Below are 72,089 nucleotides of genomic sequence, written 5' to 3' on the forward strand. Positions count from 1 at the left end.
GCAAGCTAGCCCGCAGACAGATTGTACAGAACAGCATGATAAAGAAGAAGCATCTCTAATCTTGGAGAGCCCTCCAGAAGTGGTAAACAATCTTCCTGGAGAGGAAAATACAAAGGAAACTCCTAGTGGGGCTCAGGTTTCTTCTCAACCACGTGAGTTAGAAACCCAAATTCCAAATGGCGATAGTACAGAGTCTGATAGCAGCTCACAGTCTGAGGAAGAAGAATTAGACATAGAAACTCAGGACTTAGAGAGAAATTTTAATAGATTGCATTTAGCACCACCTGCCCAAGCTTTTAAAATTCGGCCGGTACCTGCTAGAAGGACCAAATTTAACAGGTGTGCTGAATTACAGATGACTTTTCTTACCCCAGTTCAGCAAGGTATTAAGAAGGTTCAAGAAATGGGAGAGGATACTACTGGTTTCCACCTCTTTCCAGTTTTTGAGCAAACTAATGAACAAGATCAGAGAGTTAGAGTTCATGCTGTAATCCCTTTTAAAACTATCAAGGAATTGAAAAATGCATGTGAAACGTACGGCCCAAATTCGCCTTTTGTTCAGAGTCTAATAGAAAATATTTGCTCACAACCCCTTCCTCCTAGTGATTGGATTTTTTTAGCCAGATCTTGTCTGAGCGGGGGAGATTACTTGCTCTGGAAAACTTACTGGACTGATTTTTGTAATGAACAAGCAGAAAGGAACAGGAGACAGGGCATAGAAACGCCAGTAACGATGTTTTTAGGGACTGAAGATTTCGCTGATTTAGAAAGACAGCTAAATTATGATTTTGTAGTGTACAATCAAATAACTGATTGTGCAAAACGTGCCTGGAGACAAATTGTCCCCAAGGACCAGTCCAATTTAGTTCTTACCAAGATCAGACAAGGTGCCAATGAGACTTATTCAGATTTCGTAGCCCGACTATATCAGGCTGCGAACAGGTCCATCGGGGACCCAGGAGCTAGCGAATTTATTGTTAGGCAATTGGCTTTTGAGAACGCAAACAAAATTTGCCAGGATGTTCTCCGTCCCCATCGTAAAAAAGGAACAATTTCTGAGTATATTCGCTTGTGTTCTGACTTAGATTCCACTCAGTTGCAAACGGTGGCCTTAGCAACAGTATTAAAGGAAACTTTGGGGCCACAAAATTCAGTTCAGAAGTCCCGCAGCAGGTGTTACGTTTGCGGAAAACCCGGTCATTTCGCCCGCGAATGTCGCCAACGCAATTTTAGGTTTAGGGCTCCATCTACTGGCGATAATAGATATTGCAGGACTCGGCGCCACGTGGTTGATTCGGGTGGCGCGGATGAGCCCGCCTTCTTGCCACAAGTATTTCCTCCTAGCGAGGGGACAAAAAACTTCCGTTCGGCCCCTCCCCGGGCCCAGAAACAATATGGGGAGACGTCGCACAGTGTGACGTCACTAGCGGCGCCGACCAGGACAGTCCGCGATTTTTACCGGAACAGAGACATGGATCACAGACAGTTTTCTTAGGACCTTCAGAGACAGTTGAATTAGATCCTGAAACGGGACCAACACAAATCCCTACTGGGATTTCCGGGCCTCTTCCTGAGAATACTGTAGGTTTAATTTTGGGGCGTAATAATTTAAAGGGAGCTATTGAAGTAATACCTGGTGTGATAGATTCAGAATTTAAAGGGCAATTATATGTTACTGTAAGATCCAATTATGCCCTAAGACTCACCCCAAAGGATATTTTTGCTCAATTAATATTATTGCCTTGTGTCTCAGAAAGGCACCTGCCGGCAGATTCAGTTTCTAAGCCGCCAGACAGAGTATATTGGTCCCAGTTAGTGCGACAAGAACGCCCTTTATTAAAACTTAGAATTAATAATAAAAATTTCCTAGGAATAATTGACACAGGGGCTGATAGCTCAATATTGTCCAGCCGGTTTTGGCCCAGGACATGGCCTCTACATACAGCCTCAGCTAACCTAGAAGGAATAGGACAGGTTTCACAGCCTGCTCAAAGTGCCAACTATCTCCGTTGGGAAGATTCTGATGGGAACAGTGGAATATTTAAGCCTTATGTGTTAGAGTCTTTACCAGCTAATCTATGGGGAAGAGATATATTAACCAAAATGGGACTGCTACTAGTTACCCCAAATTCTATAAGGTCAGTTGAAGAAATTAATCAGAGGTATTTTCCTGGATATGATAGGGAAACCTTTCAGGAAGAATATCTGTTTACAAGTCAGTCTCCACGACAAGGATTAGTAAATACTTCAGGCCAATATTTTTACTAGGGGCACTGAGTACTTCCCCGATCCTTAAGACAGCTGAAAAAGTCACATGGCTCACAGAAGAGCCTATTTGGATTTCTCAGTGGCCCATCTCAGGGGAAAAGCTTAAAATAATTCATAGATTAGTTGAGGAACAACTTCAGGCTGGTCATATTGAACCAACACTTAGCCCTTGGAATACACCTATTTTTGTTATTAAGAAAAAGTCAGGAAATTGGAGATTACTACAGGATTTAAGGGCAATAAACCAGGCAATTCAGCCTATGGGATCATTACAGCCAGGACTTCCCTCCCCCACAGCCATTCCTTTAGATTATAGCTTGATGGTAATAGATTTAAAAGACTGTTTTTTCTCTATAAGGTTACATCCTGAAGATTGTGAAAAATTTGCTTTCACTGTCCCAGCAGTTAATTTTAAGGAACCTGTTAAAAGATACTGCTGGAAAGTCCTTCCTCAGGGAATGCGTAATAGCCCTACACTGTGTCAAAAATATGTTGATCAGGCAATAGATCCCATTAGAAATAGCTTCCCTGATGCATACATTATTCATTTTATGGATGATATATTATTGGCCCATGCTAATCCAGAAATACTTTCAGAAATTTTTACTCAGTTAGAGGCTTCCCTTACAGCAATGGGTTTATGTCTAGCTCCTCAAAAAATTCAAAAGGTATCTCCTTTTCAATATCTAGGTCAGATAATTTAAGGGAGTACAATCCATCCTCAAAATCTTCAGATAAGAGTTAAGGAGTTACATACCCTTAATGATTTTCAAAAACTATTAGGAGATATTAACTGGCTAAGACCATCCTTAAAGTTAACTACTTCTGAGTTAAGTCCTTTATTTCAGATATTACAAGGAAATCCTTCTCCAACCTCTCCACGTCAACTAACTTTGGAGGCCAAAGCAGCCTTAAGGAAAGTGGAAATTGCAATTAAAAATGCACAGCTTACTAGAATAGATCCTAAAGAAATACTGTATTTATTAATATTTCCAACTGAGCATACCCCAACAGGAGCCATATGGCAAAGATTAGGAGTTATTGAATGGATTTACTTATCTCATTCCCCTCAAAAAACATTAACTCCTTTTCATGATTCTATAGCTCAATTAGTAATTAAGGGTAGAACTAGGATTTTACAATTAATTGGATCTGAGCCTGATATCATAATTATTCCATTTTCTGTTCAACAGACTAATTGGCTTTTTCAAACTTCTAGTTCATGGCAGATAGCTTTTGCAGATTTTCCTGGCCAGATAGATAGCCATTATCCTCGTGATAAGATTGTACAATTTGCATCATTAACGTCACTTATTTTTCCAAAGATTGTACTTTCCCATCCAATAGAGGGAGCTTTATCGGTGTTCACAGATGGTTCCAGCTCTGGTAAGGCAGGTTTCTTCAGCCGTGTTCACACAGAGGTAATACAAACTTCTTATACTTCAGCTCAAAGGGCAGAACTTCAAGCCCTGATTTTGGCCTTAGATTATTTTTCAAATGAGCCTATTAACATCTATTCTGACAGCTTATATGCAGTCAGAGTTACCAAAAATATTGAAACCTCAGTTATTGGGTTTACTTCATCACAGGAGTTATTTGAATTATTTCATAATTTACAAAAGACAGTGCTAATGAGGAAGTACCCATGTTTTATTACACACATCCGTGCACATGCTGACCTCCCTGGACCTTTGGTTGCAGGTAATGATAATATTGATAAATTAGTAGCTTTTTGTCAACAGATGTCTTCATATGACTGTGCCCTAGCTTCCCATTCCTTGCATCATCAAAATGCTTCTAGCTTACGTAAAAAATTTGGTATTACCAGAGAACAAGCTCGTCAGATTGTAAGCCAATGTCCTAAGTGTGTTATTTACACTCCATCTCTGCCATCAGGGGTAAATCCCCGTGGTTTAAAACCAAATCAAATATGGCAAATGGATGTAACTCATATTCCTCAATTTGGTAAGCAATGTTATGTGCATGTCATAGTGGACACTTATTCTAGATTTATTTTTGCCACAGCACGTACTAAGGAAAATACTCAACATGTAATTTCTCATTGCTTAGCAGCTTTTTCCGTTTTAGGGTGTCCTATGCAGATTAAAACAGATAATGCTCCAGCTTATGTAAGCTCTGCTTTTCAACAATTTTGCCAAGAGTTTCAAATTAATCATAAAACAGGAATTCCTTATAACCCCCAAGGTCAAGCCATTGTAGAACGAGCTCATTTATCTATTAAACTTCAATTACAAAAATTAAAAAGGGGGAATAAGATAATGACTCCCCAAAATAGCCTTAATCATGCCTTATTTGTTTTAAATTTTTTAAACTGTGACACAGAAGGTCACACAGCTGCTGAGAGACAAATGTCTCCCTCAGTGACAGGCCCATTAGGCAGAGTTCTGTGGAAAGATTTACAGACTGGTCAGTGGAAGGGCCCAGATCCGGTAATATCATGGGGCCGAGGGCATGCTTGTATTTTTCCAGAAGGTGCTTTTCGTCCCATTTGGGTGCCTGAACGTGCCATCAGACATGGAGGAGATAGAACCCAGAAGGAAGAGATATCGGAAAAGAATGAAGAAAAACCAGATTGAACCAGCCGAGAAGCTAATTTCGTGGAAAGATGTGAAGAAGCTGACAACCCAGGCCTCCCAAATACTTCGACGCCTAGGAAAGAACAGGACACCAGTCTTGGTGGTAGCGACAATAATTGCCCTACTGGGCTGTCAGGTAAAAGGGAATCAAGTAGACACTTATTGGACATATTTCCCAGATCCACCCCTGGTACACCCAGCTGTGTGGACTGGAGAATCTATTCCAGTATTTACTAATGACTCATTCATGATGGGAGGATTTACAGATACTCATATTACTCCCAGTCATGTGACTAGATTTAATTATTCTGGCTACAGTGCCCAATTGCCTTTATGTTGGTCACATGATAAACATGCTGGCTGTCTAAAAGTATCATTTGAAGAAAAGACAGCGATTGGTAAACCTAGACTGACAAATAATTCTATTTATGGAGACTTAAAACCTAATACTAGATCAATAATTAAGATGGGACTTTCCCATAACAAGCCAGTCATTTCTGCAAAACCTCCACCGGTACCCCACTGTCCAAATAGTTCTACAATTGAAATTGGCACCTTTCCTAAATGGATGGATTGTGTAAATACCTTTCCTGTACAACATAAGGTGTCTAAAGCTAGTGGGTATATTTTAGACTGGTCTCCAAAAATTGATAAGAGACAATTACGAAGAAATTCTGCTATGACACCTGCAGGATTTGTTAGTAATATTTTGACTTATAGTGAAGGAGGCATTCAAAGAGATATTTGGCGTTTAATTGCTGCCTCAGAATATTTACATTTTACAGATAAACCTTTACCAAAATTTGTCGGCAAGAACTGTAAAGAGGGATCTTGCTATGGCCTAAGAGCCTGTGTCCAATCTCCTTATGTTTTAATTATTGGAAATGTAAAAGTTAGATGGATAGATGATAGATATTTTGTTACTTGTAATAAGTGCAACCTAACCAATTGTATTTCTAGGTATAATGGAGGAAAAGGAGTGCTGATACTTCATCAGCCCTCTTTTGTTTTATTACCTGCTAATATTTCAGAGCCATGGTATGCTGATGCTGGTTTACAAGTCCTGCAGCAAATTCATGCCCAGCTAACAAGACCTAAACGTGCTATTGGAGTCATAATTGTTGGTGTCTTAGCACTGGTCTCATTTATTGCCTCAACTGTCTCTGCATCTCTGACATTGTCTCAGAATATTCAGCATGCAAAATTTCTTAATAATTTAGCTCAAAATACTTCCAAGGCTCTGCGTAATCAAGTAAATATTGATGAAAGGATTGAGACTAAGTTAAACGCCTTAGAGGCGACTGTTATTAACATTGGTAATGAACTTTCAGCCTTAAAATTTAAGGAAAGGCTTAAATGCCATGCTAATTATAAGTATGTATGTGTTACAGCTGCCAAGTACAATGCTTCTCTCTGGGATTGGGAGAAAGTTAAAAACCATTTATTAGGCATTTGGCAAAATAGTAATAATAGCTTGGATATTCTGGAACTTCATCACCATATCCAAGACATTCAAAATAATAGAGCTGATTTTTCAGATCCTTCTTCTTTGGCTAACCAAATATTGAAGGAATTAAATGGATTCAACCCTAGAAATATTCTTAAGCACTCCGCTTGGTACCTTATTGGATTATTCTCTTTGCTGTTAATTCTCTTTTGTATTGTAACTATAGGATGGCGAGTCCTCCAATCAAGAATCCGGGGACTCCAGAGAGTGAACCGCCGCCTCATTGTTAAGAATAGAAAGGGGGAATATGTGGGGAGCCATTCTGACACGTGATTGGGTGACTCCCGTTAAGGGCCTGAGGCACTCTGGCTGTGTCGGAGTTATCCCGACCCTTTCCTGATGAGAGAGCCCATCCGTGTGGGGGTGTGCGTAACCACTGACCCTGGAGACCCAATCACTGACCCTGACCTTGGAGTACAGCCCCCCCTCAACCTTCATTGGATGGAATTCTCCCCTGAATCTCTTGTTTCCCCCAAATAAAAGGCTGATCCCCGGCGTGTTCGCTCTCTCTCTCTCTCCTGCTAGCCCAGAGTAATCCTCGCTGCCCTGCTGAGCAGCTTGAGGAGGGAAACAGAGAGGCGAGCCGTCTTGGACCTAGCATTAAAATAAGGTACTGTCTGTGTGTTTTATTTTGATCTCTTCTAACTAACTGAATGCCAGAACCTCATTAATGAAACCACTGCGCAGGCCGCGTGGTAGAAGTAATGTTAACAGTGACCGCCTGATTGTAGCCAGTGGAAGGGCAATCACCTTGACCCATAAACTGAGAGTGGGTGGTGCCATCCTGCTGCCATGTTGCTTGGATGTAGAAGCACCATCTGTGGGTTGGGAGAGAAGCTTGACAGAGATTAATGATTAGTAAAAGAAGAAGAGGGTTGGCAAGAAATTTTGAGTTTGGTGGGCCCCAACATGGTTGAAGTCCAGGACTGGACACTTGGAACAAGTGCTTTGCCGCAGTCTGGCTGGGCACAAATAACCGGAAGGTCACCAGCCACTTTTAGATTCAAGCAGGAATGAACTTTATTCCAGAACCCATGCGAACTCAACTGGAACTCTTCCAGAACTCAGTGGGAACTCAATGGAAACTCCTCGAAAACTCAAAAGTTGCAGGCACCCGAGGCAGCAGGAGAATGCCAGGCACCATCTTGACCTGGCCGTGGTTCTCAACATCTCCCCTCTTTTGTTTAATTAAACAAGTATGTGGCTTAGGGACCATGCCTGTCTTAGATTGTTCAATACTACATATGGTCCTTTCCCGTCATTGGATGAGCTGACCTCAAGGCGTCAGCCTCCTGTCTTTGGTTGGTACCATTGCAATTGGATCTTACCCATCATTGACTACCAGCCTGGCATAATTTAGCCATACTTGTGGATAGTGGTTTTTACACAAAACCATAAACAACCTGCTACAAGCAGAAAGGGGAGAATACAAAAGGCCATGACACCAAGCCAATTGACAGCCCCTTTTGGAAAAATTGTACCACCGGTAACAACATCTGCAAAGATACCCCAGCACTACCACAATTCACTGCACCAACAGATAGTTCACAATGCATTCAAGTGATACATAGTCCAGGCAAGTTCTGCAAGCAGTTCAAAGCAGAGGAATCCATTAGTATGTCCATTTCCTCCCAAAGTAAATCGACTCCTTAATTGAGCATTACTTGTTGAGTTATTATTCATTGATGCATCAGTTTTTACAGTTTGTTGTGATAGCTATCGCAGAAGCTGTAGTTTGGTTTTAAGTCATTCTCTATCTTTGTCTTCACTGGCACTGGGATGAAGATAGGAATTCTGGCAATGATGGCTAAAAAAAAAATCATGTAACATTCCAGCAGGCACTAAAAAAAGCAATTTTCTAAACAATTTAGTATCCTGAATAGAATTAGATATAATGAAAAGGAAAGGTGAAAGTAAACAAACAGATCTGTTAACCACATTTTAAAACAATTCTCAACAGCTGTTTACCTAATTTAAATTAAACCGTTTAAATCACGTGAATAAAAAAATATTTGGATCCATTTTTTCATGAGCGCTCCTCATATATGATATATGGACATACGTACATACAGACATACAACACAAAACATAAGTGTGCACACATAACATACAATACATAAGGCAATAGTAAAGGCCTTGTAGCTTTTCACAGGTGAAATCCCCATTGCAATGCTCAAAAACTCCACAGTCAAAAAATAGAACTGATCAGCAAAACATTAACCTAGGTCTGTATGAGCTCAAAAAACAAAATAGAACTTCATGATGTGGGAAAGGGCAATAATAAAATAGATATTGAAAGAAGCATCCTGGTTACCACCTGGGTTTGACTCTTCTTTTGATATCCCATCCTTCTTCCTGTAACTTGCATATGGGTCTAAAGGTATTCCCACAAGCAAGCCCCAAGGTTTTTAACATTTGAAATAGGCCTTAATGGTGTTAATTATCCATTAGCCTCCAGGTGTGGGAGAACCACTGTCGCAGATGTAAGGATACCAAACTGGAGTTCTGGATATCAGCTATTATCGACTTGAGCCAAATCATCTTCTTTTTGGTCTGTAGAAATCGCTTTAGTTAGTCTCTCTGGAATCCAAATCGGCTGCTGTTCTCCCTCCAAGCTTCAGGCGTTCCCCATACGGGCCACCAAATGCCGCAGTCTCTCTGGGCACAAATAACCGGGAGGTCACCAGCCACTTGTAGATTCAACCAGGAACGAACTTTATTCCAGAATCCACGTGAACTCAGCTGGAACTCAATGGGAACTCAATGGGAACTCCGCGAGAACTCAAAAGTAGCAGGCACCCAAGGCAGCAGGAGCCGCCCCTTCTGGCAAAATGCCAGGCACCATCTTGACCTGGCCATGGCTCTCAACAGTGCTTTTTTTTTTAAGAGAGAGAATTTTTTTTTAATATTTATTTTTTAGTTCTCGGAGGACACAACATCTTTGTTTGTATGTACTGCTGAGGATCGAACCCGGGCTACACACATGCCAGGCGAGCGCACTACCGCTTGAGCCACATCCCCAGCCCTGGAACAAGTGCTTTTTTAAGGTGGGAGACATGGTATCGGGGAGTGACCCCAAAGCTTGGCTTCCATTGGGGTAGTATGACTATATGGGTCCTGTCCAGTGCGGTTCCAACAATTGAGGATGCAGCTGTCGAAGTAAGACTGTGTTACCCTGTTGAAGAGGGTCTGATTCAGTTCCTGGTGCTGAGACAAAGGCAACGGATGGCACAGGAAGGCACGGGTCTGCGTGTTCCCTTAGGAGTTTGTGTAGAAGTGTGAGACAGGGCAGGTAGGACACAGGGGAGGAGGAGTGCTTGGAAAGCTTTGGTTGTTAAGAAAGGGCACCCATAGAGTAGCTCAAAGGGGCTAAGGCCTGAGGGGGCTCTAGGGGCTGCCTGAATTCGGGTGAGGGTCAATGGCAGGAGATGGGCCAGTACAGCCTGAGTTCAATAGCAAGTTTAGTGAGATGATCCTTGAGAATGCTGTTGGGCCTCTCACCCTTACCGGAGGATTGGGGTTGGTAGGGGATGTAGAGCCTCCAAGTGATGTTGAGGCTTTGGAGATTAGTTGAACAGCCTGAGAATTGAAGGCCATACCATTGTACTGTTGTCTGGATGGAGGTGACGGTGTGAGCAGTTTCCCTGGGGGTGGAGAAGGATTCTGTCCAACTGTTAGAGAGTGCTATTCCTCTACTACCCCTTAGAATGGGAGGAGGGTGTCTAAAGGAATCTGATAGGGAGAACTCTGTCTAGTGGAGTGGACCTGATTCTTACCAAAGCAGTTGGTCACACCTGGTCCCAGGGTAGGCGTGTTCCTGACAGTTGCTCATTGTGACTTGAGAATTGGATTCTTCCTCTCCTCCTTCCTGGAGCCCTGGGGACGGCATGCAGTGGGTGACTTTTAGATGATCCTCCACCCCATGCCAATTGCACCTCTTGAGCCATGAACGCTGGCCCATTATCTGATCCCATGGTGATTGGGATTCCACATTGGGGGATGATTTCCTTCAGGAGAGGTGGGGCCACTTCCTATGCCTCTCTGTGGATAGGGAAGGCCTCTTCCTGGCCTGACAAAGTACTCAGAGACCAGTAGACGTTTACAGCCCTGAACCTTAGTGAAGTCCACAACAACATTTCAAATGGGGCCCCTCCAACACTTTGTGCCCCAGGGGAGGCCTTAGGTCCCTGATGTGGGTCTTTCTGGGCCCGTGTTTCACGCTATTCCTGTACCACTGTGGCTATGCTGGAGAGCTGGGGAATGCAGAGATGATGGCCAAACGTAGCCTGGAGAGCTGTATGGCCAGCGTGGGTCTCCTGGTGGAGCTGCTGGACAAAGGCTGGGGCTGGGGCCTTAGGAACTCCTCTTAAGGCATCTTCAAGTCCCCACCATCCTCTCTGGAGGTCATTTCTGCCGCAGTCCGGCTGCAGCAAAATAACCGGGGGGTGACGAACAACTTGAGTACATTGATACAGTAGGAGTCGGAGCCGTTTATTGTAGGACAGGAGCGGTATCTATACATTCCACACAGCTTATCTTAATTAACATAAACTCGATACAGCAGTCAGCCTATAAGGAATCTCCACACTTAATGGCTCGCTAGCGTTACTTCACAAACCACTCCCTCTGGCAAAATGCCAGGCGCCATCCAGACTTGTTTACAGACTCTAACATTTGCCAGGCGCCATCCTAACTTGTTTATAGACTCTAACACATTCCCATTTTCAGTTCTAAACCAGGTGTTCTTGTGCTGTGCGCAATTGAGGGTCTCTTTCTGCCAGTGGATGAGGACACAGGGCTGTAGTCAGGGTGGCACCGTGGGTGGTCTTACCCCTCAGAGGCCTTGAGCTTTGCCTCTTGTGTCCTCATCTGCTAGGTGGGTTGTCTGGAGTTTGTTGGGATCTCCAACCTCTGGATGGTGCAGTTGCTAGGGCAGAAGTGTTAGTCTGGGAGATGATGTTGAGAGCCACAGCCAAGTCGGGATGGCGCGGAGTTTCGGTGGAATTCTAGAGAGTTCCCGTTGGGTTGGGGGAATAAAGGAGTTCCTATTTGAACCTACAAGTGGCTGGTGACTTCCCAGTTATTTTGTGTCCAGCCAGACTGTGGCAAGGTGGAACTCCTGTAGGTGCAGTACAGCAGTGGCCTGTCCCTGCTGGAAGACTGTACCCTGGGAGTCTCCTTTGGGGTCCACTGTGTGATGTGGGAGCCTGGTCGTAGTTCCTTATATCCCCTGTGGACCCCACAATTCCTGGTAACTAAGTTTAGTCTCCAAACTGTATCCCTACTGCCCCCGCCCTTTGACTTCCAATCAGGCACCTGTCTATCTGGAAATCCTGGGGGCTGAGCACCAGGGCACACCAGAATCCCGTGTGAGAGCTGTGGGCTGACATCGTAGCTTAAAGTGCTGGGCCGGGTTGTTCCCTGGATGGGAGGAGGGTTGGAAGACTGGGGATTGGGGACAGAAGACCCTGTTGATATCATACTGGCAAGACCAGGTGATCCTTGGATGCCAGATTGTGGAGGGATTCAGGAAGTGGGCTGGTGTTGGGTCCCAGCCAGAGGTGCCAGAGTTGTACCTGCAACCCAGTGGGTGACTGGGTAAGTTGAGATCGAGATGCCCTGACACCCTCCTCCACTTTGTCACATCTGCAAGGCACTCTTCTGCCTCTCCAGCAAGGTGGTGGCTATTAGCACACCAGCAGGGAGACCTCACTAACCAAGCCCGTGGGGAACATGGTGGTAGTCTTCCAGGCCCTGGCTGTTGTCTGTAGATGGAAGTGGCTATGTCCCTAGTTTGTGGTGGCGGTGGTACTACAAGTGTAGGTGCCTTGATATTGGGCTTCTAGGCCCCGCCAGTGTTGCACGATGGAAACTGCCCAAACTAAAGATGGTAATGGCAGCAGAGGAGGTAACCCAAGATGTAGGGCAAGGCTGCCCGCTTTCCCATCTTGGGGCCACATATGTCCTGGGACGGCTCCTGGCGATCAGCCAGGTGGCGGTGCTGTGGGCGGTGAGGAGGAGGCGGACCACCTCCAGGATAGGTCCGGTACTCTTCCCTTCGGACTATGGGATGGATATACACGTGAACTTGCTCCACCCCTCTGACCTTTATTCTGATTGGTTTGTGTGCAGTATATAAGCTGGTGTACTTCCTCATTAAAGGAATTCCTGCTTAGACTTGTCTCCCTGGCACGTCTGATTGTTCTCGGGTGAGGGAGGGCTGGGTGTGGGCCGCCAGTCGATCTTTACCTCTCTTGGCTCATCTTGGTCGGGGCGTGCTTTCCCCCCTTCTCCCGCCAGTCGGGGGGGGCGGCTAAAAACCCCAACACAGCAAGGCTGTGCTGTGCAGTGGTATTGGGCAGCTGATTCAGAGATGCACGCTGTGGCTGGCAGTGCCCTGAAGGGCAGCTGCCTCCAGCCCGTCTGGTGTCCCAAGGTGGAGGCTACCACATTGAGGGGGCTATGGTGGTAGCTGCAGTGTCACAGATGGAGGTGGCTGAGGCAGCCCTGCGTTGGTAGGTGAGGAGGACCCTGTGCCACTGGAGGTCGGTGTCCATGGTGGGGTGGGACGTTACTGTTACAGCCAGCATATTTATCATGGGACCAACACACAGGTCATGTCCACTGTAGCCAATGTAATTGAGTTCAGTTACAGGAGCAGGGGTGCTATGTCTGTGGTGCTTCTCACCAGAAGAATACATATCGCTGGTAAATACTGGGATGGGTTCGCCAGTCCACACACAGCTGGGTGCACTAAAGACGGGTCTGGGAGCAAGGTCCAGTAAGTTTCCCCCTGGACTGCTCAAGAGAGCTTTCGTGGCCACAGATACTATGGTTGGTGACTTGGTACCTCCTTGCTGTTGAACCGTCTGCTCATCCTGATGTGACAGGTCATTGAGTTATTTCCATGTTGGCAGGTTGGGCCTTTGGTTCTTCAGAAAGGGGCTTTGTTTGCCCCTCTCCCATCTCAGCTTTCCCTTCCTTTTGGGGGTCAGGACTGACACCTCTGGTTTGATTTTAGTCGTTTGAACTTTGGCTCCAGATTCTGCATGTTTGACAGCACGTTCAGGTACCCAAATAGGACGAGATGCACCTTCTGGGAAGACACAAGCCTAACCTACACCCCAATTACCAGTGGATCTGGTCCTTTCCACTGTCCTGTTGGTGAATCTTTCCTCCATACTAGGTAGGCCTGACGGGCCTGTGGCAATGGAGGACCCGTGTCCCTTAGCATTGCGACCTTCAGAATCACAATTTAAAATATTTAAAACAAACAAGGCTTGATTAAGAATATTTTGTGGGGTTCAGTTTCCCCTTTTTGTTTTTGTAATTGTTTGAGAGACAAGTGAGCTTGCTTCACTTGAGCCTGACCTTGAGGAGGAAGGAATGCACAGTGAGTTCAGGGCTGGGGGCAGCCCGTCTGAGGCAGTCTCTCTCCCAGTAGATCCAAGCTGCCTCTGCCTGTGGTCTGCCTTCCCTGTGTGCTGTTTACCTGTTGGCAGGCTAAGCCGAGAGCAGTGTGGAGTCCTGATCCGTGGGTCTGTGGCCATCCTTGTTTGGGTCATGGCAGTGCTGGGCTCTCTCCAAGGTCTAGGAGCCTGGTTTGGGTTAGGCCACTGTTAAGAGGCTCCTGGAGCATCTCTGAGAGGGGAGCAGCTGGAGAGGGTGAAGTGACGGCTGTGTTCCCTGTTTCCCTTGCTTGTGCGTGACTTTGTCTTTCAGGGGGAGGACGTGGGTGGCAAATAGAGTAAGCGTTCACCTTAGAGTATGTGGTAGAGAATTTTAAAGAAGGTATTTCTGGGACTACATGGTTAAGCTGACTCCTGGACACCTCCTGGCCTTCTGTGAAATGGACCTCATTTGAAGTAGGCTGGTCACAGAGATCCTAGACAAAGAGCTAGTTAGCAAGTGGATGTGTTAGCTGAGGGTCTTTATATGGTACCCTGGACATCCTGAGCAGTTTCTTTATATTGATTGCTGGCCCAGATGGTTCCCTCTTGGCCATATTGGCTAAATACCTGATTGGAGGAGAACTGTAGAATTATGTTGACCAGGGTGAGGGCTCCCTCAAAATGCCCACGGAGCCTGAGGAGCCCATTCTATCAAGGAGGCAGAGGAGATTGCCCGCTTTATGCAGCCTGTGATTGAAAATACCAACAGGAAGCCCTTAGGAGTTTTACACACAGGTCTCTCATGACACCAAACTCCTCTTGTCCAGCTGTCTCCAAAATATCTAGTGGGGTTGCTCTGTCATCTGTCACACTGCTTTGTGTAGAATCTGCAATAATTGGGTCATAATCTGTTACAAAATAGACTGGATGATCTGGATGCTGAGCACCTACTTTCTCACACTACTGACATGCCCTGGCAGCCATGAGCTATTGCTTTTCCTGGTTGGAGCCTCTTGCCACCTGGCCACTGCCAGGTGTGGGTTCTGAGCATGGGGAACTGCTTGGAAGGACGCTTGGCACAGCAACAAGGCCCCCAAGACTGGAGGAGCGCAGTGAGTGCAGGGGCTGGGGGCTGCCTGTCTGGAGGTGCGCTCCTCAAAGTGCCTGCTGAATGCAGCATCCAGCACTGCTACAAAATCTCAAATGTGTTTTTATAAATTGGTAAATGGGACAGCAATTTAAAGAATGCTTTGTTCTGGGTCTTTGCTGAAAACAAGGCTCATTAAGACTTAAAATTCTAAAAAGTGTAATTTATGTCCAGAGTATGAAAAAATTTAACTTCATTTTAATTAAAGTGCTATAAAAAGTATTTCACCTTGTTAAAAAAGTAATTTGTTAAAATTAGAAATTTCATGTTTCAAAATGTAAATTTAAGAAAGTCATAGGTAATCTTGTTCAGTTAACAAGCTGTAAAATATATCAGTTGCACAAGGTTTATGAAATGTGAATCTTTCTATGTGATTTAATGAACTATAATTACCACAGTTTTACTAAAGTCAAATTTTAATATAGTGACATAGAGCAAAGTCTAATTCTCTAGGTTTAACAACAGGGTTTCTTAAAACATTGGTGTCTATTAAGATAATGTCTTGTTTTGCCTGTTAAGTTTAATATGTGAGGAAACTAAGCCTTATAAGGTTTGTACCTATTTTAAAGTCTGTTAAATATTTACTTCTTAACTGTTAAATAAGCAGGTGTTATTATTTAAGGTTGATACCCTAGATATGTGTGATTAGAGATACATGCTAAATTTTCAAGCTTTGTCTATGTGTTTTATAAAATTTGCAAAATACAGGCACAGTAACCAATAACTGCTGTTTTAAATACATTGTCCATTTTAAATTTGGCTTACATCTGTTTGAGTACATATTAATGAGATGCCTTTTTACAACAGAGAATTCTTTATAATCACTAATACTTTTTCTCTTGGTAATTTCATTTTTTGTAGTTTTCTTGTAAAAGTTTATAACTATTGCCTGCTGCTTTTGACATGACCTGAGTTAATTTGAGATAATAAGCCATCACTTTCAGGACAGATAGGATAGAACACTAATTTCAGTAAATAGAAGGGGTTACTATAAAATTCTACACATTAACATATAATCCGTCACTCCCAATTTTAAGGCCGATGAAACGGGCCTGCTTCGTGTTTAAAACCAGGGGATGAAATCAAGAAAGGTAAAGGGCTAAGGAAAATAGCCATATTTTGACCCTTGCCCTCTTAATTCAGTCAAAACTCAAAGAATAATGGGACTTCAATAAAGACTTTGCAACTCTGGGTCACATGACCTCCCCATCAGGGGGATCAGAGGGACCCTAGAGAGCAGAAAGCCAACCAGTGTCCATCCTACAAAAAGGAGGGTCATTGGGAAGGGAAATGTCCCTGATGGTTCCAAGGGAAGCCACATGTGGTCTTCAAGACCCTGGCCCATCCTAGCAGATGACATAATTATTAGAGGAGTTGAGAGGCTTCTCACCAGTTCCCAAGAATGACCCTCACAGATCTCAGCAGTAGTAGTCAATAGAAATAAGGTCACTTTTTGACTAACTTGGTCTTAAACACCTGGCAGGAGAGTTCTAACCAAAGTACAGTCCTACAAGGACATTTAGGAGAGAATGGCTGTTTCAGTATAACTTGTATGTATACCTACCACTTCTCTCAAAAGTAATAAAAAGTAAATAAAACTGGGAGATTACACAGCTAAAGGATATCTGACAGGTAATACTGATAAAAAGCTGTTTTTACAAAAATCAGGTGGCCCTCTTGCTCAGGAGGATGCCTGAGTCATTATGAAAGCAAAATGTAATGTAGATGTTTCTAACAACCTTGCAGATGTTTCCAGTAAGTGGCCCTCAGAAATCAGTGACATGTTAGATTACACCCTAAGATTGACTAAGCCACTGTCTTCATAGATTTCAGGGACTAGTTAATAAAACTGGTTACTTTGTGTTACTTATTTTATAGAAAATAATGCTTTGCTATCTTGTTTATTGTCTTAACATGACCCCTGCTCTGTGAATGCCTTGTCTGTTACCTGCCTTGAGTGACCTGCCAGCCGCCACCATGAACCTGTGGACGGCCCTGATGTGTGAGATGCCCAGGTTCCAAATGGCCTTACACTTGGAATCCAAACCAAGCTCCCTCTCTACTGGTGGCCCTTAGACAGGCCTCTGGGGAAGGATCCTGCCTGCAGTCCCTTTCAACATCCCTTTTCAGCCTAAGTAGCCAGAGTGGTCATCGCCCAAAGCCCCTTTCCCTCTAACGCAGTCAGTGACTTCTTTGGGGATGGGGAGTGAAGGACAATATCAGTGGTCGGTCTTATTCAGGAACCACACCTGGAGGAACCACACCTGGAGACTGACCTGCAGGCGTATCAGTGAGTGCCATCAAGGACTGTTTCAAACGTAAAAGACCTTGAGGCTCACCTATGAGAACACCTCCAGCCAACTCCTTTGTCCCAGAGGTGAAAATGGCGGTGAACCCAGATGGAAGTCACAGGGAGGAGGAAGGTGGGGGTGAACCATGATGGAGGTCACAGGGAGGAAGGTGGCCCTGGTGGTGGTCACAGGGGGGGAAGGTGGTGTTTACTGGGATGGTAGCCTCGATATTTGTCAGTACCTATTCATGGATTTTGACCACACTCTTCCCAGAACCGAGTATCACCTCCCCAGCTGGCTCACCAGACTGGCTTTTTCTGCTCTTAGGTCCCTCCCGCACCACAGAAGTTGTAGATCTTCCCACTTAAATCCTGCCGTATTTAACTTTTCCTGTCCATTGTGAATAAAATTATTGCCACAGACATTTGTATCCAAGTTTTGTGGACATAGTTTTCATTTTTTTGATGTAAATTACCACCTTTGAGTGAGATTTGGGATTACACGGCTGGCCAGTGCTGCGCTACACAGAGTGGCGTATCGCTTCCCGTTTTCATCGGCAGTGGGCGAGGGTTCTAGTTGTTCCCCCTCCTTTGGTGTTATCAGTTTTTAAAATTTAGTCACCTTAAGAGGGCGTGATGTTATTCTCATTGTGGGTTTAATTTTAACTTTTTTGATGAAGAACGCTGAGAATCTTTTCATGTGCTTATTGACGATTCATGCATCTTCTTTGGCTTAGTGTCTTACTGAATCTTGTCCAATTTTATTTGAATGGGTTTTCCTTTATTGTCAGGCGTGTGTGTGTGTGTGTGTGTGTGTGTGTGTGTGTGTAGAAAAGCTAGGAATACATGGGGTGGGCTGGGCGGCAATGGGGAAGGGCAGGGTGGAGCCAGCAGGAACCTGAGGGGGCGCAGACAGTGCAGGGCTCTGAGGCGCAGGCGGGAGGCTGGGTGTGCTGCAGTCAGGTGGCAGCCCTGAGTGAGGGGGTGCTGTGGGCACAGCCAGGCTTCCAGTTGGCAGGGTCTCTGACGCCCTGTGACGGGCCAGAGGGGAGTTGACACAGCAGTGGGCTAGTGGCTGCCCAGTCAGGGAGAAGCAGGTGGCTGGGCACAGTGCTGGGGTCTCTCCCTCCCACCTCTGTTCCCCACCTTCAGTCCAGCTGCACAGTTCAGAGGTGGACAGCAGGTGTCCTCTGTGACCTCCCACAGAGCGCGACTCACTCCAGGCCTTCACCTGGACAGGCCTCCTTGAAGGTGGAGAGAGACAGGAGGCCTGTGACCAGAGGGGCTGCACCAGCGGTTCTGGTCGGTGGTTGTGGCTGCATCTGAGGGCTGTGTGACATCAGCGGTTTCTTTCTTCATGTGCGCGGTAAACTTGAGGAGCACAAGAAAGGTCACCCTGTCCCCTCAGCTAGCACAGTGCCTGCCACGTAGCACGGGCTTGATGTTCTGTGTGTGTGAGGGGGGGTGGGGTGGGCAGAGAGAGTCACAGACACAGAGACACACACAGGGAGAGACAAAGGGAGACAAGGACACAGACACACAGAGGGAGACAGAGACAAAGGGAGACAGGGAACAAGTGCGCACTGCCAGGAAGCTGGACAGTGCCTGTGGGGGATGCCCAGAACCTCAGCACTGTGCCCTCTCCACTTTGTCCCCTTAGGCTCATCACTCCGTGGTTTCTCTTGTCCAAAATGACTTATTTGGCTTTTTCTGTCATAAGCATGATGAACAATTGTTTCCTGGGGAAAATTTAAATGTCTTGCTGTAATTCAAGTACTTCATTTACTAAGCATTTTTTTACTATTACTTGCATATTTGAATATCTGATAACATTGCTGTCTGATACGCAGCAGGCACTATGAAATAGGTAAAAATATTTACAACCCAGGCATTAGATAAAGGGTTAATATGCAAAATGTGTAAGAAACTAAACAAAACCTCCATAGTAAGACACCACAATTTAAAAATGGGCAAAGGATATCTTAAAGAACATGTGTAGGCCAAGAGGTGCATAATCAATGCTCAGCATCCATAATCATGATAGAACTGCAAAATAAAACCACATTATGTTCAAACCTGAACCATCTGGGTGGCTGTTAGTAAAAGGCAAAAAATAAAGTGTTAGTAAAGATGTGGGGAAAAGAGAACCTTACCACACTGTTGGTGGAAAAGAAAATTAGCACATCCAGAATGGAAACAGTGGGCTTCCTCAAGAAATTCAAACCAGAGCTGCTGTGTGGTCCAGTCGTCCGCTACCAAGTGTAGATCCAAAGTAGGTGAAGTTAGAATGGCAAAGAGACCCCTGTGCTCCTATGTGCAGCCTTATTTGCAGGAGCTGGGACGTGGGAACCATCAGGTGTACACCAGTGGGTGAATGGATAAAGGAAAGGTGGTATACACAGACAGTGGAATATCATTCAGCATTGAACGCCAGACACAAATACCACATGACTTCACTATGTGTGGACTCTGAAAAAGCTGAACTCACAAGTACAGAGTAGAATGGTGGGTAGTGGGGCTGGATGGGAGACGTTGGCTAAGGAGAAAAAGAGGCCAATTCTACAGTAAGAGGTAAATTGTGGGGATCAACTGAAAAACAGGGTGACTAGTTAATGGCAATGCTTTCTCGAAAACAGGACAAAAATACACCAGGTAGGCATTAAAACCTTGTTCTCCCAGGCTTTGGGAGTAGAAAAGAAAAGGGCTGAAGCCATGATTGGTTGATTCTGTTTCCTGAGTACCTGCCCTGTGGCCCTGTGGTGATGGGATAGCATTGAGGATGTGGACAGGCCACGGCCAGCACAAGGACACTCAGCTCCTTGGCAGGATGTTTGATGCACTTCATAGAAGGTGAGGCTGTATCCAGGGGAATTTTGTGTATGTTTTACATTAAAATGCTCCTGAGAAGATACAGATTATTTTTTCTGCATTAAAATTACAGCATGAGGGCTGGGGATGTAGCTCAAGTAGTAACATGCTTGCCTGGCATGTGCAGGGCGCTGGGCTCGATCCTCAGCACCAAATAAAGATGTTGTGTCCACCGAAAACTGAAAGAGAGAATTTTTTAATATTTATTTCTCTAAAAAAAAATTATAGCATGAGACTGACAATAGGGTATATGCATGATTTTCTAAGTTTCCAGAGATAAAGATCATGTGCATCTGATTACAGAGAAAAAGACCTTTATGCCACCCAGATCATTGGTTCTTCTGTAATAATTCTGACTAAAAATGATGTGTTTAGTATTTGCTGTGTCTGTATTTACTGGGTATATTTTCAGAATTTGTCATCTTATTTAATCAACCTGTGAATTTTTCCCAAAAAGGCTCTTTCGAAAGTTTTTGGAATATTTTCATCACAACAAAAACTAAAAATCAAAACAAAAAATACAAAGAGAACAAAACAAAATGGTCAAAACAGGCCAATTATTAGAACTCAAAAAGTTTGGGAGAGACTGAGACGTGTGTGCATCTGGCATATCGTAAAGAAGGCCATGCTATATAAACAGATCCGATGCACATTCTGGCTTTACCCAACCCACAGTTCTCCATACCTCATCGGCTAGTCTTCTGACAGGAGTGTCATCGTCACTCACTGTGAGAGCTGCTGCTCCACACTGTCCCTGCATGGCATTGCTAAAGTGGTGTGTCCTGTCACCTGGATGATGGTCATAAAATGGAAGCTTCACATGAGAACGAAGAGACCGAAAATAGACGAGAATGTTTACGAGGCAGTTTTGAATGTTTGTTTTAAATGAGCAAGTCTGCTTTCATATAATAGTTCTACCTTATTGCCATTTTTCTGATAAGACATTTGTTATGAAAACCAAGCGGGAAAGTTTGGTTACACAGTAGGGGAGGGGAAGGTGTTAGTGTTGCCTTTGAAGGACCCCTCCCACCCCCAAGTATTGAAAGAGGTGATTTTAAGAACTCTGACCTTCTGAGTCCCGTCTTGTGAGGAGGATCGACCTTCACACTGGCCAAGCCTCCAGGGCTGCATTGTACCTTCAGGGGAAACAGCCCCCAGCTGTCCTGTGGCATTCCTAGGTCACCGTAACCTCAGTCCAGTCTCTCTGACACTCAGTTCACTAAGAAAATTAAGTAGACAGCTTCAGGCTGAACCATGTCCCCTTAAGTTGCATAGTTGAAGTCCTAACCCTCACTCTCAGAATGCGACTGTGTAGGAGACGGAGCCTCTAAGGAGGTCATTTGGTAAAAGCAGTTGTAAGTCTGGACCCTGATCCAACGTGGCCGATTTCCTTATAATGTAGACAACGTAGACCACAGGCAATTGTGTGAGGACACAGAAGAGGTGGCCTCTGCAAGCCAAGGAGAGATACCTCAGAAGAAATCAGGTGCTGGCATCTTGACCTGGAGTTCTAACTTCAGAATTGAGAAAGTTAATTATGTTGTTTAGGGACCCTGGTCTGTGGTAGGTAGCCATAGCACCTTGAGCAGCTAACACACTTTTAGTGGGGGAGATGGAGAGCCTTATTCTAGCCAGTCATTTTAACAGTGGTTATATATTTCCAGCATTTTGAGGTTGTAAGAGAAGGCAGACTGGAATGTCCCTATAGGCTGAGTGCTGAATAGGTGCTCTACCACTGAGCTGCATCCCTAGCCCCTCAGAAGCCCTTAGGCTAATTCTCCCCTCCCACTCTAACTATTTTGCTGTGCAATAATAAACAAATTGAAAGCAACAAATAAAGAGCCATCCACTGCAAATTCTTTTATTAAAAATAATGTGTGGGGGAGAGAAGAGGCGCATTAGGGGAAGGAGGCACTTCCCAGCGGCTCCTCAGCACCAGACTCTCAAGACAGAAGGCAGCTTCCCAGTGAAGTGGGTGACTAAGGGAACTCACTGAAACTTAACCCTCGACCATAAGAGACCCCGGAGATGGGGAAAGTCAGAAGTTTGAATATAAGAAACAACACATTAGGGACGCATAAGCTTGGCTGCCTGCAGTGGCAGCTGAGGGCTGGAGGTGGGGGGCATAGGTAGAGAGATGATTGCACAACTTGTGGATGAAGAAATTTAAAAATAAAGAAAAATTGGCTTGGGGAAGCCTGGGGATTAGAAAGGAAGGCTGATTTTAATGGGCAGAGTTGGGGGAGAAGCAGTTCAGGGAAAGGCAACCAAAATAGCTTGTGCCAGGGTGAGGGGCACAGTGTGGCTGGTGCGGGAAATGGTCCGTGGGTGTGGACACGCATTGCTGGCCTGGGGAACATCTACAAGCATGCATAACCGCAAGCAGACAGGGTCTGCTGGGAACTCATAAAGGAAGTTGCCAGTTCCCAGAATGCGCCTGAATCAGGTGCAAAGACATTTATGACAGGATCATACGGGCTTCAAATGTGAAGGGAGAAAGCTCTCTTTGTAGCGGGCACCCCATCAGAGCTGTTGGGAAGACACCTACAGGGGCTACAATGGAGCCTCTGTACTCATGGGTGGATACCCAGCAGTTCACATTCATAAGGGTGAAGGTGAAACCATGGAGATTTGGTCTCCACATCCTAAAAGTGGATTCTACTGGAGTCCATAGAGATCCAGACATTCTACAGAGACTGGCATCACCATAGCAAGACGGGGTGTGGCTCAAACCTCAAACGCCCACCCACAGAGTTCCAAAGTTCACCAAGACTAAGCACCCACCATTGGAACTTCCAATTTAGAACCCTGCACTCCCCCACCCTACAGAAATACATGGCTTGTTTGCATCTCTGGTCTGTTCGCCCATACTGGGAGACTGGAAGCTGTGTGAGGTACTGGGTTTAATCCCTAGCACCCATTTAAAAAAATTCTGTCCATCTACAACTACCAAAAAATAAAAATAAAAAAGAAGAAGATAAAGGGGGCCTGGGGCTGTAGCTCAGTGGTAGAGTGCTTGCCTGGCATGTGTGACGCACTGGTTTCAATCCTCAGCACCACGTAAAAATAAATAAATAAATAAAGGTATTGTGTCCATCTACAATATTTTTAAAATATTGTATCAGAACAGATACCCCTTTTAAAATGTTTTTTAAAAAGGGGTATCCGTTTTGATTGGTACTTATGCCTTTCTTATGCTCACTTTTTAAAAATTAATTCAAATTTTCTCTTGCCTTCCTACTCTATTTTTCTTTACATTACAAATTGCAATCCACTAAATAATAATTACATAGTTTACGTAATTCTACTGCATCCATGTTATTGTGATACAGTAGATGATGTCATAGAGTTCTGCTGTCTAATGACTGGTCTAGTTGAGTTTTCATTGTTGATATTGTTAAATGTTGACCTCGCCAATCCTCAATAGGTGGCAACTAGTGCTATGGATGTCAGAGGTCAAATTTATATTAAGGCTGCACATTTTTTGCTAACATTAGTGCTATTCCGGGATCCCTCTTCCTCTAAGAGGAACTGAAAAGTGAAACACTTCAAGTTCTCAGAGTAAAGATCTGTGATAGCAATTCCCACAACTCAGCCAAATAACAACAAATATCATCCCATATAAGATTGACTCACCTGAACCTCAGCATTACTTTGTCATATAGAATCATGGAGACAAAACTCCCCAGACCAACAGCCAGCTCCAAGGAGGGACAATCAGAGGGGGGGTCCTCTGGTCTGTGAAAATGGAAATCTACTCATACATTAAAAACAGAATCCTGGGGGCTGGGGTTGTGGCTCCGTGGTAGAGTGCTCGCCTAGCATGTGTGAAGCCCTGGGTTTGATCCTCAGCACCACATAAAAATAAATAAGCAAAATATTGTGTATAACTAAGAAATAAATATTAAAAAAACAGAATCCAGGAAAAAAGGATTAACTTTATATAAAAGGACATGTATAAAAAAGAGAAAGGGGAATCCTCAATTGATGTCTAAGATTAAGATCCCTGAAAACATGAGGGAACTGTCAAGCTTCCCTCTGAAATTCACATTTCCCCAACAAAGGATCACACAGATAGGGGAGTAGATGAAATTTCAGAGAAAATTTATAAAAAAAAATTATTAAAATGTTCAGTGAATTAAAAGAAGGTCTATGAAATGAATTGATAGAGCATATATAGGAGATGAAAGACCATTTCAATAAGGAAACAGAGATACTAAAAAAAATCAGAACTCCTGGAAATGAAAGACACAATGAAAAGAACCTCACTTGAAATCATCACCAACAGAAGGCTTTAACACCAGAACATTAAGTCTCAAAGACGGTTTACGAACTTGGACACTTCATATGCAAAAGGGGGAAAATACTATGAGCAGAGTATACAGAAATCTGGGACAGCATCAGAAGAACAAACCTGCAGGTCAACAGGAGAGAAGAGAACAGGGAGGTACAGGCTAAAAGCATAAGAACATTTTCAATGATATAGGAACAGAAAACTTTCCCCAATCAAAAATGAGATAAACATCAACATACAGAGCACCAAATGGACATGATCAGAAGAAAAATTTTCCCAAGACACATGATGATAAAAATGCCCAACATAGAAAATAAGGAAAGAATATTAAAACCTTCAAGAGAAAAATACATCAGGTTACATTTAGAAAGCAAACCAATAAGGCTCTCCTTGACTTCTCAGCTCAGACCCTGAAATCAAGGAGGGCCTGGAATGAAGTATTCCAAGCTCTAAAAGAGAACAGTTGCCACTAAGATTGCTATATTCAGCAAAGCTGTCTGTCAAAATCAAGGGGGGAAGTAAAAGTTTTCCATGACAAGTATAATCTAAAAGAATTCATGACCATTGAGCAGCACTACAAAGAGTACTTAAAAATATACTGTACGCAGAGGAGCTTAAAAACAAGCCCCCAAGCCCCTAAATACAGGAAAAGCAATAGAAGAGTAACCAACTAAATGAAAATAAAGACATAATTAAATATAGCAAACAAATCAAGATGGCAGGAAATCACAAACACATTCATAATAACACTGAATGTAAATGGTCTCATTCCCTGATTAAAGGACATATATTGGCAAAATTAATCAAAAAACAAGATCCAATTCATCTCAAGCCAAGACGCCCATAAGTTGAAGATAAAAGGTTGGGGAAAAATTCTATGCAAATGGAATCCAAAAACAAGCAGGAGTAGCAATTCTCACATAAGACAAAACATATTTCAAGCAAAAATTAATCAGAAGAGACAAGGAAGCCCACTACATTGCGATAAAGTGAACAATAAGAGGATATAATGATAGTAAATATGTATGCCCCAAATATCAATTACTTAATTACATTAAAAACCCAAACACTTCTTGACATAAAATCCAAGACAGATCCAAATACAATAATTCTAGGTGATTTTAGCACACACTTAGATTATCCAAACATAAAATCAATAAAGTTTTAACCAACTTAAATAATACTGATCAAATGGACCCAATAGACATATACAGAATGTCCACTCCCAAATAGCTGAATTTACCTTTCTAGTAGCTCATAGAACTTTCTCCAAAATAGACCATATACTAGGACAAAATGTAAGTCTTAGCAAATACAAAAAATTGATATTATCTTGTGCATCTGACCAGATCATAATGGACTGTGACTAGAAATTAACAGTAAGAAAAATGACAGAAACCACATAAACACTTGGAGATTGAACAATACAGTTTTTTAAAATGAAGACTGGATCATAAAAGGAATGAGAGAAGAAAAAAATTCTTACAAACAAATGAGAACAGAGAAACAGCATATCAAAATCTCTGGGATAGTAGGAAAGCAGTGCTAAGAAGAAAATTTTTAGCAATGAATGCTCTCATAAAAAAATAGACCCCAGGGCTGGGGTTGTGGCTTAGCTGTATAGCACCTGCCTAGCATGTGTGAGGCCCTGGGTTTGGTCCTCAGCACACATAAAAATAAATAGATAAAGGTATTGTGTCCAACTACAACTAAAAAATTTATATTAAAAAATAGTCCCCAAATTACTAAGGTTATGTCATACTTCAAAGCTTTATAAAAGAAAGAATAAACTAATTCCAAAATAAGTAAAGATCAGAGCCAAAATCAATGAAATTAAGAATTAAAAAACCCCACAATATCAATGCAACAAAGAACTACTGAAAAGATAAAGAGACTGATAAACTGTTAGCCAAACTAACCAAAGAAAGAAAAGACTGCAACCCCGCTGCAAAAAAAAAAAAAGGACTAGAGAAGAAAAAGGAATTATCACCATAGACACTTCTGAAATTCAGAGATTCATTTAGAAACTGTTTTGAAAATTTATACTCCAATAAACTGGAAAGTCTAGAAGACTTGTCAAATTTCTAGACAAATATGATTTGCACAAACTGAACCAGAAAGATACAGAAAACCTAAACAGACCAATACCAAGTAATGAAATTGAAATAGAAATTTAAAGCCTTTCAAGAAAAAAAAGGCCAGGGCCAGATGGATTCTCGTCTGAGTTCTACCAGACCTTAAAAGAACTAAAACCAGACTTTCTCAAAAGTAGTCCAGGAAATTGAAAGGAAGGGAACACTCTAATACATTCTATGAAGTCAGTATAACCCTGATAGCAAAATCAGACAAGAACACATCAAAGAAAGAAAACTACAGATTTATATCCCTGATAAACATAGATGCAAAAATCCTTAATAAAATATATCAAGAAGATAATACACCATGATCAAGTGGGCTTCATCCTAGGGATGCAACGTTTGTTCAACATATGAAAATCAACAAATGTAATTCAGCATATAAATAGAATTAAGAGCAAGAATCATACAATTGTCTCAATAGATGCAGAAAAGAAAGTCCTTTGATAAAACCCAGTAGCTATTCATGTTAAAACTCTAGAGAAACTAGGGATAGAAGGAATTTACCCCAACATTATAAATGCTATATGTGATAACCCCAAATTCAAAATATATTAAAAGGAGATAAATTGAAAGGCAAGGTTGTCCACTGTCATCACTTCTATTTAACATAGTACTTGAAATTCTAACCAGAGCAATCAGGCAAGAGAAGGAAATTAAACATGTACAAATAAGAAAAGAAGAAGTCAAAATATCTGTTTGCTGATAATAAATTCTATATTTAGAAGATCAAAAAATACCACCAGAAGACTTCTAGAGCTGGTAAATGAATTCAGCAAAGTAGCAGGATACAAGACCAACACTGATAAATCAATAACTTTTCATACTCCGTTAGCAGTTCTCCTGAGAAAGAAATCAGGAAAACCATCCCTTTCATAAAACCTCAATGGGAATTAATCTAACCAAGGAGATGAGAGAACTCTACAATGAAAATCATGGAACACAGAAGAAATTGAAGAAGACACCTTAGAAAATGGAAAGACTCCCCCTGCCAATGTTCTTAGGTAGATAGGATCAATATTGTAAAAATCGCTATACTACCAAAGCAATATACAAAATCAATGCAATCCACATAAAGATACCAATGACATCATTCACAGAAACAGAAAAACAGTCCTAAAATTCTTTTTGGAAGAGTAAAAGATCCAGAAGAGACAACAGAATCCTGAGCAAAAAGAGTGAAACTAGAAGCATCACAACACCTGTTCTCAAATTATCCTACAGAACTATCGTAATAAAAACAGTATGACATTAACATTCAAGATAGACATGAAGACTAATGGAATAGAATGGAAGACACGGAGACAAACTCACAGCCATCTGATTCTTGACAAAGGTGCCAAACATATATGTTGTTGGAAAGACAGCCTTTTAAACAAATGGTACTAGGAAAACAGAATATTCATATTTAGAAGAAGGAAGTTAGATCCTCTCTCTCACCCTGTACAAATGCATCAAAGACTTAGGAATTAGACTAGAAGACTTGTGACTGAGAGAAGAAAACATAGGGTCAATACTTCATCTCATAGATACTGACTTCCTTACTAGGACCCCAAAAGCTCAAGAAATAGAATCAAGAATCAATACGTGGAGTGGCATCAAATTAAAAAGCTTCTCCATAACAAAGTAAATTTCAAGAGTGTGAAGAGAGAGCCTATGGAATGGGGACAGATCTTTGCCAGCCACTCCTCTGACAGGGGATTAATATCCAAGATATACAAAGAACTCAAACAACTTAACACCAAAAAAACTCCCAAACAATCCAATCGATAAATGGACAAAATAACTAAAAAGACATTTCTCAAAAGAAATACAAATGACCAACAAATGCATGAAAGCATGTTCCACATCTCTAGCAATCAGGCAAATACAAATGAAAACTACACTGAGATGTCATCTCGCTCCAGTCAGAATGGCAGTTATCAAGAACACAAATCATAATGCATGCTGGAGAGGATGTGGGGTGAAAGGTAAGCCAATACATTGCTGGTCGGACTGTAAATTATTACAATCACTCTGGAAAGCAGTACATCGATTCCCCAAAGATTAGGAAGGGAACCACCATATGATCCAGCTATCTCACTCCTTGGTATTTATCCAAAAGAAGTAAAATCAGCCTACTATAGTGATTCAGACACTTCAATGTTTATACACACAGTTCACAAAAGCTAAATTATAGAATCAGCCCAGAAGCCCATCAGTAAGTGAATGGATGAAAAAGTATGAATATGCATGGAGTTTGACTCAGTCATAAAAAAGAATGAAATTATGGCATTTGCTGGTAAATGGATAGAAATAGCATCATACTAAGTGAAATCAGCCAGAATCAAAATCAAAGGTCAAATGTTCGCTCTCAAATGTGGAAGCTAGAGAAAAACAAGGGAAAGAAGGTGGTGGTGGAAGCATCTGATATCATAAATATAGAGGTAAGATCAGTGGAGGAGGAGAAAGAATGAGAGCCACAGAGGAGGGACAGAAAAGGGCAGAACTATAGAAAGAATTTAACAGAATCACGTTATATGCATATACAACTGTACCACAGGGAATTTTACCTTTATGTATATGTAGAAAATACCAATCAAGGACTGGGACTGTGGCGCAGCGGTTGAGCGCTTGCCTAGCGCAGGCGGGACCCGGGTTCCATCCTCAGCACCACATAAAAAAAAAGGCATTGTGTTGGGTCCATCTACACCTAAAAAATAAATATTAAAAAAAGAAAATGCCAATCAAAAATAAACAAGCATAAGGAAGCTCATATGGAACTGGAGACTGTCATGCTAAGACCAAGCCCCCAAAGCAAGGCAGAATGTTCTTTCTTTCTTTTTTTTTTTTAAAGAGAGAGTGAGAGAGGAGAGAGAGAGAGAATTTTTTTAATATTTATTTTTTAGTTCTTGGCGGACACAACATCTTTGTTGGTATGTGGTGCTGAGGATCGAACCCGGGCCGCACGCATGCCAGGCGAGCGCGCTACCGCTGGAGCCACATCCCCAGCCCCAGAATGTTCTTTCGAATGTGTGGATTCTGACTCACAGTGAGGAGAGGGAGGGAAGATTGGACAAAGGGGAATGAAGGGAAGGGAGGGCGGTTGGGAATGGGAAAGACAGTAGAATGAAATGTGTTCATATATGAATACATGATCAGTGTAACTTCATGTCGTGTGCAACTTCAAGAATGGGAAGTTATATCCCATGTATGTATAACATGTCAAAAGACATTCTACTGTCATGTATAACTAAAAAAATAAGTAATTTTTAAAAAGGTTATAATAAAAGGAAGATCATAGAGACAGGAGAATAGGGGGAGCAAGGAGGGGAGGAAATGGGGAGGAATGGGGATTAGATTCCATGCATGTAGGATTTTGTAAAAATGAGCCCAACCACTTACAATAATTCCCTAATAAAAAATAATGTATATATGGTGGTAGTGTGAACATATTGACACTAGGTTTTTTTTGGGGGGGGGTTACTGAGGATTAAACTCATGGGCACTCAACCACTGAGCCATATCCCCAGCCTTATTTTGTATTTTATTTAGAGATATTGTCTCACTGAGTTCCTTAGCACCTCACTTTTGCAGAGGCTGGCTTTGAACTCTTGATCCTCCTGCCTCAGCCTCCCGAGTCACTGGTATTACAGGCATGTGCCATGGTGCCCAGCTAGACAATCTTTTTAATGGATTGAACTCCCTTGATTATTTCTTTGGGGGTTAAAGATTCAAGTTTATTCTGTAAAAATTAGGCACAAACCACCCGAGGCCAAGTGTGTCAGATGAGTGTACAGTGAGTGATGGCATTTGCGTTAATGTGTGTTGTTCCTTGCAATTTTTCACAGATTATTGAATAGTGAATTATCAGTTAAGAACAACACATTCAACATGCCATTTATTATGGACTTTTTCCCTGTTCCCAGACTTCCCCAGCCACCCTGAGCAACTTAAATTCCTAAGATTGAGCAAAATCACTGATCTCAACACTGTTAAAACAGTCATCTTGGAAAGGATAGCTTCATGTGTGGAATTTCCCCTAGTTGATTTCATTTGGTTCTCACCAATCACCTTATTTGCACAGGTGACCTTTTGGCACATTTTAGGACATCCAGGGTAATATTTCATCTTTTATGATCAAATAACACCATAAGGGAACAAAGTGAAAAATTTCTTAGGAAACTTAAAATGAAGAAAACATAAAAAGGGGATTTCTTGCTAAAACAGAAACAGGTTAGCAGAGCACAGGTGTTGGCCCTGTGTACCTCTCTCAGAAAGGATGGGACACTGTGGTCCTGAGGAATAATAGGGTGGTACATCTTAACAGTTGTCATGAGAAATATTTCACGAGGCAAGAAAGCAGGGCCCCCATGAGCACTGAGAAATAAGTAGTGTCGCCAAAGTGCACCCTTCAGGAGGAGCCCGGCATACGATAAGTGAGGACTCTGTTATTATAGGAATTAGGGGTTGGTTTGTTTGCAGTATAGGGTATGGAACCCAGGGGTGCTCCATCACTGAGCTACACCCCCAGCACTTTTAATTATTTTAAAAGAAATTTCGTGGACAGCCTCTCACTGAGCCTCCAAAGCATACCTTTGTGATTGTTTGATAGGTGGGATTACAGGCACATCGACTGTGCTGGTATAAATTTGATTAAATGTACACTTTCTTCAGTTCAGATGCTAATTTACCCCTTCCATAGTAACTTTATTAGGCCATTTGTGTATGTAAGTGATGAATTTTGTAAGATTTGATGGGCCTTTTTTAGTCCTGAAGTGCATAAAATAAACCCTTGTGGCCTATCTTAGAAAGTCTGCATTTAATACAATTATTTTAAAAGTGAATCCTTCTAAATAGCTCATCTGTTTAGCCTGTGTTGGCTCAACTTTGGGACTCTGTCATATCCTAGAAATGTGTGGTAATGTCATTGGGGAGTATAACTACATTTTAAGGAATAAAATCATATCAATACTAAGAAGGATGATTTTGCCATGTGATAGGATATGAATGTTGGTGCAGATTTGATCTATTTGCGAGATATCGTTGAGTGATTATGAGCTTGCAGTAAATAAAGCCCACCCCACAAACCGGTTGCAAGCTGCTATGTGCAAAGAAATGTGCTGGCTGCCCAGTATCCTGGGGGCCAGTGTCCAGTTTCCTGTCTGCCCTTTCTTTTGTATCTAGAGTCCATTCCCTGCAGGTCTTCCCTGTGTTTGCAAAGTGAAGAAGTAAACCATCTCAAGTCCAGAGCTTGTCCCCTGAAACAAAAACCAAAATGCAACACTGATACAATTTGGCTGGATGATAACAAACTGATCAATAAGACATCTTCTTTCTTTGGAGGGGGACAGTATTTCACTCTTGCTTGTAATTTGTGATTCTCTAAAATGTGGGGTTGAATTCAAACTAATGAAAACCTGTAAAAGAATGAATTTTGTAGGACTACCTGCGAATCTGTGATTCTTTTCTTCAAAAGCAAGGACATTACAATGAACAGAAAACTCACTGTGTGCCTTTCCCCAGGCAGAGACTTGTTTGGCACAGTGCTGGCAATGGCTGTGTGGCTGGTGTTCTTGGGGACACAGCTGCCAGTTTGCTAAGTGGTTTCATCTCCTCTAAGGAGGACTTGGTGGGGGTGGCTGCTCAGGCTCCTGCCGAGGACACACGAGGTCTCTGAGCCAGATTTCTGGTGAGCACCAGGGAGGGCTCTGGTCTCTGTGGGAAGGCCTTGAGATTCTCCAGTGGGTCTCTGTGTGCGGGCCTGTGGGAGGTCTCTGTGCAGGGTCTCCATGGGGCACTGTGGTCTCTCTGCGAGGTCTCTTGGGGGCAGGGAGCTCTGTGTGTGGTCACTGTGGGGTCTCTAACCAAGTTCTTGGGCTTGGTCTCTGCAGCAGTGCCAGGTCTCCTTGGGAAAGTCGATGAGTGTGTGTTTGGGGAGGGCCCAGTGGGAGGCCCTCTGCTACCTCTTTGGGAAATGTTTGAGGTCTTTCTGCAGGTGAGGTTTCTATGCAAGGACTGAAGAACAACTAGAGGGGTCTGTGGGAGGTCTGCACAGGAGGTCTCTGGGGGGGCCACAGCTTGATTGGGGGCACACAGCACTGGTGGAGTGAGAGGTCTCTGTGCACTGTCCCTGGTGAGATTGCTCAGGAGGTCCTGAGGAGGTCTCTGTTCTCCTCCCTGTAGGCCTCACCGCCTGGGGAGGACTGAGCAGCAGGACAGGGGCCCTTGCTCCTTCCTGTCTGCTGGCTGGTCCATGGCTCAGCCAGTCCGTGGCACCTCCCCTGGCAGCAAGCAGCACTGGGGTTTGTCCGGGTTCTCCACATTCCCGAACGTGCTTCTTGGTGTCCTGAGGGAGCCCAGCAGCAGCCAGCATGTCCCTCAGGGCAGGGTCCCAGCTCTGTGCCACCCTGTCCTCAGCTCCCAAGGGACCAGGGGCTGCTCTGCTCCAGGGCAAAGCCCCCTAACCAGTCTTGGCTCCACTCCCCTCCTCTGAAGGCTGACTTGGTCACCTGGGCCCAGAGAAACCTGTGGCATCAGCAGCCAATCCCAGGGATCTGTGCCTTCTCCCCCCCGGCCCAGGTGTCAGTCCAGTCCCATGTGTGGGGAAGGCAGGGCTCTTTGGCAGTGACCCTTTGTGCAGGATCCTCCACCACCGCTTGAGACCCTGGAGCTGCGCCCTGCACGGCACACACAGAAGGTGTTCCCTAGAGAAGTGGCTGCTCCTCTCCCTGCTCCTTGGGGCTTCTGCTTCTCCATGTGGACAGGTGCTAGAAGCAGAGTGGGTGCAGGGCAGAGGCCACAGCCCTGGGCATTGGGACAGGTCAATTCCAGCCCCTTGTATGCACAAATCTTGTCTGATTGCTCGTTCCCTGCTGGTCTCCGGGGCATTAGGGGCTGGGAGCTACATGACCCCAGGCCAGCCTGTCATCCCTTTTAAATGCCCACTCTCTCCTGGGAGCAGACCTGGGGACACCTATGCGTGCAAAAGTCACTTCTCAATTCTCTGGCTCTGGTTTTTCATCTGTCCTTTCTAGGGTTCAACAAGTGAATATTTGCAAGCTTGTCAAACATGTCGTTAAGAAATGAATCCTCCCTGGTTTGCTTGGCTTCCCCTGTGTCACAGCTGAAGGTTGTGGGAGGCCACCCTCACATGTGATTTGAGTTACCTCCCTGGCTGGGTGAGAGGCGCTTAGACACAGCTGTGTCAGAGCTATTCCTCACCCTTTTCCAGGTCCGCGGGCTCATCCGTGCAGAGGCGTGCCTGGCCACTGCCCTGAAGACCCAATCGTCGCCTCTGACCTTGGGATGCTGCCCCCCCCAACCTTCATTGGATGGGATTTTCCCTTGGATTTTTTTGTTCTCCAATAAAAGTCCACTCCCTGGCGTGTTCTCACTAGTCTCTTCTGTAAACCTCGCCACCACATTAGGTGACTGGAGGCGGGAGCTAGGAGAAGCCATCCCAGAGCTGGTATTAAAGGTAATAAGAGTCTTGTCTGTTTAATTTAAAACTCTCTAGCATTTACTCATGAATTGAAGCCAGCGCTGGTCGCATGGCAGAGAAGGTGGCTTCTCCAGGTCTGGGGGCAGGGTTCTAAAGCAGGTGGGTCCCTGGGGTGGGGCCAGGGTGGGCCTTGTAGCTCCCAGTGTGACCTCTTTTCTAGGATTGCGGGGAGGAGGAGGTCTCTGTGGGGAAATCTGTTGGAGGACTCAGGGGGTGGGCCCTAAGAGGCCTCTGTACCCCTGGTCCCTGCAACTGCCTGAAGTTTAAGGTAGAGAGGAAGCAGGGCCTGACCCCGAGGTGGGATCTTCATCAATCCTCCTGGTCTGGGTTTAATGGTGTTCTGGAAACGTAAGTTCCCTGGAGGATTTGGGGACAGGGTGGGCTTGCAACACCACTGTCAACTTCCTGCCGAGGCCCATTCCTTCTAGAAGCCAAATCCTCCAAGCCCCAGGCGGAATCTTTACTCTTTATGAGAAAAAATCTTGTATATTAGGTAACATAAATATCTTGGATGTACTAACATGAAAAAATAATATTTCTCTGCATGGACTAAATTTCTTTCTCAGGGCCGTGTTTTCCTACCAGAAGAGACTGGAGAACAATTTGCTGGTTGAGCAGACAAGAGACCTCCCTGCCGAGGACGGTGCCTAGGGCAGGGGTGAGGGTGGCCTGAGGGCCCTGGCATTGCTGGCCCATGCTGGGAGGGACTGACTGGGGACCCAGTCTTTTTGGAAAGCCAGGGGTGGGGATGCCTCAGTCCCCACTGTTGGCTATTGAATTGGACATTCTTCAGTGACTGTTGGCTTCTGTCTGGCCTTTGCCTGATGGGGTAGCTATGGCCCTTGGGGACCACTGCATAAGCAGACATCCCCCTTTGCTGTGGGCAGATGGGAGGCCTGTGGTAGCAGGAAAACCGAGGCGCCAGGCTGCACTCCTCTCTGAGCTGCTTTAACTTGGAGGCACAGCATTTGTGGTGGAGCGCCATTTTCTTCTCAAGCATCTCTCCTACGGCTGTCATGAGCTCCTGGGCTTCTGTGATGTTGCTGTCATCACTTGCTGTGGCTTTGACAGATTGTGGACTCTGGGCAGAGGCTAAGGGAGGCCTGCATCTTTTCAGGGATTCTTCCTGCTCTTTGATTTTCTTTTTCTGGGGGAAAAGCCACTGAAGAAAGCGCCTCCAGGTTCTTAGGAAGAAGCCATCCGAAGAAGGATCCTGTTTCGTTTTTTCTGTTCCCCTGACCTGGGTGAGCTTGGAGGTCCCCAGTTCTTCCATTTCTTTCTGCTTCCCTGAGCTGGGCCGCCTCCTGTCCTCGCCCTTGTAAGCAGGAGCATACAGCTGGCTGTGGGGCTTCTGCTGGTGTCTGAGGATCCTGGGCTTCGGTGGCACCAGGCTGCTCCTTCTGGCTGCCAAGACGTTAACTAGTGTCGGTGCTGGCAACTTCCTGAAAGGCTTGCTCTGGAGAGGAGGCCAACATTCTGGAGAAGCCACACTGTCTGACGCTGGGACCGTGTTGGTCGAACAGTCTGGAAGGCATACCTCAGGGGCGCAGACTGGGGGCTGGCTCACTAAACTCATCTCCCCTGTCTGCTGAAACTCGCCAGCATCCTCTGCCTGAAGGCAGGGCTCCCCTAAATACTGGGCAGGGGACGTTCTGGGCAGTACAGGGGCTTTGAGGCTGCTTTTTCCCGTCCCCTGGACAGTCCTGCTCTGCAGGGTTCTGTCCAGGAGGTTGTGTGTGAGGGTCTTAGAAGGCGGCCTGCTCTCCTGTAGAGCTGGAGGGGCCTCTGGAAGCCTGTGGTCATGAGTGGGTGGGACCCCTGTCAGGGCCCGCTCGATTTCCTTACCCGCAAGTGAGGAGATGAGGAGAAGACTCGTCAGTGTGGGGACAGACTCGTCAGTTAGCGCCTTCCCTCTCGGACACACCGGACCCAGTGTGGGGACAGACTCCTTAGTTAGCGCCTTCCCTCTCGGACACATCTGACCCAGTGCGGGAAGACACTCTTCAGTTAGCGCCTGCCCTCTCGGATATGCCTGACCCAGTGCGGGATATGTCTGATCTAGTGTGGGGATAGACTCATCAGTTAGCACCTTCCCTCTCGGATATGCCTGGCCCAGTGCGGGGACAGACTCGTTAGTTAGTGCCTTCCCTCTTGGATATGCTTGGCCCAGTGTGGTAACAGTCTCCTTAATTTGCACCTTCCCTCTCGGATATGCCTGGCCCAGTGCGGGGACAGACTCATCAGTTAGCACCTGCCCTCTCGGACATGCCTGAGGTAGTTTCCCCAAGATCTTGGCAACCTCAGGTTTTGAGCTGGCTCCAGATACCTGGGAGGAGGAGGAGGGGCCGTCAAATTCTGGAAGGGTCATGCACGGTGGAGCCGATGTCATCTTCAAGAGATTTAGGGGCTTGAGGACCTTGAGGGGTAGGCCCCACCTGTGCTTCACCCACAGCTTGATGATATGGTCTTCCAGGATCTGCTGAGTGGAAGCATCAAGAAAGGGCAGCTTCGCGCAGGTGCTCATGCAGGTGTCCCAGCTCTCGGAGAGTGCCAGGGATCTGCTCTCCAGGTGGGTGTCAGACGTGGACGAAGTGCTCTTGATAGAGAGCCAGGACTGGTACACATTCCAGGGGATCAGGCCCTCTTGGATCTGCCCCGACTTCAGGCACAAGTGGGCTTTCAGCGTGCTTCCTAGTTGGTTCTGGTCCATGTGTCTTGAGAAGTCATTTTCTGATTGTCTCTTCAACAGCTTCGTCAGGTTACTTACTGAATCCAGAGAGTGTGCCTGCTGAACCTTCCCTGGGAGGATCTCCACATCCTTGGATGGATCTTTCGGGACCTTCCCTAGAATATGCCCCAGATGCTTGCCTGTGTCCTTCTTTAGCTGGAACCTCACCTTCTGTGAATCCTTGCTGCTGTCACCTATAGACAGGGAGGCCTGGGGGGGGCAGGGCTTGTCCTTGGCCCGACACGTCCCTGGTACTTCTTGAGATGTCCCTGCTAGTTCTTCCCGAAGTTGCATTAGTTCCAGAGACTTTTGCATCTGGTCCCACCTGGGTTGCATGAGCCACCTTTGAATGTGTTGCTCCAGTTGCTCCCGAAGCTCGGAACTGACTGGGAGATTCTCGGGAAGGATGGAGTCCGGGCAGTTGTCTTGGGAGAGGTGGGGCGGGAGGATGTTGTAGACTTCCTGAGGTCTTTGGACCACTGAGGGCAAAGCCCACCCACATCCCAGTTGTTTCCCAATCCAGGGCATTTGTGTGTGTTGAAATTCAGTTGGGAGGAGAGACTGTGGCTTATTCTGGGATGTAGGGCCAGATGCTGCACAGTCCGTAACGTGAGGTGAAGAGGGTAGCAGGGCTTGGAAAGAGGATGGGAGGTGGACCTGGGTCTGGAACTGACCCAGAGTTTGAGGCTGGAATTGGGACATGGATAGAATCAAGGGTGTGGACTGGGGCTGGGAAAGCAGGGGGGACATTTTATCCTGCACTTGAACTGAGCACACATTGGAGATTCTGTTGAACAAGAAGCAGGTGGGCTGCAGAGTAGAAGCGCCCTGGGAGATCCAGGCAGCAGCCACCAGGGATTCGCTGTGCAGAGAGGGGAGACCCCAGAAGAGCTGGTTGTACTTCTGCTCAAAATGGTCCCCCAGCACCTTGGAATAGGAGAGCTGCTGAGGCCCCAGCAGCTGTTTCACTTTGTCCTTTATTTCCCAGAAGGGTTGTGGGACTGTGAGGTCCTGCTCAGCACCCAGGGAATTCAGCATATTCCTCAAAGAACTGAGATTGTATCCTGGGCTCATTTGTTCTAGAAATGTTCCATCTTTTTCTTTTTCCTTCCAAATCTTGACCTCAACTTTCCTTCTGACCTTTATCCCCAGGATGTTCTGGTCATCAGAGCTGTGCAGAGAGGGGTTACCAGCCTCCATCTGCCTGCTGGTGGGGACTCCCAAGGAGACGGCCCTTGGTGGCTGGTGGGAGAGAGGCCCCTTCTGGGACTCACTGTCTGATGAGGTGGTGAGGCACAAGGCTCTGGCAGCCAGCTGCCACCAAGGAAGGGCTGGGATGGCAGAACTTGCGTGGCTAAGGCTGGAGATGTGTGGGATGGGAGAAGCCAGCATGTGCTTGGGTGGGGATGAGCTCCGTGTGACTGCATCCAGTGGAAGGGCCATTGAGTCACTCTGAGAAAGAGTCAGAGCAGGGCCTGGCAGTGGTGGGGTAGAGCAGGGTGCTGGAGGTACTGCGCAGGCCCCAGGTGGACATGGTGGGGGAAGGGGAAGTGCCAGTGGCTGGGGTGACAGGGATCCTAGGGGAAGCAAGGGCCCTGGTGACTGAGAGGCAGTGAGGGAAGGGGGTAAGCAGGCCGGAACTGAGGAGGCTGCTGGACCTGAGGACGGAGAGGAGGCCAGAGGCAGGAGGTGCTTGGTCAGAGGAGCCAGTGCAGTGCTGTCCACGTGCTCCCAGTGTGGCCGGGGAGGCCCACCAGCTGTTCTTTTGTACTCCTTGTCAGGGGGGTCTTGGTCTAAGGGCTGGTAGGAGCTGTCGTTGGCAGGGACCGTCCCCAGGAGGCTGCAGAAATAGAGGGCATGGCTGCAGCCAGAGGAGGGGCCAGCAGGAGGGTGGGCATCAGCAGGCCTGGTTCCTCCGTACCCATCCCCTGACTTCACAGTTCTGCCACTCCTGGCCCCAGGGTTTCAGTGCCCCCATCTCCACGTTCTCCCCCCCACCCCTGGGTCAGCTCTGAGGCCCTGGCGTCCCATGATAGGCCTTGGGAGGAAGGATATTGGCGAGAAAGGGAAAGTTTTGTACCTTTGCACAAGAGAAATCAGGTTCCAGGTCTCCTTCAGGTACTCCAGGCAGTCTCCACACGCTGGAAATGAGGAGACAGGGTATAGTGTGAAGGCTGTGGGGATTTTAAAGGATGCTGAACAGAATGTTCCTTCAGCAGGGACCACAGGAGGTTAGACTCTAGAGCAGCAAGCATCGGTGTCCAAGGTCACATGACCCCTGGCTGCAAGGTACTCGCCTGGGCAAGTCTTTGTCATTTACAAAGCGTGTGTACATACATCATGTGGAGAGAGGATGGGGTCATCTCAAAAAAAGAAACAACTGTAGGCAAGTAACAGCCTGTCTTCACTTGCACTTGAAGGTCCCACTTCCAATCCAGCCCTACTGCTCTGCTGCCGTCCACCTGCCGGCTGCTGGGCCGCACCCACCCCTGCTGCAGCACAGCTTCCTTTGGAGCATGGAACCTGAGCCCTTTCCAATTCTGGGTTCCTTCCCAGCAGCCTCCTTCTCAGGGCTCTGCAACTGGTCTCTTTGAAGCAGTGGAACTGTCCCCGCTCCATTAGGATTGAGAGGAGGCGCTCACCTGCTAGAGCCGCATTCTTCTTCCTGCTCCTGCTCCTGCCCCTCCTCTTCAGGCCACCCTGAGAGACAAGGTAAAAACAAAACCCCCCCAAATGGGGCTGAGGCCCAATCTTCCCTCTCCTCCCTCTAGACAAGCTGCAGACAGTGACCATGAATTTTATGGTACTCTACAGTGAATCAGTGGAATCTGGTTTTTTCTTTCCTTTTACCCATGTTTAAAGTAGATATGATATTGTTATTCTCCTTTCAAAAACCAGAGAGGGATTTTCTGTGTCAACCCCATCAGTCCTGGGTTCTGTGCTCAGGAAGCAGCTCTTCTACCTGCCAGGCAGGGCTCTGTTCCCTGAGGCCAGAGGTGACTCCTGGTGATGGGAGGCCCTGGCAGGATGGACCGCAGCTCAGAGGTCTCTAGCCCTCGGCCTCTGAGTCCCAGTGTTCGAGCTCACCCTGGCCCCCAGCTCTCCACGCATGGGCCTGGAGCCTCAGGTGGTGCTGTGGTGCCCATTCTCGGCCTGCCGGCCCCGCCTGCCCCAGATGAGGCTGTGTCTCCCGAGGTTTCCCAGTGGACACCCGCGCCATTAGATTGGGAAACGTGGAAGTCGGAACCCAGGAGAAGGGGCAACAGGGCTCACCTTTCGGCTGTTCTTCCGACCCGCTGGGGGTGCCGCGGGCTCACCCTGCAGGCAGGGCAGCAGGAGGAGGAAGAGCCCCAGGCCACACACAAAGGCCAAGAGCATGTCCACCACCCAGGTGGAATGGCCGGGGCTCAGCCATGTGGTGCTAACCCTTTTCAGAAGCAAGAGCGCGTTCTCCATCGTGTCCTTCATCAGCCTCCATTAGTTGACCTCAGGCCAGAGAACTCCCTTTGGTGGCCGGAGCAACGCCCATGCCTACATCACAGAGCCCAGCCTGCTCATCACAAAGGGCTGGGGTGGGGGAGGTGGCAGGAGAGGCTAGGCTGGCCCTGCTCCGCCCCGCCCAACCACGCCCTAGCCCCGCCCAGCCCCGCCTAGCCCCGCCCAGCCCCGCCCAGCCCCGCCCAGCCCCGCCCTAGCCCCGCCTAGCCCCGCCCTAGCCCCGCCTAGCCCCGCCCTAGCCCCGCCTAGCCCCGCCCTAGCCCCGCCTAGCCCCGCCTTCCCCTCCACCTGCTGCCCTAGTTCTTTCCCACACTGGAGATCTTGGCTGGTGGCTTGTCCATTTGTCAGGCTCTGAGGCTGACCCTGTCCTGTTGGCTCTCTCCCAGGGACTTTGACTCTCAGGGTCCAGTTGGTTCTTGACTCTAGCTTTCCTATCCAGTGGTTTTGGTCCTATATTGGAGCAGGGACAGAACTTAAATTTATTTTACACTCATTTAATTTTGTGAACTTAGAATGTGAACTTTTATTTTTTAAAAAATTTTTTTAAAGAGTGAGAGGAGAGAGAGAGAGAGAGAGAGAGAGAGAGAGAGAGAGAGAGAGAATTTTTAATATTTATTTTTTAGTTCTTGGCGGACACAACATCTTTGTTGGTATGTGGTGCTGAGGATCGAACCCGGGCCGCACGCATGCGAGGTGAGCGCGCTACCGCTTGAGCCACATCCCCAGCCCTTTTTAAAATTTTTTTAAAAATTTTTTTTCTCAAGTTTTAGGTGGACACAATATCTTTATTTTTTTTTACATTTTATGTGGTGCTGAGGATCAAACCCAGCGCCCCGTGCATGCTAGGCGAGCACTCTACCTCTGAGCCACAACCCTAGCCCTGAATGCGAACTTTTAAAATGTTTGTATTATTTCCCATCAGAGACCTAATGACATAAAATTAAAACAACGATTCCAAATTCATTAAATATGGAAGAATTATAAGTAGCTACAACTTCGAATGACATTTTTGTAAGTGTGTAGCTTTTATATTTCTGGATTTTTATATTCTGGAGAATGAAATCATGGCATTTGCAGGTAAATGGATGGAGTTGGAGAATATAATGCTAAGTGAAGTAAGCCAATCCCCCTAAATCCAATGCCGAATGTTTTCTCTGATATAAGGAGGCTGATTCATAATGGAGTTGAGGGGGGCATGGATGGATTAGATAAACTCTAGATAGGGCAAAGGGGTGAGAGGGAAAGGAGGGGGCAAAGGGGTAGACAATACTGTGGAATGAGATGGACATCATTACCCTAAATACATGTACGAAGACAGGAATGGTGTGGATATACTTTGTAAACAATCAGATATGAAAAAGTGTGCTCTATATGTGTAAAATGAATTATGCATTCTGCTGAAATACATAACAAATTAGAATAAAAAATTAAGAATAAATCTATATGATTCATCTACCCCCCCTTTTGGGTTTATATTCATTGGAAATGAAACCAGTGTACCAAATACCTGCATGCCTATATCTATTGTATCACTGTTCACAATGGCTAAAGTATTAAATTAATAGCTAGGAAGTACAAAATACCCCAAATAGAAAAAGGAATCTTGAGGAAAAAAACAAATCTAGAGGTATATACTACCCAAGCTCAAATTATATTATGGCATAAAACCAAATTGGGGCTGGGGTTGTGGTTCAGCGGTAGAGCACATGCCTAGGACATGCAAGGCCCTGGGTTCAATCCTCAGCACCACATAAAAATAAATAATAAATAAAAATAAAGTACTGCGTCCAACTACAACTTATATAAATAAATTTTAAAAAAACCCAGACAACCAATGGAGCAGAATAGAGAGCCCAGAAAGAAATTCACATATATGCTCATCTAGTCTTCAACAAGCATACTACAGGGCTAGTTCCTTCAGCAATACTGAAAAACTGGATACCCATATGCAACACAAGGAAAGTGGACTCATATCTCATCCCATCACGAAAATCAACTCCAAATGGACAGAACACTTAAATGCAAGACCTGAGACCACAGAATTCCCAGGAGAAAAATGGGAAAGCTACTTAGACGTTGGTGTTGGCTAATTTTTTTTTTTACATTGAGGATATAGGCAACTATAACAAAAGTAAGTGGGGTCACATTAAACTAAGGGTTTCTGTAAATAAAAGGAGACAATAAATAAAATAAAAGGCAACATATGGAGTGGGGAAACTATTTGCAAACCCTGTATCCATTAAGGGGTTAATAGTTAAAATATACCAGGAACTTATCCAACTCCAAAGGATCGGAATAAACATTTTTCTAAGAAGACAGAGATGGTCAACAGGTATATAGAAAGATGCTCAACATTTTCAGTTGATTTGGTTTAAATATGAGGTGTTCCTCAGTAGCTCACATGTGAGACAATGCAAGAAAGTTCAGAGGTGAAATAATTGGGTTATGAGAACTGTAACCTAATCAGTGCATTAATCTACTTGAATGAATTAACTGGGTGGTATCTGTAGGCAGGTAGGGTGTAACTGGGGGAGGTAGGTAATGGGGAAGGGGACCATGCATTTGGGGTTTGGATTTTGTACACAATTCATTTTGGCAAGTGAAGTTCTTTCTCTGCTTCCTTGTTCTCATGTCCTGAGCTGCTCTCCCCTGGCTCTTCTGTCTCATCTTGGGCCGAGAGCTATGGAGTTGGCTATCTATGAACCAAGACCTCTGAAATCATGATCTCCAAATAAACTTCTTCTCCACTATATTGTTCTCGTCAGATCTTTTGGTCACAGTGGTGAAAAAAGCTGACAAAACACCAGTCATCCAGGAAATATAAATCAAAACCACAATGAAATACCAACTCACACCTGTTAGGATGGGTATTATTGAAAAGTAGAAGATAACAAATTGTGGCAAAGATGTTGGGAAAAGAGAAATCTTGTACATAGTTGGTGGGAAGGTATTGGTGCACCTGTTGAGGAAAGCAGTATGGAGGTTCCTCAAAAATTAAAGGTGGAACTATCATATGATCTAACAAACTCACTTCTGGGTATATCCCAAGCAACTAAAATCACTGTTTTGAAGAGAGATCTGCATCCCATGTACCTTACAGTCAAGAGGTGGAAACAGTCTAAGTGTCCACTGACAGATCAATGGATAAATTAAATACAATAGATAATGAAATATTCATCCATAAAAAAGAAGAAAAATCTATTCATCTGGGACAATTTGGATGAACCCAGAGGATGTTATGATGAGTGAAAGAATCAAGACACAGCCAAAATACTGCATGATTTCACGTAAGTGGAATTAAAAAACAAAATCCCAATCTGGCAGGGATTAGAGTGGTGTTTTTCAGGACAGAGTGGCTGGCGGGTGGTGGAAGGAAAGGGGAGGTGTTTGTCTCCTTTGCCCCCTTTGGCCCCTCTACTTCTACCTTGACCACCATGACAGTTCTTAGTCCAATGGGTTATTTTCCTTTAAAACTTTTTTTTTTATTATTAGTGCATATTAATTGTTTTAAATAGGTTTTTTTTTTTTTTTTGGTCACTGTGTCCAAAATACCTGACAAGAACAACTTAGAGGAGGAAAAGCTTATGTGGGGCTCATGGTTTCCGAGGTCTCAGTCCACAGATGGCCAACTCCATTGCTCTGGGCCCGAGGGGGAAGGGCCTAGTGGAGGAGGAGAGCTGCTCAGTTCAAGGTGAGATCAGGAAGCAAAGAGAAAAGTTGCAGGGGTTTGTACTTTTCCAGGGCACATCCCCAGTGACCCACCTCCTCCAGCGGTGTCCCACGTGCCTACAGTTACCATCTCATCAGTCCATCCAAATCAGGATGGAATGATCAGGTTACAGCTTTCACAATCCAATAATTTCACCTCTGGACATTCCTGTATTTACAGGAGATTTTGGGAGACACCTCATATCCAAACCATAACATTATTTGTACAAAATAATGGAATTCATTTTCATAATTTCATACGTGCATATAACATACTATTAGATGATTTCTATTTCCCTCTTTTTCCCTGCTCCTACAGAGCCCCTTCCCCTTCCTTTAGGAATATTTACTATAGGATTTATATGACACGAAAGTTTTGAAATGCATATTCTGATAAAATCTTCTTCTATGCCCTCATCTTGAAAAGATTTTAGCTACCCACAATTCAACTCTTAAAATATTATTCTATTGAATTCTTATCTCTGGCATTGTGGTTGGTTGTAAAAGCATTATGTCATTCAAAATTTTTCCTTAAAGGTTGACCTGGCTTTTCATCATTCCAACAGGATGTTACAAAGCAAAGAAGTATTCAGTGTTGCAAATGTAAATCCTTTAGTCCAATGGGTTATTTTCCTTTAAAACTTTTTTTTTATTATTAGTGAATATTAATTGTTAAAATTAGCTAAAACATTAAAATAACATGAAAGGAAGACTTCTTGAGACCTGCAAGTGCACAGGCACATTAACTATCTTGAATTTATTCAGGAAAACAGATGTAAAAGAAATGATTGAAAGAGATGTTCATCTGATGTAAGTCTGGTTGAATGTGGGCAGGCAGCATGGCAGGGGCAGGCAGCAGGCCTGGCCATCCCCCTGTCTTTAGGGGTTTTGGCATGTGGTGGTACTAACTTGAAGGGAAATGTGTCACGGGAGAGTGGGGAGCTGAAGCTCCAAGAATCAGTTCTGTGTCCCAGTGAAAGAAAATGTAAAGTCAAACACAAAAAGCTGAGCCAAGAGAAATTTATTATAAGTGAAAATAAAGTAAGGCTCAAGCAAAGAACGCTCTCGGGATTCAGTGGGTCATCTCTGAGCGGCGAATGACACAGGATTCTTAATGCTACTTCCAAGTGTCTTACTGTTCTGTTTGTCCTGGGAATTGCGGTCTACCTTCTTCCCTTCTTCAGTCTTCACCTTGCTATGTTCAACTCCTCCTCCACATTGGGTGGGGAGTTTTTGACCTTGCTTTGTCCTCAGGAACTGTCATGGTGTCCATCCCTTTCAGGAGGGCTTTGTCCACAAGTCAGTCCTATGTCACTGTGGATGCTGGAGTAAATGTCTGGGCAGACTTCATCTTAGTGCCCCTGTGCCATTAAAGAAGTCTCCCTTCTGAGGTACACTGAGAAACCTGTGGTCTTACATCCGGACCATACACTGAGCCCACTCGACACTGCCAGGAGTTAGCCCCCTTGATCTTTTCTTGTTGATGATTTCTTAGTTGGCTCCTTTGGTTTCCACCTGTTCATTCTCAGGGTCAATACACCTGTTGTTCTACCAGTTATCTGATTTTCACTAGAGGCAATTCAAAGAAACCCTGTTCTTTGTTCATATTCCACTGCTCATCACTACCCAGTACCTGACAGAAGGAGAAATTCATAAATGGATATTTAAGAAGAAAATTAGCTTTTCCTTAAAAAGTAAAATAAAGTGGTGTCATTCTGCAAAAAATTAAAAGAAATGGCATTTTGTAATTGTGGAAAATCCACTAAAAACTCATGTTGAACTTAGTTAAAATCTATCTAATGTTGTAACAGTGATTCTTGTCAGATCTTGCCATTTTGGGCCATCCTTTTCCCATGAGGGCATCTTTGAAATATCTTTCTCTTGGGTTGGGGTTGTGGCTCAGTGGTAGAGGCCCTGGGTTTGATCCTCAGCACCACATAAAAATAAATAAATAAATAAAGGTATTTTGTCCATCTTTACAACTAAAAAATAAATAGAAATTTCGGAAAAAGAAATTTCTTTCTCTCACATTAATCTAGTATTACCTCCCAATTATTCTTATTAAAATTCTCCCTCTTATTACTCCTTTCTCCACCATCATCTTGGTTTACTCCAAAGAACTATTCAGCAACTCCTTTACTGTGAAGACTGTAACTGGAGATGTGCACATTTCTTTCTGAGGCCTTAGGGATACTCATCTCCTTAAACGTTAACTTTTGCAATCCTCATTCAGATTGAGATAATATTTTCTCTACCTTTAAGTTCTTGACCTTCACTGTTGACAGGTCCAGATCTCCTGTGCCCTTGGACAATCCTGTGTCAGCATCAGACACATGTCTTGCAGGAAACCCTGGACACGCCTGTAAGAACAGCAAACTCTTGCCACAAGCCCCTTCTTCCAGGCATCTCCCCAACCCCCAACACACACAAGCTAACTCTAATGTGGTCTGAGCTCAGGGCCACCCGCCTGGATGCCACAGCCTCCCTTGCTGTGCTTCCTGTGACATTTCAGAGTGCTTTCAAAGAGTTTACTGTTGGCACCTGCTGAAACCAGATTATAGGCCCTTGAGACCCCAGGCCCATTTTTCTAAGAGCATTTACTTTGGAAAACTTACAATTATAAATCCTTTGTCTGCCTGTTTGAGATGTAAATCTTCTATAACCCAGAAGTGTCTTTCTGAAAGACCTGGAAGCCAGCCCTTTGAAGTCCAACTATCCAGAATAAAGCACATGCCTCCCACGATCCATGGGAGGCTGGGAGCCTCACTTTGGTAAGAGCCAATTAGCAAAGACAGATGGCCTAATGACACAGCACCCCTGTCCCCTTGCTCAGTCCCTTGCTGTCCTTTAGCGCACTAGAGCATTTGAATAGTTTCTTGTCTTGTTTCCCTGGAGGTGAGTTCTAGCATACCAGGACTGGTGCAGTAGGGATTGACTAGGGGAGGAGATCAACCCCTGGATCTCACTATTAGGCTGACTTTCAGCAGAACAAGCCCCCTGGCCCAGGTGTGGCCCAGTCACCCTTCCAAGGAAGACAGGGACTCCACCTTTGGCTCCTTTGGACTCTACTGTTGCCTGCAGAGGAGAGGATTGTGGGACTGGGTGGTGCAGCAGGCTCACCTGAAGTCCCAGGCCAGGAGCCAGGGGCTGTTTTTCACCCTTTTGGGCCACAAAAGAGAAGCCCTGAGAGTGAGAGGGGCCTCTCTAAGGTGGCCTGTGGGCTCCGTCTGCGAGTAATTGAAACAAGCTATGTTCTTACCTGATGAGCTCCACACAGCACTGTTCCCGTCCAAAGTCCTGGTCTCTCTCCAGTCACTTTTCAGTCCCTGGTATGTGGCTGAGACTGTTTTGTCCTCGTTCTTGCTGGAAGAGAAGACGGACAGTCCCTTTGCGTGGCAGCGCAGGACATAAAATGACCCTGCAAGCTGAAGCGCGTAGCGACCCAGGGGTCACTGTGAAATACTAAGGCTGTTGGTGACCTTTAATTTGCTGTCAAAACACTAACAGTCTCTGCAGTTGGTTGTAAGTGTGCAGGGGAATGAAAGGAAGTGAAATTCATATTTGTTCTCATGCCTTCATTTAAAACATCAAAACATTCAGAATTAAAATGCATCAAGCAGCTCAGCTTCCCGGTGGCCTGTCCTGACTGCCTTCCGCTGCCACTGCCTCCCGCCATCGGGTCCTGCTTTACTTGCGGCCCACAGCAGTGGCCTTGGCCGTCCATGGCCTGAGGCCTCTGAAACGTTCACTGAAGACTCCGGACTCTCACTCTGGTGACCAGGCGGTTTGCAGGAGTCATCCTTATGAAGGCCGCTAGAAAGGTGACGGGAAGGTCGTCTGAGTCATTGTGGGGACATGATAATGGAGGAAGAATTAGGGGCCAACATCTAGGAAGACGATTGGAGAGGAAGGTGACGTGGGCAGTCACGTGATCCCTGGGTGTCAACCAGTTCTTAGAAAACTGAAGCCCAGGACACCAAGCAGCAATTTGTGCAGCCCCACAGTGACTCATGGGACCAAAATGAGGACACACTCCCTGAGACAAGGGGTGTGAGCTCCCTCACCTTCCCCCTGTGGCGTTATGAGTCCTGCGTGCTCAGCCATAGGAGTGAACTAAGGAGTCCTTACCACCTAATGCCTTCCTTTTTTTTTGGTCCTGAGGGTTGAACCCAGGGGTGCTTAAACACTGAGCTACATCCCCACCCCTTTTCATTTTTTATTTAAGACAGGGTCTTATAAGTTGCTTAGGGCCTCCCAAAATTGCTAAGACTGGCAGTGAATTTGCAATCCTCCTGCCTCAGCCTCCCGAGCCACTGGGATTACAGGTGTGCCTCACTATGCCCCCAGCCTTATCAAATTTCTATTAAAGTTTCAACATTGGTTTTTTTGTTTTTTTTTAGAAAAATTGGCAACATGTTTAGATACTTTTTGCTCAATTTTTTTTTTAAACAACACACAATTTACATTCATAGTTGACCTTCAAAATACAGCATTTGTAAAATGTAAGAAGTTCAGCAGGGTGAACGTGCTGGCAAGAACTTAAAAAATCACTTGAAAAGCCAACACAAAATTGTCACTAATATGAAACAGAGAGAAACACAATATTGTGGTGGACACAGACCGAGAAGGCACAGAAGGAGGATGGTGCAGACACCTGGAGAAGACACTGTGTGACTGAGGCTGGACATCTACAAGGCAAGGAGCATCCAGCACTTTGGCAAGGCACCAGGACATAGGGACCCTCCCCTGGAGCCACCAGAGAGCAGGAGTCTGACAACACAGTGACTTCAGACCTCTAACCACATTCCTGTGAGGCAATTAATTTGGGTGTTTGAAGCATCCCAGATTCTCTTCCTTTTCTATAGCAGCCCCAGGAGACTAATGCATGTGCTCCTCTGTTCTGTGCTCACTTGAGGATCCTTGGACCACCACGGTTTGTGCTTCCTGCACTTAGTTAGTATCCTGGCTAAGTGAAATTGGAACCATGCCATTGGAGGGCTGGGGGTCTTTAACTAAACTAAACTCGTGTGTATTTGAACTGTGCAGAATCAGCACTGGGTGGACTCAGTTCCAGTACTGGGGAGGAAATGAGGACTGTGTCTTTCCAGAGCCTGAGGCCCTGCCCTCTGCCTGCATCCCCACTCCCAGCTCTCTGCTGTCCCTTCCCATCCCATCAGTGGCCTCTCAGTTGAATGACAGGTGAGGCCATCTGCCTTTGACTAGGAGAGGGAAAGAGCCCTGTCCCTCACCAGGCTGGCCTGCTTGTCTTTGTAACACTTAATACTAAATAACGTATTTTTGCTTTATTACTAATTTCCCCCTCACCCAGTGCTTCTGAGACATGCAGGTGGAAACTCCAGCAAGGAAGGACTTCCTGTGCATCGAGCTGCCTGCCATGAACCCTGTGGTGACCAGGAGAGAGAACGTGGAGGTGCAGGGACTCCCGCTCCTGGGAGCGCACGTGGGAAAGCCATTCCGCTTTAACCCAGTCAAACAGCCAATGTCCTTGTGATGCAAAGCTTTTGATTCTGTGTTTATATTCTAAGAGAACAATCTAACTCAAGTGTCCAGGAGATTTATTAAAAACAAAAACAAAAGATCACTTTTTTTGTGATTAAAAAAAAAAAGGATAACAACCTCAACAATTACATATGCTATTTTGCAAGTTTTCAAACGTAAGATGCGACAATATTATAAATAGATGACAGACAAAAAAGGAACATGTGGGAAAAAAATAGGCAGACAATGAGCCCTGTCTGAGAGAAAGCAAAACACGGGGGGGGGGGGGGGAATGCTGTGAATACTTTGTACATTGTTCCAGAACACTTTAAATATTTTTTTGTGTGGGGCTGGGGGTCGAACCCAGGGCCTGGTGAGTGCGAGGCAAGCGCTCTACCAACTGAGTGCTACACCTCCAGCCCCTACTTTAAATATTTTAATGAGACTTATTTTTTTATTTACTTTGTAGATTTTAAAATTAGTGCCTTATGGGTGTGCATAAAGGTGAGATTCACTGTGGTATGCTCATATATGTTCATAAAAGAGCCCGGCCAGTTTTGTTGCACCATTCCCCCTTTTCCCATGCCTCTTCCTTCCCCTTCAACTCCCTTCCTCAACTCCACTGACTCCCTTCTGTTTGCAGGAGATCCTGCGTCCCACCCCCCACCCCCGCCGCCCTTTTCCCTTAGCTTCTGCACATGAGAGAAAACACTGAACTCTCCACCTTCTGGATCTGGCTTATTTTCACTTAGCATGATGGTCTCCAGTTCCATCCATTTATCAACAAATGCCACAATTTTATTCTTCTTTATAACTCAGTAAAACTCCACTGTGTATATGCACCACATTTTCTTTATCTGTTTGTCTGTTGTGGGCTGGCTCCACAGCTTGTGTATTTGAATCATGCTGCTATAAACATCGATGTGGCTGCGTCCCTATAGTATGCGGATTTTAGGATTTTTGGATTTTTACCAAGGAGTGAGGGTAGCTGGGTCCTATGGTGGTTGCATTCCTAGTTTTTTGAGGAATCTCCACACTGCCTTCCAGAGTGGTTGTACTCATTTGCAATCCCACCAACAATGTATAAGTGTACCTTTCCCCACACCCTCACCAGCATTTGTTACTGTTTGTATTCTGGGTAACTTCCATTCTGACTGGAGTGAGATGGCATCTCGGTGTAGTTTTGATGTGCATTTCCTTGATTGCTAGAGATGCTGAAAGAGTTTTTCATATGTTTGTTGGTACTAAATGTATTTTCACTTGTGATTCAATTTATGGTGGGTTTATTGGCACGTAACCCCATTGTAGATGGAGGAACATCTGTAGGGTCAACCGGACGTTGGTGTGATCTCTGTGAACGAGGTGTAGAGCTCGACTCCTCCACAGTGTTCCTGGGGATGTTAACACCCCACTCCCCACCTGCACTAGGGTGCTTGGGGGAGCTGGCAGGACCACTCCCAGCCAGGAGCCGTGCTTGTCCCCTCTCCTGGGAGCTGCTGTCTTGAGAGACTGAAAGGCGGTGGTAGACTCCTGGAAGTTCCCCCTTGACCCTAACCAGATCTTACCAGGGTCTGCTTGAGACCCCTACATCACTGGAGGTCGACCTTGTGGACTTGGGTCTGGAATTGACTCCACTGTGCTTCCTAGACCCTGAGAACAGATGTTTGGGTCTACACTGGCTGGGAACAGTCTTCTCTCTTCTGGGTCCTCCCTGGAGTGGAAATAGGGTTCTCCTCAGGGGGATGGGCTGGGGGAGAAATAAAAGCTCAGGAAAATAGAATGGCCAAAAAAATCACAGCACACAGAAAGTAGTTTCAAAAGCAGGGGCAAGACAGGCAAGCTGACCAGACAGATTGGGCTTCTGGACTCTGGCAAAATGGAGCCCAGGCCAGCTTTACTAATATAAGGAAAAATCAAAGGCCTTCCACAGAATGTCCTTCAGCAAAAAAGATGAGAGGTGGGCTGTCCAGTTTCTAACGGGTTATGTCCATCTCCAGAGCTACTGTGGGGGGTCCTCCTAGCAGAGCAGAGACAAAGGTCATGTGCATTGGGCCAGCTATTGCCATGGGAGAGCCACCTAGTTCCCAAGGCCAAACCTCAACCTTCCTGGCTTCATACTGAGAGAAGATCCTTGCGTGTTTCACCCATGACTTCCCGCAGTCCTCTCTACTGGTGAGTTCTGAAGGTCATGGGTTCATCCTCTTATTAGGATTGGATTTTCCCTCTTTGCAAAAATGGACCCTACTTAGTGTCTTGTGGGCTTCCTGTGGGGAAGATAAAAACCACCAAGGAAACAGCAAATAAACAGAAACAAAAAGCAAGTTTATAGGTTTGAAATACCCCTTTTTGTTAAATGCAAATTTTTCTATAAAAATCCTCGAACCTTTAACCCAAACATCCAATGTGACAATAGCGATGGTACAGTAAACTGTCCACCCAGCCTCATTTATTTATTTATGCAAACAGAAGGTGCTTTGTCTTTATGTAGTCATGGAAAATCAGGAGGAAACTTGCAACTTGGCTTTCTTTTTTTCCATCCCTGCTAATGTTCTGAGCTGAGCAAATAAATAAATAAGGAAATCTGTTAAAGAGTCTTTTTTTGTTCCTTACATTTTGACATTTTTTTCTGATATGACTTATCTTTTGCAAAGACATGCAAACACTTATTTTAAAGTTATGACACATGTTCAAACCACCTAGGGCTGGGGATGTGGCTCAAGCGGTAGCGTGCTCGCCTGGCATGCGTGCGGCCCGGGTTCGATCCTCAGCACCACATACCAACAAAGATGTTGTGTCTGCCGAGAACTAAAAAATAAATATTAAAAATTCTCTCTCTCTCTCTCCTCTCTCACTCTCTCTTTAAAAAAAAACACCTAAATTCTTGGATGTGTAATGGAATAATAGAAACAGCCTTTACTCTTCCTCCCACTTCCCAAACACAATCAAAGTGAAGACTTTATTCAGTGTAGACCTAAGTGAGGTGCATTTTCCAAAAATCACTGTGTCTACTTATTTACTCATTTAACTTTGTTTTGTGGTTCAGTTTTCTGGTCATGCTGTGTGGTAATATTTCATTCTTTTTCTTAACAACATATCATTCCATCATTGAAGTGTATCAAGTTTATTTAATCAATTCTTTTGAAAAATTTTTAAATTAATAGTAGCAAATTATAATTATATATAGTAGTGGGGTTCATTGTGACATATACATGTATGCACACAACATAATTTGCTCTGTCATTCTCCAGTATGTCCACTTTCCCTTCCCTCTTCCCTTCTGCTGGTCTTCCTTCCATTAATTTACTTTGTTTTAATTCATGCTTTATACTTATATATAAAAATAGAATATTACTCAGCCATGAAGAAGAATGAAATTATGGCATTTGTTGGAGAGTATTGTGCTAAGTGAAATAAGCCAGTCCCCAAAAGTCAAAGGTCAAATGTGCAGAAGCTAATCAAAAAAATCAGGGAAAAAGAATCAGGAGAGAAAATTCTATCAAAATAGAGGAAAGATCAGTAGAGTAGACAAAAAGGATTGAGGGGGAGGGAGGGGTAGGATGGGGGAAGAACAGTGGAGTGATTTTGTGCACACATGAATACACCACAGTGAATTTCAACATTGAGTACATCCCTAAGACACTATTTAAAAAAAAAAAAACTATAAATGATTGCAGAAAGATCAGTAGAGTAGAGGGAGGGGAAAGAGGGCAGAGTGCTTGGGACTGAATTAGAGCAAATTGTATCCTGTGCTTTTGTGATTATGGCAACCTGTGTTCTAAGGTTACATATAACTAAAAAGAATTAATTAAAATACGTGGGATTGATCGTGATATATTCCTATATGCACTTGGCATGATTTGGCTGGTTTCGTTCTGTATTCCTCCCTAGATCCCTTTCCTTTACCTTGACACCTCCCTTCTATTTTCCCAAGATCCTCTTTTCAAAATTCCTTATTTCTTGCCAGCTTCCAAACATGAGAGAAATATTGGCCCTGACTTTCTACGTCTGGCTTATTTCACTTAGCGCCATCTTCTCCAGTTCCATCTATTTACCAGCAAATAGCATAGGATTCTCTAGAATTTTCATTGAGAGATGTCTTACCTCCTTGATTAGATTTATTCTCATGTATTCTTTTGAGGCTCTTGGAAATGGAATTTTTTTCATGATTTCTTTTTCCTGGGGTTTGTAATTAGTACACAGAGAAGGTACTGATTTCGGTATGTTAATTTTTGTATCCTGCTATTTTGCTGAATTTGTTAATTAGCTCTGGAATTCTTCTGGTGGAATTTCTTGGGTCTTCTAAGCATATGATTATATCATCTGCAGGCAGATAATTTTACCTGTTTTTCTGTTTATATCCTGTTAATTTCCTTCTCTTGTCTGACTGCTCTGGTTAAATTTTCAAGTACTATATTGAATAGAAGTGGAGAGAGAGGACATCCTTGTCTTGTTCCTGATTTCAAAGGAAATGTTTTCAGTTTTTCTTTATTCAGTACAGCTTTTGTGATAGTGAGATAAATTCCTTCTATTCCTATTTTCTTCAGTGTTTTTAACAGGAATGGGTGCTGAATTTTGTTGGAAGACCAGTTTTGCATCAATTAATTTGGTCCTTAATTCTTTTTATGTGATGGATTACATTTATTGATTTGTGTAGGTTGACCAACCTTGCATCCCTGGAATAAAACCAACTTGATCATGATGTACCATCTTTGCATGTGCTTTTCAATGCGGATTGCTAATATTTTATTATGGCCTTTTGCATTTATGTTTATCAAGGATATTGGTCTGTAGATTACTTTTTCTGATGTGTCCTTATCTGGTTTTGACGAGAGTAATACTGGCTTCAAACAATGAATTTGGGAGTCATCCCCTTCTCCACTTTATGGAATATTTTGAGGAAGCTTGGCATTGATTCTTCTTGAAATGTCTGGCAGAACTCAGCTGAGAGTCCATCTGGTCCTGGGCTTTTCTTTTTGGAAGGCGTTTAATTGCTGCTTCAGTCTCTTTGCTTGCAATCCATCTGTTTAGATTTTCTATATCCTCTTGTTTCAGTCTGGGCAGGTCATATGTGTCAAGAAATTTGCCAATATCTTCTAGACTTTCCCATTTATTGAGACATAAGTTTTCAAAATAGTTCCTAATGATCTTCTGGATTTCGGAAATGTCTAGGGTGATATCTTCTTATTTGGATCTTCTTTTTCTTTTGGTTAGTCGGGCCAGGGTCTGTCAATCTTGTTTCTTCTTTCAAAGAACCAACTCTATTACACTGATTCTTTGTATTATTTTATTCTCTACTTCATTAATTTTGGCTCTGATATTAATTATTTCCTTTCTTCTACTAGTTTTGGATTAGTCTGTTCCTGCCTCACCAGGGCCTTAGGATGTGGCATTAGATAATCAATTCCTTTGTGGTGGATATTTAATTGCTTTACCATTTCTATTATAAAAATAATGCATCATGAATACCTTTGTCTTTGCTTATTTGTGTAATTTCTGTGGCACACAAACACCAAGAGTATACAATGGCTTGGTTACAGTGTGTACATGTGAAAATTGAAAGATGTAAAGATGCTAGCTAGCAGGCAGCCTCAAAAACAATGTCTCAGCTGGGCACAGTGGCGCATATCTGTGATCCAGCAGCTCGGGAGGCTGAGGCAGGAGGATCATGAGTTCAAAGCCAGCCTCAGCCACAGTGAGGCGCTAAGCAACTCAGTGAGACCCTGTCTCTAAATAAAATACAAAAAAGGGCTGGGGCGAGTACCCCTGAGTTCAATCCTTGATACCTTCCCCCCCCCAAAAAAAAGAAAAGGATGTCCCAGTTGATGTCATTTCCCCACAACCCTTCCCTAGCTAGGTGACATCAATGCAGGGACTGAGCGAGTTTACTATTCATGTCACATATCGGCTCTCATACAGGGTTCCTGTCATTTCTCTCTCCTGTGGAAAACGCTGTATAGATGAGCTGGTCCTCCTCTGTGCTGTGGTTGTGCCTGCTTCTAGCTTTGGCATCATAAGCTTCCTTCCGTGTCCCTAACCCTATATGATAAACCTATAGAAGCGTATTTTGGAGCTGGGTGTCCAGGTAGTAATTATGCTTTTTCATAAAATGATGGAAAGAAATTGAATTATCGAGTTTATTTTTCTCCGTGGTTTTGCACATAGGAACACATAGGCTCATATAAAAAGAAACTTCCTCTGTTTTCTACCAGGACACGGTACAGAAAGTGTCAGGTCTACCCAAGGAAACTCTTCTTTTGCTTCTTCTCATTCTAAGGTTCTTGCTTCTGATTCGGAGGCAGGGCTTATATTCCCATGTGCACGGAAACCAACACTATATCCCTGGGTTTTTGCAAATAGAGAAGGCCTTCTCCTGCGGTCCAGAGGCACGGATGCAGGGAGCTGTGAGCCCAGACCTACTTTCCTGATTGATTGGCCGGGCGGGGTTCACTGGAAGGGAGAGGGAGAAGCCTGTTGACTGGGCTGTGAGCAGGGGTCTGGGGTTCTTTTTGCACACCTTAGACAGCCCCGGTGTCTGCTCACAGGTCACATGTGTCTTTGGGGAGGGGATAGTGTTTGGTGGGGGATTTTGAAGACCAGACTTCACTGGCTGAGCAGGGTACTTCAACACACGTCCATTTTTGAAAAGCCAGCTTGGAATCATCATGGAATGGGTCTGGAAGGCTTTTCCTGAGAGACCACCAGAGCATTTTGTTATTTAAGGCATTCACGTATGTGCTGAGCACCCAGGCCTGGCCAGTTTCAGTAGAGCCTCAGCAGGTTTTGTGAGCGTCCCAGTCGGATGGAGGAAGGATGAGAAAAGAGGTGTGCCAGGAAACTCCCCCAGCACCCCCCCAGTGCCAGGGAACTCCACCAGCACCCCCCAGTGCCAGGGAACTCCACCAGAACCCCCCAGTGCCAGGGAATTCCCCCAGCACCCCCCAGTGCCAGGGAATTCCACTAGCCCCCCCAGTGCCAGGGAACTCCACCAGCACCCCCCAGTGCCAGGGAACTCCACCAGCACCCCCCCCCCAGTGCCAGGGAACTCCACCAGCACCCCCCCCCCAGTGCCAGGGAACTCCACCAGCACCCACCCCAGTGCCAGGGAACTCCACCAGCACCCCCCCCCCAGTGCCAGGGAACTCCACCAGCACCCACCCCCAGTGCCAGGGAACTCCACCAGCACCCCCCAGTGCCAGGAAACTCCCGCAGCACCCCCCAGTGCCAGGGAACTCCCCAAGCACCCCCCCCAGTGCCAGGGAACTCCCCCAGCACCCCCCAGTGCCAGGGAACTCCCCCAGTACCCCCCAGTGCCAGGAAACTCCCCCAGCACCCCCCAGTGCCAGGGAACTCCCCCAGCACCACCCAGTGCCAGGGAACTCCACCAGCACCCCCACCCAGTGCCAGTGAACTCCCCCAGCACCCCCACCCAGTGCCAGGGAACTCCCCCAGCAACCCCCCAGTGCCAGGAAACTCCCCCAGCACCCCCCAGTGCCAGGGAACTCCCCCAGCACCCCCCAGTGCCAGGGAACTCACCCAGCACCCCCCAGTGCCACGGAACTCCCCCAGCACCCCCCAGTGCCAGGGAACTCACCCAGCACCACCCAGTGCCAGGGAACTCCACCAGCACCCCCCCCCAGTGCCAGGGAACTCCCCCACCACCCACCCCAATGCCAGGGAACTCCCCCAGCACCCACCCCCCAGTGCCAGGGAACTCCACCAGCACCCCCCCCCCAGTGCCAGGGAACTCCCCCAGCCCCCCCCAGTGCCGGGGAACTCCCCCAGCACCCCCCCCAGTGCCAGGGAACTCACCCAGCACCCACCCCCAGTGCAAGGGAACTCACCCAGCACCCCCCCCAGTGCCAGGGAACTCACCCAACACCACCCACAGTGCCAGGGAACTCCCCCAGCAACCGACCCAGTGCCAGGGAACTCCACCAGCACCCCCCCAGTGCCAGGGAACTCCACCAGCACCCACCCCCCAGTGCCAGGGAACTCCCCCAGCCCCCCCCCAGTGCCGGGGAACACCCCCAGCAACCCCCCCAGTGCCAGGGAACTCCCCCAGCAACCCCCCCAGTGCCAGGGAACTCCCCCAGCACCCCCCCCAGTGCCAGGGAACTCCACCAGCACCCACCCCCAGTGCCAGGGAACTCCCCCAGCACCCACCCCCCCAGTGCCAGAAACTCCCCCAGCACCCCCCCCCAGTGCCAGGAAACTCCACCAGTACCCCCCCCCGAGTGCCAGGGAACTCCCCCAGCACGCCCCGCAGTGCCAGGGAACTCCCCCAGCACCCCCCCCAGTGCCAGGGAACTCCCCCAGCAACCCCCCCAGTGCCAGGGAACTCCACCAGCACCCACCCCCAGTGCCAGGGAACTCCCACAGCACCCCCCCCCTGTGCCAGGGAACTCCCCCAGCACCCCCCCCCTGTGCCAGGGACCTCACCGAGCACCCGCCCCAGTGCCAGGGAACTCCCCCAGTACCCCCCTCAGTGCCAGGGAACTCCCCCAGCAACCACCCCAGTGCCAGGAAACTCCACCAGCACCCCCCCTAGTGCCAGGGAACTCCCCCAGCACCCCCCCCTGTGCCAGGGAACTCCCCCAGCACCCCCCCCCTGTGCCAGGGAACTCACCGAGCACCCCCCCCAGTGCCAGGGAACTCCCCCAGTACCCCCCCAGTGCCAGGGAACTCCCCCAGCAACGCCCCCAGTGCCAGGGAACTCCACAGCACCACCCCCCAGTGCCAGGGAACTCACCCAGCACCACCCCCCAGTGCCAGGGAACTCACCCAGCACCCCCCGCCAGTACCAGGGAACTCACCCAGCACCCCCCCCCCCCGTGTCAGGGAACTCCCCCAGCACCCACCCCCAGTGCCAGGGAACTCACACAGCACACCCCCCCCAGTGCCAGGGAACTCACCCAGCACGCCCCCCCAGTGCCAGGGAACTCCACCAGCACCCCCCCCCAGTGCCAGGGAACTCACCCAGTACCCCCGCCCCCAGTGCCAGGGAACTCACCCAGCACCCCCCCCAGTGCCAGGGAACTCCCCCAGCACCCACCCCCAGTGCCAGGAAACTCCCCCAGCACCCCCCCCAGTGCCAGGGAACTCCCCCAGTACCCCTTCCCCCAGTGCCAGGGAACTCCCCCAGCAACGCCCCCAGTGCCAGGGAACTCCACCAGCACCACCCCCCAGTGCCAGGGAACTCACCCAGCACCCCCCCCCCAGTGCCAGGGAACTCCCCCAGCACCACCCCCAGTGCCAGGGAACTCCACGAGCACCCCCCCCCAGTGCCAGGGAACTTTACCAGCACCCACCCCCCAGTGCCAGGGAACTCCCCCAGCACCCACCCCCCCAGTGCCAGGGAACTCCACCAGCACCCCCTCCCAGTGCCAGGGAACTCCACCAGCACCCACCCCCCAGTGCCAGGGAACTCCCCCAGCACCCACCCCCCCAGTGCCAGAAACTCCCCCAGCACCCCCCCCCAGTGCCAGGAAACTCCACCAGCACCCCCCCCGAGTGCCAGGGAACTCCCCCAGCACCCCCCCCCAGTGCCAGGGAACTCCACCAGCACCCCCCCCAGTGCCAGGGAACTCCCCCAGCAACCCCCCCAGTGCCAGGGAACTCCCCCAGCAACCCCCCCAGTGCCAGGGAACTCCCCCAACACCCCCCCCAGTGCCAGGGAACTCCCCCAGCACCCCCCCCCCAGTGCCAGGGAACTCCCCCAGCAACCCCCCCAGTGCCAGGGAACTCCCCCAGCAACCCCCCAAGTGCCAGGGAACTCCCCCAGCACCCCCCCCAGTGCCAGGGAACTCCACCAGCACCCACCCCCCAGTGCCAGGGAACTCCCCCAGCACCCACCCCCCCAGTGCCAGAAACTCCCCCAGCACCCCCCCCAGTGCCAGGAAACTCCACCAGTACCCCACACCGAGTGCCAGGGAACTCCCCCAGCACCCCCCCGCAGTGCCAGGAAACTCCCCCAGCACCCACCCCCAGTGCCAGGAAACTCCCCCAGCACCCCCCCCAGTGCCAGGGAACTCACCCAGTACCCCCACCCCAGTGCCAGGGAACTCACCAAGCACCCCCCCCAGTGCCAGGGAACTCCCCCAGCACCCACCCCCAGTGCCAGGAAACTCCCCCAGCACCCCCCCCCCAGTGCCAGGGAACTCCCCCAGTACCCCTTCCCCCAGTGCCAGGGAACTCCCCCAGCAACGCCCCCAGTGCCAGGGAACTCCACCAGCACCACCCCCCAGTGCCAGGGAACTCACCCAGCACCCCCCCCAGTGCCAGGGAACTCCCCCAGCACCACCCCTAGTGCCAGGGAACTCCACCAGCACCCCCCCCCAGTGCCAGGGAACTCCACAAGCACCCACCCCCCAGTGCCAGGGAACTCCCCCAGCACCACCCCCCCAGTGCCAGGGAACTCCACCGGCACCCACCCCCAGTGCCAGGGAACTCCCCCAGCACCCACCCACCCAGTGCCAGAAACTCCCCCAGCACCCCCCCCCCAGTGCCAGGGAACTCCCCCAGCACCCCCCAGTGCCAGGGAACTCACCCAGCACCCCCCAGTGCCACGGAACTCCCCCAGCACCCCCCAGTGCCAGGGAACTCACCCAGCACCCCCCAGTGCCAGGGAACTCCACCAGCACCCCCCCCCAGTGCCAGGGAACTCCCCCAGCACCCACCCCAATGCCAGGGAACTCCCCCAGCACCCACCCCCCAGTGCCAGGGAACTCCACAAGCACCCCCCCCCAGTGCCAGGGAACTCCCCCAGCCCCCCCCAGTGCCGGGGAACTCCCCCAGCACCCCCCCCAGTGCCAGGGAACTCACCCAGCACCCACGCCCAGTGCAAGGGAACTCACCCAGCACCCCCCCCAGTGCCAGGGAACTCACCCAGCACCCCCCCCCCCAGTGCCAGGGAACTCCCCCAGCAACCGACCCAGTGCCAGGGAACTCCACCAGCACCCCCCCAGTGCCAGGGAACTCCACCAGCACCCACCCCCCAGTGCCAGGGAACTCCCCCAGCCCCCCCCCAGTGCCGGGGAACTCCCCCAGCAACCCCCCCAGTGCCAGGGAACTCCCCCAGCACCCCCCCCAGTGCCAGGGAACTCCACCAGCACCCACCCCCCAGTGCCAGGGAACTCCCCCAGCACCCACCCCCCCAGTGCCAGAAACTCCCCCAGCACCCCCCCCCAGTGCCAGGAAACTCCACCAGCACCCCCCCCAGTGCCAGGGAACTCACACAGCACCCCCCCAGTGCCAGGGAACTCCCCCAGCACCACCCCCAGTGCCAGGGAACTCACCCAGCACCCCCCCCAGTGCCAGGGAACTCACCCAGCACCCCCCCCAGTACCAGGGAACTCACCCTGCACCCCCCCCCCAGTGTCAGGGAACTCCCCCAGCACCCACCCCCAGTGCCAGGGAACTCACCCAGCACCCCCCCAGTGCCAGGGAACTCACCCAGCACCCCCCCACAGTGCCAGGGAACTCACCCAGTACCCCCGCCCCCAGTGCCAGGGAACTCACCCAGCCCCCCCCCCCAGTGCCAGGGAACTCCCCCAGCACCCACGCCCAGTGCCAGGAAACTCCCCCAGCACCCCCCCCAGTGCCAGGGAACTCCCCCAGTACCCCTTCCCCCAGTGCCAGGGAACTCCCCCAGAAACCCCCCCAGTGCCAGGGAACTCCCCCAGCACCCCCCCCAGTGCCAGGGAACTCCCCCAGTACCCCCCCGCCCAGTGCCAGGAAACTCCCCCAGCACCCACCCCAGTGCCAGGGAACTCCACCAGCACCCCCCCCCCAGTGCCAGGAAACTCCCCCAGCACCACCCCCAGTGCCAGGGAACTCACCCAGCACCCCCCCAGTGCCAGGGAACTCACCCAGCACCCCCCCCCCGGTGCCAGGGAACTCACCCAGCACCCCCCCCCAGTGCCAGGGAACTCCCCCAGCAACCCCCCCAGTGCCAGGGAACTCCACCAGCACCCCTCCAGTTTCAGGGAACTCCCCCAGTACCCCCCCAGTGCCAGGGAACTCCCCAAGCCCCCCCACAGTGCCAGGGAACTCCACCAGCACCCACCCCAGTGCCAGGGAACTCCACCAGCACCCCCCCCCAGTGCCAGGGAACTCACCCAGCACCCCCCCCGGTGCCAGGGAACTCACCCAGCACCCCCCCCAGTGCCAGGGAACTCCCCCAGCAACCCCCCCAGTGCCAGGGAACTCCACCAGCACCCCCCCAGTTTCAGGGAACTCCCCCAGTACCCCCCCCCAGTGCCAGGGAACTCCCCCAGCCCCCCCACAGTGCCAGGGAACTCCACCAGCACCCCCCCCCCAGTGCCAGGGAACTCCCCCGGCACCCACCCCCCCAGTGCCAGGGAACTCCTCCAGCACCCCCCCCCCAGTGCCAGGGAACTCCCCCAGCACCCCCTCCCAGTGCCAGGGAACTCCACCAGCACCACCCCCCAGTGCCAGGGAACTCCACCAGCACCACCCCCAGTGCCAGGGAACTCCACCAGCACCCCCCCCCCAGTGCCAGGTAACTCCCCCAGCACCCACCCCCCCAGTGCCAGGGAACTCCACCAGCACCCCCCCCAGTGCCAGGCAACTCCCCCAGCACCACCCCCCAGTGCCAGGGAACTCCCCCAGCACCACCCCCCAGTGCCAGGGAACTCCCCTAGCAACCCCCTCAGTGCCAGGGAACTCCCCCAGCACCCCCCCCCAGTGCCAGGAAACTCCCCAGCACCCCCCAGTGCCAGGGAACTCCCCCAGCACCCCCCCCCTGTGCCAGGGAACTCAACCAGCACCCCCCCCAGTGCCAGGGAACTCCCCCAGTACCCCCCCCCAGTGCTAGGGAACTCCCCCAGCAACCCCCCCAGTGCCAGGAAACTCCACCAGCACCCCCCCCAGTGCCAGGGAACTCCCCCAGCACCCCCCCGCAGTGCCAGGAAACTCCCCCAGCACCCACCCCCAGTGCCAGGAAACTCCCCCAGCACCCCCCCCCCAGTGCCAGGGAACTCACCCAGCACCCCCCCCAGTGCCAGGGAACTCACACAGCACACCCCCCCCCAGTGCCAGGGAACTCACCCAGCACCACCCCCCCAGGGCAGGGAACTCACCCAGCACCACCCCCAGTGCCAGGGAACTCCACGAGCACCCCCCCCCCAGTGCCAGGGAACTTTACCAGCACCCACCCCCCAGTGCCAGGGAACTCCCCCAGCAACGCCCCCAGTGCCAGGGAACTCCACCAGCACCACCCCCCAGTGCCAGGGAACTCACCCAGCACCCCCCCCCAGTGCCAGGGAACTCCCCCAGCACCACCCCCAGTGCCAGGGAACTCCACGAGCACCCCCCCCCCAGTGCCAGGGAACTTTACCAGCACCCACCCCCCAGTGCCAGGGAACTCCCCCAGCACCCACCCCCCCAGTGCCAGGGAACTCCACCAGCTCCCCCTCCCAGTGCCAGGGAACTCCACCAGCACCCACCCCCCAGTGCCAGGGAACTCCCCCAGCACCCACCCCCCCAGTGCCAGAAACTCCCCCAGCACCCCCCCCCCCAGTGCCAGGGAACTCCACCAGCACCCCCCCCCGAGTGCCAGGGAACTCCCCCAGCACCCCCCCCCCAGTGCCAGGGAACTCCACCAGCACCCCCCCCAGTGCCAGGGAACTCCCCCAGCAACCCCCCCAGTGCCAGGGAACTCCCCCAGCAACCCCCCCAGTGCCAGGGAACTCCCCCAACACCCCCCCCAGTGCCAGGGAACTCCCCCAGCACCCCCCCCAGTGCCAGGGAACTCCCCCAGCAACCCCCCCAGTGCCAGGGAACTCCCCCAGCAACCCCCCAAGTGCCAGGGAACTCCCCCAGCACCTCCCCCAGTGCCAGGGAACTCCACCAGCACCCACCCCCCAGTGCCAGGGAACTCCCCCAGCACCCACCCCCCCAGTGCCAGAAACTCCCCCAGCACCCCCCCCAGTGCCAGGAAACTCCACCAGTACCCCACACCGAGTGCCAGGGAACTCCCCCAGCACCCCCCCGCAGTGCCAGGAAACTCCCCCAGCACCCACCCCCAGTGCCAGGAAACTCCCCCAGCACCCCCCCCCAGTGCCAGGGAACTCACCCAGTACCCCCGCCCCCAGTGCCAGGGAACTCACCAAGCACCCCCCCCAGTGCCAGGGAACTCCCCCAGCACCCACCCCCAGTGCCAGGAAACACCCCCAGCACCCCCCCCCCAGTGCCAGGGAACTCCCCCAGTACCCCTTCCCCCAGTGCCAGGGAACTCCCCCAGCAACGCCCCCAGTGCCAGGGAACTCCACCAGCACCACCCCCCAGTGCCAGGGAACTCACCCAGCACCCCCCCCAGTGCCAGGGAACTCCCCCAGCACCACCCCTAGTGCCAGGGAACTCCACCAGCACCCCCCCCCAGTGCCAGGGAACTCCACCAGCACCCACCCCCCAGTGCCAGGGAACTCCCCCAGCACCCACCCCCCCAGTGCCAGGGAACTCCACCGGCACCCACCCCCAGTGCCAGGGAACTCCCCCAGCACCCACCCACCCAGTGCCAGAAACTCCCCCAGCACCCCCCCCCCAGTGCCAGGGAACTCGCCCAGCACCCCCCAGTGCCAGGGAACTCACCCAGCACCCCCCAGTGCCACGGAACTCCCCCAGCACCCCCCAGTGCCAGGGAACTCACCCAGCACCCCCCAGTGCCAGGGAACTCCACCAGCACCGCCCCCAGTGCCAGGGAACTCCCCCAGCACCCACCCCAATGACAGGGAACTCCCCCAGCACCCACCCCCCAGTGCCAGGGAACTCCACCAGCACCCCCCCCCCAGTGCCAGGGAACTCCCCCAGCCCCCCCCAGTGCCGGGGAACTCCCCCAGCACCCCCCCCAGTGCCAGGGAACTCACCCAGCACCCACCCCCAGTGCAAGGGAACTCACCCAGCACCCCCCCCAGTGCCAGGGAACTCACCCAGCACCCCCCCCCAGTGCCAGGGAACTCCCCCAGCAACCGACCCAGTGCCAGGGAACTCCACCAGCACCCCCCCAGTGCCAGGGAACTCCACCAGCACCCACCCCCCAGTGCCAGGGAACTCCCCCAGCCCCCCCCCAGTGCCGGGGAACTCCCCCAGCAACCCCCCCAGTGCCAGGGAACTCCCCCAGCACCCCCCCCAGTGCCAGGGAACTCCACCAGCACCCACCCCCCAGTGCCAGGGAACTACCCCAGCACCCACCCCCCCAGTGCCAGAAACTCCCCCAGCACCCCCCCCCAGTGCCAGGAAACTCCACCAGTACCCCCCCCCCGAGTGCCAGGGAACTCCCCCAGCACCCCCCGCAGTGCCAGGGAACTCCGCCAGCACCCCCCCCAGTGCCAGGGAACTCCCCCAGCAACCCCCCCAGTGCCAGGGAACTCCACCAGCACCCACCCCCAGTGCCAGGGAACTCCCACAGCACCCCCCCCCTGTGCCAGGGAACTCCCCCAGCACCCCCCCCCTGTGCCAGGGACCTCACCGAGCACCCGCCCCAGTGCCAGGGAACTCCCCCAGTACCCCCCTCAGTGCCAGGGAACTCCCCCAGCAACCCCCCCAGTGCCAGGAAACTCCACCAGCACCCCCCCCCTGTGCCAGGGAACTCCCCCAGCACCCCCCCCCGTGCCAGGGAACTCACCGAGCACCCCCCCCAGTGCCAGGGAACTCCCCCAGTACCCCCCCAGTGCCAGGGAACTCCCCCAGCAACGCCCCCAGTGCCAGGGAACTCCACCAGCACCACCCCCCAGTGCCAGGGAACTCACCCAGCACCCCCCCCAGTGCCAGGGAACTCACCCAGCACCCCCCCCCCAGTACCAGGCAACTCACCCAGCACCCCCCCCCAGTGTCAGGGAACTCCCCCAGCACCCACCCCCAGTGCCAGGGAACTCACACAGCACACCCCCCCCAGTGCCAGGGAACTAACCCAGCACGCCCCCCCAGTGCCAGGGAACTCCCCCAGCACCCCCCCCGCAGTGCCAGGGAACTCCCCCAGCACCCACCCCCAGTGCCAGGAAACTCCCCCAGCACCCCCCCCAGTGCCAGGGAACTCCCCCAGTACCCCTTCCCCCAGTGCCAGGGAACTCCCCCAGCAACGCCCCCAGTGCCAGGGAACTCCACCAGCACCACCCCCCAGTGCCAGGGAACTCACCCAGCACCCCCCCCCCCAGTGCCAGGGAACTCCCCCAGCACCACCCCCAGTGCCAGGGAACTCCACGAGCACCCCCCCCCCCAGTGCCAGGGAACTTTACCAGCACCCACCCCCCAGTGCCAGGGAACTCCCCCAGCACCCACCCCCCCAGTGCCAGGGAACTCCACCAGCACCCCCTCCCAGTGCCAGGGAACTCCACCAGCACCCACCCCCCAGTGCCAGGGAACTCCCCCAGCACCCACCCCCCCAGTGCCAGAAACTCCCCCAGCACCCCCCCCCAGTGCAAGGAAACTCCACCAGCACCCCCCCCCCCCGAGTGCCAGGGAACTCCCCCAGCACCCCCCCCCAGTGCCAGGGAACTCCACCAGCACCCCCCCCAGTGCCAGGGAACTCCCCCAGCAACCCCCCCAGTGCCAGGGAACTCCCCCAGCAACCCCCCCAGTGCCAGGGAACTCCCCCAACACCCCCCCAGTGCCAGGGAACTCCCCCAGCACCCCCCCCCCAGTGCCAGGGAACTCCCCCAGCAACCCCCCCAGTGCCAGGGAACTCCCCCAGCAACCCCCCCAGTGCCAGGGAACTCCCCCAGCACCCCCCCCAGTGCCAGGGAACTCCACCAGCACCCACCCCCCAGTGCCAGGGAACTCCCCCAGCACCCACCGCCCCAGTGCCAGAAACTCCCCCAGCACCCCCCCCAGTGCCAGGAAACTCCACCAGTACCCCACACCGAGTGCCAGGGAACTCCCCCAGCACCCCCCCGCAGTGCCAGGAAACTCCCCCAGCACCCACCCCCAGTGCCAGGAAACTCCCCCAGCACCCCCCCCCCAGTGCCAGGGAACTCACCCAGTACCCCCGCCCCCAGTGCCAGGGAACTCACCAAGCACCCCCCCCCAGTGCCAGGGAACTCCCCCAGCACCCACCCCCAGTGCCAGGAAACTCCCCCAGCACCCCCCACAGTGCCAGGGAACTCCCCCAGTACCCCTACCCCCAGTGCCAGGGAACTCCCCCAGCAACGCCCCCAGTGCCAGGGAACTCCACCAGCACCACCCCCCAGTGCCAGGGAACTCACCCAGCAACCCCCCAGTGCCAGGGAACTCCCCCAGCACCACCCCTAGTGCCAGGGAACTCCACCAGCACCCCCCCCCAGTGCCAGGGAACTCCACCAGCACCCACCCCCCAGTGCCAGGGAACTCCCCCAGCACCCACCCCCCCAGTGCCAGGGAACTCCACCGGCACCCACCCCCAGTGCCAGGGAACTCCCCCAGCACCCACCCACCCAGTGCCAGAAACTCCCCCAGCACCCCCCCCCAGTGCCAGGGAACTCCCCCAGCAACCCCCCCCAGTGCCAGGGAACTCCCCCAGCACCCACCCCCCCAGTGCCAGGGAACTCCCCCAGCACCCCCCCCCAGTGCCAGGGAACTCCCCCAGCAACCCCCCCCCCCAGTGCCAGGAAACTCCCCCAGCACCACCCCCCAGTGCCAGGGAACTCCAACAGCTCCACCCCCCAGTGCCAGGGAACTCCACCAGCACCCACCCCCAGTGCCAGGGAACTCCACCAGCACCCCCCCCAGTGCCAGGGAACTCCCCCAGCACCATTCCCCAGTGCCAGGGAACTCCCCCAGCACCACCCCCAGTGCCAGGAAACTCCACCAGCACCCCCCCCAGTGCCAGGGAACTCACACAGCACCCCCCCAGTGCCAGGGAACTCCCCCAGCACCACCCCCAGTGCCAGGGAACTCACCCAGCACCCCCCCCAGTGCCAGGGAACTCACCCAGCACCCCCCCCCAGTACCAGGGAACTCACCCTGCACCCCCCCCCCAGTGTCAGGGAACTCCCCCAGCACCCACCCCCAGTGCCAGGGAACTCACCCAGCACCCCCCCAGTGCCAGAGAACTCACCCAGCACCCCCCCACAGTGCCAGGGAACTCACCCAGTACCCCCGCCCCCAGTGCCAGGGAACTCACCCAGCCCCCCCCCCCAGTGCCAGGGAACTCCCCCAGCACCCACGCCCAGTGCCAGGAAACTCCCCCAGCACCCCCCCCAGTGCCAGGGAACTCCCCCAGTACCCCTTCCCCCAGTGCCAGGGAACTCCCCCAGAAACCCCCCCAGTGCCAGGGAACTCCCCCAGTACCCCCCCAGTGCCAGGGAACTCCCCAAGCCCCCCCACAGTGCCAGGGAACTCCACCAGCACCCACCCCAGTGCCAGGGAACTCCACCAGCACCCCCCCCCAGTGCCAGGGAACTCACCCAACACCCCCCCCGGTGCCAGGGAACTCACCCAGCACCCCCCCCCAGTGCCAGGGAACTCCCCCAGCAACCCCCCCAGTGCCAGGGAACTCCACCAGCACCCCCCCAGTTTCAGGGAACTCCCCCAGTACCCCCCCCAGTGCCAGGGAACTCCCCCAGCCCCCCCACAGTGCCAGGGAACTCCACCAGCACCCCCCCCCAGTGCCAGGGAACTCCCCCAGCACCCACCCCCCCAGTGCCAGGGAACTCCTCCAGCACCCCCCCCCAGTGCCAGGGAACTCCCCCAGCACCCCCTCCCAGTGCCAGGGAACTCCACCAGCACCACCCCCCAGTGCCAGGGAACTCCACCAGCACCACCCCCAGTGCCAGGGAACTCCACCAGCACCCCCCCCCCCAGTGCCAGGGAACTCCCCCAGCACCCACCCCCCCAGTGCCAGGGAACTCCACCAGCACCCCCCCCAGTGCCAGGCAACTCCCCCAGCACCACCCCCCAGTGCCAGGGAACTCCCCCAGCACCACCCCCCAGTGCCAGGGAACTCCCCTAGCAACCCCCTCAGTGCCAGGGAACTCCCCCAGCACCCCCCCCCAGTGCCAGGAAACTCCCCAGCACCCCCCAGTGCCAGGGAACTCCCCCAGCACCCCCCCCCCCTGTGCCAGGGAACTCAACCAGCACCCCCCCCAGTGCCAGGGAACTCCCCCAGTACCCCCCCCCAGTGCTAGGGAACTCCCCCAGCAACCCCCCCAGTGCCAGGAAACTCCACCAGCACCCCCCCCAGTGCCAGGGAACTCCCCCAGCACCCCCCCGCAGTGCCAGGAAACTCCCCCAGCACCCACCCCCAGTGCCAGGAAACTCCCCCAGCACCCCCCCCCAGTGCCAGGGAACTCACCCAGCACCCCCCCCAGTGCCAGGGAACTCACACAGCACACCCCCCCCCAGTGCCAGGGAACTCACCCAGCACCACCCCCCCAGGGCAGGGAACTCACCCAGCACCCCCCCCAGTGCCAGGGAACTCCCCCAGCACCCACCCCCAGTGCCAGGGAACTCACCCAGCACACCCCCCCCAGTGCCAGGGAACTCACCCAGCACCCCCCCCCAGTGCCAGGGAACTCCCCCAGCACCCCCCCCCAGTGCCAGGGAACTCACCCAGTACCCCCGCCCCCAGTGCCAGGGAACTCACCCAGCCCCCCCCCCAGTGCCAGGGAACTCCCCCAGCACCCACCCCCAGTGCCAGGAAACTCCCCCAGCACCCCCCCCAGTGCCAGGGAACTCCCCCAGTACCCCTTCCCCCAGTGCCAGGGAACTCCCCCAGCAACGCCCCCAGTGCCAGGGCACTCCACCAGCACCCCCCCCAGTGCCAGGGAACTTTACCAGCACCCACCCCCCAGTGCCAGGGAACTACCCCAGCACCCACCCCCCCAGTGCCAGGGAACTCCACCAGCACCCCCTCCCAGTGCCAGGGAACTCCACCAGCACCCACCCCCCAGTGCCAGGGAACTCCCCCAGCACCCACCCCCCCAGTGCCAGAAACTCCCCCAGCACCCCCCCCCAGTGCCAGGAAACTCCACCAGCAACCCCCCGAGTGCCAGGGAACTCCCCCAGCACCCCCCCCCAGTGCCAGGGAACTCCACCAGCACCCCCCCCCAGTGCCAGGGAACTCCCCCAGCAACCCCCCCAGTGCCAGGGAACTCCCCCAGCAACCCCCCCCAGTGCCAGGGAACTCCCCCAGCACCCCCCCCCAGTGCCAGGGAACTCCCCCAGCAACCCCCCCAGTGCCAGGGAACTCCCCCAGCACCCCCCCCCAGTGCCAGGGAACTCCCCCAGCAACCCCCCCAGTGCCAGGGAACTCCCCCAGCACCCCCCCCAGTGCCAGGGAACTCCCCCAGCAACCCCCCCAGTGCCAGGGAACTCCCCCAGCAACCCCCCCAGTGCCAGGGAACTCCCCCAGCACCCCCCCCAGTGCCAGGGAACTCCACCAGCACCCACCCCCCAGTGCCAGGGAACTCCCCCAGCACCCACCCCCCCAGTGCCAGAAACTCCCAGAGCACCCCCCCCAGTGCCAGGAAACTCCACCAGTACCCCCCCCCCGAGTGCCAGGGAACTCCCCCTGCACCCCCCGCAGTGCCAGGGAACTCCCCCAGCACCCCCCCCAGTGCCAGGGAACTCCCCCAGCAACCCCCCCAGTGCCAGGGAACTCCACCAACACCCACCCCCAGTGCCAGGGAACTCCACCAGCACCCACCCCCTGTGCCAGGGAACTCCCCCAGCACCCCCCCCCTGTGCCAGGGAACTCACCGAGCACCCCCCCAGTGCCAGGGAACTACCCCAGTACCCCCCCCAGTGCCAGGGAACTCCCCCAGCAACCCCCCCAGTGCCGGGAAACTCCACCAGCACCCCCCCCCAGTGCCAGGGAACTCCCCCAGCACCCCCCCCTGTGCCAGGGAACTCCCCCAGCACCCCCCCCGTGCCAGGGAACTCACCGAGCACCCCCCCCAGTGCCAGGGAACTCCCCCAGTACCCCCCCCAGTGCCAGGGAACTCCCCCAGCAACGCCCCCAGTGCCAGGGAACTCCACCAGCACCACCCCCCAGTGCCAGGGAACTCACCCAGCACCCCCCCCAGTGCCAGGGAACTCCCCCAGCACCACCCCCAGTGCCAGGGAACTCCACCAGCACCCCCCCCCCAGTGCCAGGGAACTCCATCAGCACCCACCCCCCAGTGCCAGGGAACTCCCCCAGCACCCACCCACCCAGTGCCAGGGAACTCCACCAGCACCCCCTCCCAGTGCCAGGGAACTCACCCAGCACCCCCCCCGTGCCAGGGAACTCACCCAGCACCCCCCCCCAGTACCAGGGAACTCACCCAGCACCCCCCCCCCAGTGCCAGGGAACTCCACCAGCACCACACCCCAGTGCCAGGGAACTCCCCCAGCACCCACCCCAGTGCCAGGGAACTCCCCCAGCACCACCCCCCAGTGCCAGGGAACTCCCCCAGCAACCCCCCCCCAATGCCAGGGAACTCCCCCAGCCCCCCCCCCAGTGCCGGGGAACTCCCCCAGCACCCCCCCCAGTGCCAGGGAACTCCCCCAGCACCCACCCCAGTGCCAGGGAACTCCACCAGCACCCCCCCTCCAGTGCCAGGGAACTCCACCAGCACCCACCCCCAGTGCCAGGGAACTCCCCCAGCACCCCCCCCCCCAGTGCCAGGAAACTCCCCAGCACCCCCCAGTGCCAGGGAACTCCCCCAGCACCCCCCCCCTGTGCCAGGGAACTCACCCAGCACCCCCCCCCAGTGCCAGGGAACTCCCCCAGTATCCCCCCCCAGTGCCAGGGAACTCCCCAAGCAACACCCCCAGTGTCAGGAAACTCCACCAGCACCCCCCCCCAGTGCCAGGGAACTCCACCAGCACCCCCCCCCCAGTGCCAGGGAACTCCCCCAGCACCCCCCCCGCAGTGCCAGGAAACTCCCCCAGCACCCACCCCCAGTACCAGGAAACTCCCCCAGCACCCACCCCCAATGCCAGGGAACTCACCCAGCACCCCCCCCCCAGTGCCAGGGAACTCACCCAGCACCCCCCCCAGTGCCAGGGAACTCCCCCAGCACCCACCCCCCCAGTGCCAGGGAACTCACCCAGCACCACCCCCAGTGCCAGGGAACTCACCCAGCACCCCCCCCAGTGCCAGGGAACTCACCCAGCACCCCCCCCCAGTACCAGGGAACTCACCCAGCACCTCCCCCCAGTGTCAGGGAACTCACCCAGCACCCACCCCCAGTGCCAGGGAACTCACCCAGCACACCCCCCTTCAGTGCCAGGGAACTCACCCAGCACCCCCCCCCAGTGCCAGGGAACTCACCCAGCACCCCCCCCCCAGTTCCAGGGAACTCACACAGCACCCCCCCAGTGCCAGGGAACTCACCCAGCACCACCCCCAGTGCCAGGGAACTCACCCAGCACCCCCCCCAGTGCCAGGGAACTCACCCAGCACCCCCCCCCAGTACCAGGGAACTCACCCAGCACCCCCCCCCCAGTGTCAGGGAACTTTCCCAGCACCCACCCCCAGTGCCAGGGAACTCACCCAGCACACCCCCCCCCAGTGCCAGGGAACTCACCCAGCACCCCCCCCAGTGCCAGGGAACTCCCCCAGCACCCCCCCCCAGTGCCAGGGAACTCACCCAGTACCCCCGCCCCCAGTGCCAGGGAACTCACCCAGCACCCCCCCCAGTGCCAGGGAACTCCCCCAGCACCCACCCCCAGTGCCAGGAAACTCCCCCAGCACCCCC

The 72,089-nt window shown here is 50.4% G+C and overlaps 1 protein-coding gene across 1 annotated transcript; it reads right to left on the bottom strand.

Annotated features, from left to right (window-relative positions):
- Positions 1 to 34,542: 34,542 nt before the first annotated feature.
- On the bottom strand, positions 34,543 to 40,164 carry LOC308632095 (spermatogenesis-associated protein 31A6-like; the record flags this gene model as incomplete). The annotated part of the gene is made up of 7 exons (XM_081263768.1): positions 34,543 to 35,127; positions 35,221 to 35,436; positions 36,307 to 37,170; positions 37,471 to 38,548; positions 38,789 to 38,849; positions 39,351 to 39,408; positions 39,982 to 40,164. 7 exons carry the CDS (start codon positions 40,162 to 40,164, stop codon positions 34,543 to 34,545), a joined length of 3,045 nt encoding a protein of 1,014 aa, XP_081119894.1.
- Positions 40,165 to 72,089: the final 31,925 nt, after the last annotated feature.

The sequence above is a fragment of the Spermophilus citellus genome (assembly GCF_964194105.1).
Source record: "Spermophilus citellus genome assembly, chromosome: 12".
Lineage (NCBI taxonomy): Eukaryota > Metazoa > Chordata > Mammalia > Rodentia > Sciuridae > Spermophilus > Spermophilus citellus.